The sequence below is a fragment of the Cnephaeus nilssonii genome, assembly GCF_951640355.1.
Source record: "Cnephaeus nilssonii genome assembly, chromosome: 15".
In the NCBI taxonomy this organism is placed as follows: Eukaryota; Metazoa; Chordata; class Mammalia; order Chiroptera; family Vespertilionidae; genus Cnephaeus; species Cnephaeus nilssonii.
The window spans coordinates 42,000,421-42,071,938 of NC_137086.1; the positions used below are offsets into that span (position 1 = coordinate 42,000,421).

The 71,518-nt window shown below is 38.4% G+C and overlaps 4 protein-coding genes and 2 pseudogenes across 20 annotated transcripts in view; 2 read left to right on the top strand and 4 right to left on the bottom strand.

The window, feature by feature from the left end:
- Positions 1–6,304: 6,304 nt before the first annotated feature.
- TIA1 (TIA1 cytotoxic granule associated RNA binding protein) lies at positions 6,305–39,942 on the bottom strand. 15 transcript variants are annotated; one of them, XM_079792202.1, is made up of 13 exons: positions 39,722–39,942; positions 27,370–27,466; positions 23,178–23,276; positions 22,384–22,438; positions 22,179–22,211; positions 20,886–20,973; positions 17,697–17,772; positions 13,627–13,735; positions 13,149–13,244; positions 12,948–13,032; positions 12,247–12,370; positions 11,285–11,427; positions 6,305–10,404 (listed from the first exon to the last, which is right to left on the bottom strand). In XM_079792202.1, exons 1-13 carry the CDS (start codon positions 39,745–39,747, stop codon positions 10,278–10,280), a joined length of 1,158 nt encoding a protein of 385 aa, XP_079648328.1. In that variant the 5' UTR covers positions 39,748–39,942; the 3' UTR covers positions 6,305–10,277. The 15 variants fall into 15 exon arrangements, 11 of the variants coding, with proteins under 11 accessions (XP_079648328.1, XP_079648327.1, XP_079648326.1 ...); XM_079792201.1 differs by having other exon boundaries at positions 11,285–11,430; XM_079792200.1 differs by having other exon boundaries at positions 27,364–27,466.
- Positions 39,943–46,991: 7,049 nt separating this feature from the next.
- LOC307111647 (elongation factor 1-alpha 1-like) lies at positions 46,992–48,370 on the bottom strand (annotated as a pseudogene). The gene has a single exon. The product of its transcript is annotated as an elongation factor 1-alpha 1-like (transcript).
- A 758-nt stretch (positions 48,371–49,128) lies between these two features.
- Positions 49,129–62,204, top strand: PCYOX1 (prenylcysteine oxidase 1). Its single transcript, XM_079791858.1, has 6 exons — positions 49,129–49,307; positions 50,395–50,601; positions 51,617–51,791; positions 57,329–57,540; positions 57,884–58,033; positions 58,515–62,204. The coding sequence occupies exons 1-6, from the start codon at positions 49,196–49,198 to the stop codon at positions 59,171–59,173; spliced, it is 1,515 nt and encodes a 504-aa protein (XP_079647984.1). The 5' UTR covers positions 49,129–49,195; the 3' UTR covers positions 59,174–62,204.
- Positions 62,205–62,492: 288 nt separating this feature from the next.
- On the bottom strand, positions 62,493–69,305 carry SNRPG (small nuclear ribonucleoprotein polypeptide G). Its single transcript, XM_079791860.1, has 4 exons — positions 69,185–69,305; positions 68,313–68,335; positions 67,543–67,667; positions 62,493–62,685 (listed from the first exon to the last, which is right to left on the bottom strand). The coding sequence occupies exons 1-4, from the start codon at positions 69,214–69,216 to the stop codon at positions 62,635–62,637; spliced, it is 231 nt and encodes a 76-aa protein (XP_079647986.1). The 5' UTR covers positions 69,217–69,305; the 3' UTR covers positions 62,493–62,634.
- LOC307111773 (high mobility group protein B1-like) lies at positions 62,692–67,536 on the top strand (annotated as a pseudogene). Its single transcript has one exon. The product of its transcript is annotated as a high mobility group protein B1-like (transcript).
- Positions 69,306–70,607: 1,302 nt separating the features above from the next.
- Positions 70,608–71,518, bottom strand: part of FAM136A (family with sequence similarity 136 member A) — a 5,058-nt gene continuing 4,147 nt past the window's right edge. Inside the window, exon 3 of the mRNA XM_079792448.1 lies at positions 70,608–71,518. This exon is cut by the window's right edge and continues 506 nt beyond it. The gene's annotated coding sequence lies outside the window, so the exon portion shown is untranslated.

A 71,518-nucleotide genomic window follows, 5' to 3' on the forward strand; every position in this document is an offset into this window, starting at 1 on the left:
AACCTTTCGGTGTGCGAGATGACACTCCAACCAACTGAGCCACCCAGCAAGGTTCCTGAAATATATGCTTTAAAAGTTTATTTAGTATTTGATTAATCGTTGGTAAATTTTCTTGGCTTTTATTTTTTTTACTAGAGGCCCGGTGCACGAATTCATGCACAGGTGGGGTCCCTCTGGGTGGCCTGCAGGGATCAGGCCTAAACCTGCAGTCCAATGCCGCCTGCAGCTCCTACCTGCCGCTCCTGCTCATTCCAGCCCCACTGTGCCTGCCACGGGCTCGCATCCAATCAGTCCCCTTTGGGAGAGGCTTCTTCTGCCAAAGCAGCGCTCACCAGCCATGAGTCCTGCACCTGGTGCCCTCCCAAGGGGAGTGGCCTGCGGGATCGACTGAAACCAGATCTCTGACATCCCCAGAGGGGTCCCGGATTGCAAAAGGGTGCAGGCCAGGCTGAGGGACCCCACTGGTGCACGATCAGGCCTGGGGAGGGCTCCAGGTCGTGTTCGACCCATCTTACTCAGTCCTGATCGCCTGGACCTCATCAGCAAGCTAACCTACCGATCAGAGCATCTGCCCCCTGGTGGTCAGTGCAAGTCATAGTGAGCAGTTGAGCAGCCTTAGCATATCATTAGCATATTACACTTTGTGTGTTTTTTTTAAAATATATTTTATTGATTTTTTACAGAGAGGAAGAGAGAGGGATAGAGAGTTAGAAACATCGATGATAGAGAAACATCGAACAGCTGCCTCTTGCACACCCCCCACTGGGGACGTGCCTGCAACCAAGGTACATGCCCTTGACCAGAATCGAACCTGGGACCCTTGAGTCCGCAGGCCGACGCTCTATCCACTGAGCCAAACCGGTTTCGGCAGCATATTACACTTCGATTGGTTGTTCGGTTGTCTGCTGTTTGGTCTATTTGCATATTACCCTTTTATTATATAGGATTTTAACCTCTTGTTGTATGATTGTTTTAGGTTGGTTTTTTTCTTTCAATATATTGAAGATATTATCCCTCTGAATTCTGGCTTATCAAACTTGCTGTTGACATATTTGATGTCAATCTAATTGTCATATCATTATAGTATTTTTTTTTCCCTCTGCTGCTTTTAAGATCTCTGTTTTTTAAAAATATTTTTTTATTGATTTCAGAGAGGAAGGGAGAGGGAGAGAGAGATGGAAACACCAATGTTGAGAGAGAATCATTGATCAGCTGCCTCCTGCACACCCCCCATTAGGGGTCAAGCTCACAACTCTGGCATGTGCCCTTGACCAGAATTGAACCTGGGACCCTTCAGTCTGCAGACCAATGTTCTATCCACTGAGAAAAACCAGCTAGGGCTAAGATCTCTTTGTTTTTGACAATTTGTAATTTGACTATGTATGTGAGTATGGACTTCATTTTATCCTTGGAATTCAGTGTGCATCTTGAATCTGATAATTCCTACCTTTCAACATTTCTGGAAAATTCTCAATCATTATCTTTTTGAATATTGACCATCTCAAATTGTTTTCTGTCTTTATGGAACTCAAGTTGTTGTTTTTTTAAATTTATTTATTTATTCATTTTTAATATATTTTTATTGATTTCAGAGAGGAAGGGAGATTGAGAGAGATAGAAACACCAATGATGAGAGAGAATCTTGATTGGCTGCCTCCTGCATGCCCCCCACTGGGGATCTAGCCCGCAACCTGGGCATGTGCCCTTGGCTGGAATCGAACCTGGGACCCTTTAGTCCGCAGGCCGACATTCTATCCACTGAACCAAACCGGCTAGGGCTGGAACTCAAGTTTTAATGCATTTTAGATCTCATTCTGTTCTCCATGCTCTCTTCATATTTTCTACCCCTTTGTACTGTTCCAATTTACAGACTTCTTCAGCTGTATGTAATTTGGTTCAGTCCGTCCATTTAATTTTTAATTTTAGCTTTTTTTTTGTATCTGTCACATGTTCTTTTATTTTTTAATTTAAATTCTATATTGCTTAAAGTATTACATATATCTCCTTTCCCCCCATTGACCTCTCCTGAGCTGCTCCCAACCCCCACACACACACTCACCACCCCCCCGCATATGTCCTCACTCCCTTATTGTCTTTGTCCATTGGTTATGCTTATATGCATGCATGCATGCATGCAAGTCCTTTGGTTGATCTCTTACAACTCCCCTCCCCTGCGCTTCCCTCTGAGGTTGGATGGTCTGTTTGATGCTTCTGTGTCTCTGGACCTATTTTTTTTTTCATCAGTTTATGTTGTTCATTATATTCCACAAATGAATGAGATCCTGTGATATTTATCTTTTTCAGACTGGCTTATTTCGCTTAGCATAATGCTCTCCAGCTCCATCCATGCTGTTGCAAATGGTAAGAGTTCTTTCTTTTTTACAGCACCTTAGTATTCCATTGTGTAGATGTACCACAGTTTTTTAATCCACTCATCTGCTGATGGGCACTTAGGTTGTTTCCAAATCTTAGCTATTGTAAATTGTGCTGCTATGAACAAAGGGGTGCATATATTCTTTCTGATTTGTGTTTCTGGTTTCTTAGTATATATGTATTCCTAGAAGTGGGATTACTGGGTCAAATGGGAGTTCCATTTTTAACTTTTTGAGGAAACCCCATACTGTTCTCCACAGTGGCTGTACCAGTCTGCATTCCCACCAGCAGTGCACAAGGGGTCCTTTTTCTCCGCATCCTCGCCAACACTTGTTTGTTGATTTGTTGATGATTGCCATTCTGACAGGTGTGAGATGGTACCTCATTGCCATTTTGATTTGCATCTCTTGGATGATTAGTGACTTTGAGCATATTTTCATATGTCTCTGGGACTTCTGTATGTCTTCTTAGAAAAGTGTCTATTTAGGTCCTTTGCCCATTTTTGATTGGATTGTTTATCTTCCTTTTGTTAAGTAGTATGAGTTCCCTGTAAATATTGGAGATTAAACCCTTATCAGATATAATATTGGCAAATATGTTCTCCCATGCAGTGGGCTTTCTTGTTGTTTTGTTGATGGTTTCTTTTGCTGTGCAGAAGCTTTTTCTTTTGATGTAGTCCCATTTGTTTATTTTCTCCTTAGTTTCCATTGTCCTAGGAACTGTACTGGTAAAGATATTGCTATGACATATGCTTGATACTTTGCTGCCTATGGATTTTTCTAAGATTTTTATGGTTTCTTGTCTTATGTTTAAGTCCTTTATCCATTTTGTTTATTTTTGTGTATGGTATAAGTTGGTGGTCTCATTTCATTTTTTTGCATGTTACCTGTCCAATTTTCCCAATACCATTTATTGAAGAGACTGAATTGACTCCATTGTATGCTCTTGCCTCCTTTGTCAAATATTAATTGAGCATAATGGCTTGGGTCAATTTCTAGGTTCTCTGTTCTGTTCCATTGGCCTATATGTCTGTTCTTGTGCCAGTACCAGGCAGTTTTGAGAGCAGTGGCTTTGTAATATAGCCTGATATCTGGCATTGTAATCCCTCCAACTTTGTTCTTTCTCAGAATTGCTGCGGCTATTTGGGGTCTTTTTTTTATTCCATATGAATTTTTGGAGAGTTTGTTCTAGGTCTGTGAAATATTCCGTTGGTAGTTAGCTGTTTTTTGTGGGGTTTTTTTTTAGCTGTTGTATTTTTAATTTCTAGAGGTTCTATTAGTTTCTTTTAAAATTCTGCCTAACCATTCAATAGTCACTTCTGTCTTGCTCATATTTTTATTGCATCTTTTATTTTTAAAGATGTGAAATTTAGTTATTACATATTTTACATATGATTATTATGTCTAAAATCCTTGGAGTTCAAATTCCACTGTTCTTTGTTTCTGCTGAATCCCTTGTAGTGTCTTGTTTCCTTGTGTTTGATAGTTTTTGATTGTGAGCTCCTAGGTGATTTCAATCTGAGGTAATCCTGAGGGGCCTGTGTGGAGGATACATTCTTCCAGAGAGGATTTGTGAGTACCCAAACTACTAGTTCAGAGGGGATTCCTACTAATTGATAAAAATAATCAATTTAACCAAGAAATGGATAGAGGAGCCCTAGCTGGTTTGGTTCAGTGGATAGAAGGTTGGCCTGGGGACCAAAGGATCCTGGGTTCGATTCCGGTCAAGGGCACATGCCCGGGGTTGCAGGCTCGATCCCCAGTGGGGGGTGTGCAGGAGCAGCCAATCAATGATCCTCATCATTGATGTTTCTATCTCTCTCTCCCTTTCCCTTCCTCTCTGAAATCAATAAAAATATATATTTTTAAAAAAGAAATGGATAGAGGCCAGAGAAATGGACAGACTTGTCACAGAAAAGAAATACAAACAGCCAGTTATCATGGGAAAATTATTAACTTTACTTGCAATCAGGGAACCTATTTGTTTGTCATGTACTGAATATATACAGCATTGAAGAAAACAGTCATCAGCTTTTAGTTTAGTGGGAGAACACAGGGTTTAAAGTTAAAACACAAATATATAATACAGGATACCCAATTAAATCTTAGTTTCAGTTAAAAAGGTAATTTTAGTATAAGTATATTCCATGTAACATTTGAGATTGCTTTATTTGCTAAATCTGGGAAACCTAGACCAGCTCTGGCCCACGCCCTCTGGCATGCTCCTTTACCAGGCTCCACATTCCCGTGGTAATCAAGCCCTCTTTGAAAAGGTCAGAATCTGTCAGGGCTCTCCCAACCCATTAGTTCCTTCATTGCCCCACTGTCTATTAGGAGCTGCTTTTTTAGCATCTGCAACTTGTGGGTCCCTTTTAGTAGTTAACTACCTTAGTTATTATTTAAAAGTCATTTACATTAAAATCTCCCTTTTCAAATTTTAGTGTTGGTCTGTCTCCTGACTGGACCCTGGCCTGGCTGGTGTGGCTTGGTTGGGCATCGTCTAGAGCACTGAAGAGTGGCTGCTGGTTCAATTCCTGGTCAGGGCACAGGAAGCATGTTAAGGAACAGAGGTTAGAAATGAGAAAAGCAAACAAAATGAGAATGAAGAACAAATGATAGAAACAGATGATAGACAGGAGATCCACCATAAACAGTAATTGGAGTTTCAAAGAAAACCAAAGCTCTGTGAATTGTACAAATATATTACAAACCAGGAAAATGAAAGTATTATCTTTGTGAATTTACTTGGCTCAGGAAGGGAATGTTTCCTTTCTTATACAGGGTTTTTCCTGACAATTTCCGCTTTTCTTTTGCCTGATTTAAAAAAAAATATATATATATATATATATATATATATATATATATATATATATATATATATATATAAAAATTGATTTTTTACAAAGAGGAAGGGAGAGGGATAGAGAGTTAGAAACATCGATCAGCTGCTTCCTGCACACTCCCTACTGGGTATTTGCCTGCAACCAAGGTACATGCCCTTGACCGGAATCGAACCTGGAACCCTTGGGTCCGCAGGCCGATGCTCTATCCACTGAGCCAAACCGGTTAGGGCTTGCCTGATTTTCTTCGTGTTTTATCAGTAAGTCTTCTCACGTCCTCCATACTATATAACTATCTGCATAGCCCAACCTGTCTGATAATCAAGTCTAGCCCTCTGAACATCAATCTGGACAAGGTGCCAAGTTGCTTCACAGCAGTTACCCTGGGACTTCCATTTACTTCACTCCTGTTGGATCTCATTTCCAGACACTTCATCTTTTTTTTTATTTACTTGCTTGTTTTGACTGAGTATATCCATTAGCTGAGAACCAGTGAATTGAAAGAAAATATTTTGAGAACCAAATATCTAAATATGCTTTTATTCTATTTTCATTGTGACAGAATGATTGGATAATTCATACTTTTAAAGACAGTACCCCATTGATCCCCAGTTTCCAATGTTTCTGTTGAGTGTTATTATTCTCAACCCTTTGCCACCTGGTAAATTTTAGAATATTCTTTTTATGTCATGTCTGGTGTCCGAAAAATTCCATGATGGTATGCCTTTTTAAGGGTCTTTTTGTTAGGATCTTTATTATTTATTGTGCTAATAGTGTTTGTTTGTTTTTAGAATAATTTCATCAATTCTACCCATTCCCTTATTTTCTGTTCTCTTCCTGGAACTCCTGTTGGTAGTATATTAAGCGTTCTGAATTGATCCATATTTATTTTTCCCCCTCTACTTTTGACTTCTATTCTAGAAGATTTATCTTTATTTTGTTCATCCTGAGGATATTCTTCCACTGATTTTTAGAGGAGAAAGGTGTGAGAGTGAAAGAGACACATTGATTGGTTGCCTCCCGCACATGCCCTGACCGAGGATGAACCTGCAACCCTTTGGCACTCGGGCTGACGCTCTAACCAAGCTTGGCCAGGAGTAGAACATTTGTCTTTTAATATTGTCAGTGAATTTATTCCTATTTTAATTTCTTGTTCTGACATTTTACTATTATCACTGTTCTAATTTCTTGAATACATCTTCTTTCCTCTCAGGATATTACAGTTCTTGGAAGTTTCCTGATTGATAGATGCTTTTTGTTTAGATCTACCTTTCACAATCAAAGTTTCCTTCAATTTCTGGTTATCTTTGGCTGTCCAATTTTAAAAGTGAAGAGCTAAAAACCTGTTTGAAGATTTGTGTACATGGGAAGGACTTAATGACTGGCATGCTCCCACTCACTATAGGGGGATTGGTGGCCATTTGGCTTTTTTTCCTATCAAGAGTTTAGCATGGTCAGTGTGGCACAGTGGTTGAGTGTCGACCTATGAACCAGGTCACGGTTCAATTCCTGATCAGAGCATATGTCTGGGTTACGGGCTCTATCCCCAGTTTGGGGGGTGCAGGAGGCCGCCAATCAATGTTTCTCTCTCTCTCTCTCTCTCTCTCCCTTCCTCTCTGAAATCAGTAAAAAAATATATTTTTAAAAGTTTAGTTTTTCCACAGAAGGATCCTCCAAATTCCCCTTTGTGTGTCCAAGTGTGGCGTTCATGTGTCAGAGCTGAACAAGGAGGAGGTAGGGATCTCATTTATCCAGTATGTAAAATTGTACTTAAATCCCTATTTTCTGTAAGATATTTCATCCTAGCCTAGTAACCCTGAGTCAGACGTCTATTTTTTCCTTTTTTAGTTGAATTATTATCAGAATAACTTCAGCCTCCAATTTGAGAGGCTGTAATGTAAAATCCTATTCAATTGAGACACACTCACATAAATTTTATTAAGGCCCTTAAATTAAAATTTCTTGTTTTAGAGGTATATTCTTCAAGTTCTAAACATGACAGTAAAATGCAGTGACTGGAAAAAATGTAATAACCTCCTCCAAAAAATGATTTTTAGAAATCCCTCTTTCAATGAAAGGGTGTGCTTTTTATTTCCTATGAACCCATTTTATTTTTCAAACTGACTATCACCTCAAGAGCACCAATAGCACTTAGTAAATCTAACTCTCTTTGTATATGCAATCTAGTCCTAACAACTGCCTTCTCAAATGTAATAGAACTCTAACACAAAAGGAAGAGAAATACAAAAGGAGAGGAGAAAACACAGGGATAAAACAGGAAAACAGGAGAATAAAACTATAATGTGAATTTCATTTTCAACAAAGAGATAATAACAAGGAAAATGAGATCTTGGTTTATAATGAGTTGAATCTAAATAATTCCAGTTCTTTGTTGTATTAAACAGAAACACAATGCAAACCATGGTTTCTGGAATAAGATTTTAAAAAATCTAACAAATATCTGAATGAATATAACAACATGGCTAGACCAAAAAGAAAAAAAGTCTATCACACAATAATCACTGAAGATCCCACAAGTTATAGAAAACATAAAGGAACTTTAATATCCAAACAGGGCAAAAAATACTGGATTAATGACCCATTAAATGTGAGTCACATCAGGTTCTTTACAGTACCAGATGTATTTAAAAATAAAATTTGAATGCATATTGTAAAGAATAAAACCATTTTTAAAACTCCTAATTTCTTTTTCTGATACTAATGCCAGTAAGTTTAGACTAAAAAAAAAATCTTTAAGTGATTTAACATTCAGAGTAAGATTTAAATCAAAATTAGCAACGTTCCTAAATATGAATTTGTTCAGTAGTAACCTTTTCATCATACCACTTTTTTTTTTCTTCCAGAAAGTAGTCAATGTACATTTTAAGATTTGTGCAATAAAAAAATATACTGGCTAATAAAAAGTGTTACTACTTGACATCGTCAAAATAAAAGAAAAACTATACTTTTGCTTATTTATGCCCAAATAATTTACCCTGCACTCCACAGATGTGTAGTAAATATTTCTGAAACAGTGAAAAATAAAGGTCCTAAAATAGAAACATAAGCCAGAATAATTTAAAAATAGCTTCCTGATATTTTATTTTTTGAGTTATTTCACTTACACTCCTTTTGGTTGCATGCCCTGATCTGTAGAAGTTAACAAGGAAATAAAATTTCCAAGTATTTAAAAAATTTACTCATCTTTCATAAAGCAACTTTTAATGTAGCAACACTTAAAAATACACAGTGACTTAATGAAACATTAGTACAACTGCATAGAATTGAGCTCCAGAGAATTATATACTAATGAGTTGTCTTTCCTGGGCTCTGGTTTACAAGAGTATTGGCTTAGAGACCAGCTTAGAGTCATTTGTTCCCCTTTAGGAGATACAGGCCTTTTCTGTTCCTAAATAACGTACTAGGAGCTATCTGAAGCTCTTAAAAACAACTGACCATCCAAATATGTATACTGGGGACCCTTCCCCTTTGTGAGTCAAGGAAGGGAGTTTGTGACTTTCAATGAAAACGAAACAAAACAAAACTATTCTAAGAGACTCTGAAATGTACTAGAAATTTCAAAACTAGAACAATGCTATCCAAGATTAAATCTCTTAATGCTCGGAGCCACCCCAAAATATAATAAAATTGGGAACTCCAGGAAAACAGGTACCAAAAGAATCAAAATAATGATTGCACTGAGGATTCTCCTCTTTGAAGGCTGTTTAAGGAGGTAGGATTTTAAAGGTTTTTTTTGTTTATCTTTTGGCCTCTGAATATTTAAAAAATGCTTTGCCCGGCTGGTCCTTCAGGCTAATTTTGGAGTTCACAATGAACCCCAAGCCTGACATAAGGATATTCTACAGTTTCACAGCTATTATCTGTACATATTAAAATTAAGTTGATTTACTCTTTTTGAGTAAATACAAACTAGGAAATGGCAAATTAATATATTCCTTTACATACAACTCTGTCTAAAAATTCTCGAAAAACAAGAGCAGATGACTTTGTATTCAAAGACTACCAAAGTGTATATTTGATAATCACATGCAAACAACTTAAAACCTTACAAATCTCCTGTCAACTCTGCATGATACCTTAAAGAAGGAAATGACATACAAAGTTTGCTAACTGTGCAAAATATTAAACTGCTAAAACATTTTACATAATGAAATAATACATGTAAATGTAGAAGTTGACACATGAAATTAGCACAGTTCATAAGAACTTATCACATTTCAGAGATTTTCTTTAGTAACAAGTTTTTTGTTTTTATATTTTCTGGTACACAGCAAAATTTATCACAGAAGATAAAAATTCTTTTAAACAAAGTCAACAGGGAGTTCTTGAGGCACCTTCTCATATAAAACACAAGATGAATGCAATTAACAATCCATCTGAGAAAAATTTTCAATCTCAGTGAACATTTGTTTTTCCATTTAAGTATATTATACAGAACTTTAATAAGGCAAGACAAATTTGTGAAAAAATGTAGATACAAAAATGATGTAAACTAATAATTTATATTAAAAAACCCCAAAGGGAAAACAGTGGAGATGGGATAGTTAAAACAAACCTTTGTAAAAAGACTTAAAACAGAATTGTGCACAAGCTGAAGATTATAAAGAACTTCGAGACTCTGCACAGTTTTGGTTTTTCATGTTTTGTTTTTTATATCTTTATATTACATGTTTTAAATCATATCAGGAATGCAAACTAGAACTGCAACTACTTTAGTGGAAAAAAGTTCAACATTGTGCAATTTTCTGCCTCTTAATTTTTAAAAAGTGGCAGCAATCCCTGCATTTGTGTTTGAAACAAGGATCTGAGAAACTTTATTAAAAAAGGTAATGAAGGCAAAAATTGGCAGACATCCAGCATCTTGTTTCTTTTTAAAACAATATGGATGGTTAAGTAATTTCATGATTAAAAAATGAACATTTTAAATAAATACATTGTATCTGACATTTGCACTGACTGATTTGATTAAATCTTTAAGTAAACAACGGCTTTACTACACTCTCTGTAGCCTCAAGCCACTGGCTTTAGATTCTGGAGTCCTTTTTCACTGGGTTTCATACCCTGCCACGCGATACCCTGCAGGCTGACTAGGCAACATGCTGCCGTTCTGTCCTGGAGGTGGCTGCATTCCATAATTTGGTCCCATCCATGGCGGAGAAGTCTGTGTCTGACTGGGAGAGCATGTGAAAGAAGAAGAGGGGAGGGAAATCCACTCATTAAAATGAAAGGTAACACCAAGAACAAATAACATATAGAGAGGAAATATACTTTTTCTTTAGTTCAAAAAAAGAATTATTATGCCACGGAAAGCAAAGGTACAAGCATCCTCATAGGTTTAATTTGTACAGCTTAATCTTATTAGTTTAATTACAGCTAAGAAAATACCCTTAACCTGTAAACATTTATCCCCTTTGACCTCAGAAAAAAACTCATCTTTCATCTCAGGAAGAAATGCTATACAACTGGGCTGGACATATGGTGAACAAACCACTTCCTGAAATAAACCTGACCATTTGATATGATAAGACTAGCACTTACATTACTCAAAGAAAAAAGTAAAACAATTATTAGCATATATAAGCACATAAATTTTTTTCAATATTATAAATACAAGCTTCTTTTTTAAATAAAAACTGTAAAGTATTTTAATCTTTACTTTCCCAAATTGTTTTTCAGAAATTTAAGTAAAATTGCATAATTCAGGGTGTATAAAGAAGCTTCCATGTAATAATAAACTTTTTTACACAGAAAAAATGAAGAACAAATAAAGCAACTAGCAACAAAGTAATTGTATTCAAGAATGGCCAAGGGGACCATTAGTCACATAACTTAAAATGCTGGTTATACCTCAAAGCAACATATTTCTAGGCAAAACTTTAAAGAGATATACCTAAAACTATAAATTAAAATCTATTCTAAACTAAGTCCTTCAAAGGTTAAAGCTATGCTTTGGAAAGAGGGCCATGCTTCCTACTAATTACTTAAAATCTCTTCCTAAGTTCTTGACATTTTCAAAGACTAATAATAAATAAAAAGAGCTAATATTCTTACTTAAATCCTGGCTGGTTCCATGGCTGGCCATACATTCCATATGCAGGTACTTGCCAACCATTAGGCATATACTGGCCAATTTGTTGAGCATTTCCATACCACTGGCCCCATTGGCCATAAGCTTGCGGATATCCAATTTGATTCTGCTATTACGTAAAATTATAACAGATAATTTAGTATTATTTGAAGTTATATGTCCTAATATACCACAAATAACTAATATACATAGCCATACCAAATAGGGCCATCATTACAATTAAAATGAAAGGATAAACAAGAGTTTAGAAAGTGACTGCTAAAAAAAAAAGTGAGGTTATATTACTATAACTTGACACAATACTCTGAATAGCATATTCTTTGTAAGGCAGTGGATAATGTTCTAGTAATAAATATTAAATTCAGTATAATGTTTAGTGCTTTATAAACTATTCACATGACTGTTTCCTTTAGCTAAGGAAGATACAAAGATTATTTTTACATTCAGTTTTCTTACTCCTATCTTAATGCTCCATTTACAATTCCCTCATAGAAATCTTTGTGGGATCCAGTTAACCACTAAAGCTGCCTGGAAAAACAAAAGCAGCAAAATGCCAAGGCCCTAAACATAAATATAACTACATTTTTATTTCAATCAAGTCAACAATGCTTGTGAATTCTCCATATAATATGTGAATAAATCTACCAAGTATTAAGAAAAAATTTAATACCCTGTTAGGTTTGTCGGAGCATTTTAAAATCCACTGTGTATGAGTCAATTGAGGCGGTCACATTCATCATGTCACCACTGCAATCCATGAGCCACCACTCTGGAACTATAATACACGTAGGATGAGCCCTTATATATACTATCATTTTAGTATGAACTAGAAACTTATTAACATGGATTACAAACAATTTCATTCTAAAACAATATTATTAGTATTAGCCCAGTAATTACTTTGCAAAGTCAAGAACCCTCTCACCTGTTGCACAGGATTTATCATATCAAGAGTTTCTTTGCCCCAATAGCATTTCACAACATGACCTTCAATAGTAGTTCCATTAACAGAAACAATTGCATGTGCTGCACTTTCATGGGAGTTGAATCTATTGAAAACAATATTAAGAATCACCAATATAAATTGTTTAAAAACTTAAAAATAAAACTTATTTTTTAAAATCAAGTTGAGCCCAGATGGTGTTGCTTAGTGGTTGAGTAGCGACCCATGAACCAAGAGGTCACTGGTTCAATTCCTGGTCAGGCACATGCCAGGTTGCAGGCTTGATCCCCAGTAGGGGATATAGAGGAGGCAGCTGATCAATGTTTCTCTCTCACTGATGTTTCTATCTCTCTATCCCTGTCCCTTACTCTCTAAAATTAATAGAAACATATTTTTAAAAAAAATCAAGTTGAGCCAGGCAGTTCACATAAAAGAATCAATAAAATGTCATATTCTCCCCCTTACCCCCCTCAGATCCTGTAATTCTGGAGAAACTTCTTTTAACAGAGGATGTTTTACTGGCTTTGTGTTGAAAGATGGAAACTATTAAAAAACAGTGGCAGATATGCTAAATGCTAGAGAAATTTTTATTTCTTTATAACGGAAGTAAATTTTTAAGAAAAACACTAAGTTAAATATATAAAAATAATTTTGGGGGAATTTTTTTATAAAGCCACACCTACCGAACAAATGAATATCCTTTATCTGGAAAGACTCGAATTTCCATTATTTGTCCAAATGGCGAAAAAGTCTGACGCATTAATTGTTCTGTTAGATAAAAAATACAAACACAAAAACACACCCATTATATTAAAATCCACAAATATTAAACTTTTCGGTTTAAAAATTAACCTCAAGATGCCATACAGGTAAAGCTCCCATACCTGTTAGCCCAGAAGTGACACCTCCACAGTATACAGTACAGTTGCTTGGACTAGACTGATTTACGACCTCATCATATGACAGCTGTTTGGTGTTCGCTGGGGATGGAAAGTTTTATATTTTTAATTCATTAAATAAAATGTTCAGAAAGAGAAATTCAGTATTACTAGTAACTACACTACTGTAATAGTAATATCTACCTTGAACAAAATGCTTACATAATACACATATTTGATTGATGATTAAACCTCCCCCAAGAATGTCTTAAAAATTACTCTATTTAATAGGAGACTTCACATTAGAGATAATATTTACTATTTGTAATTACAAAAATGAAAACTAAGTACATTTTAGAACAGTAGTCTTGATTTGCTTCTCATCTATTTCTGCAATAAGTCTCCAGGAACAGCTCTAACATTTAAAATCTAGTGTATTTTCCTCCAAAATTCCACATTTCCTTTTCTTCTCCAATACACCTACACTCATATGTACTCTTTGGAGCTGGAGGCTTTCGGGTTGCCCAGTTAGTTCTGATTTGTCTTCCTCCGAGCCACTGGCCACCCATCTGTTGAATGGCGTTTTCCGCATCCTGTTCCACACAACATTAGAAATGACAAAGAAGACATTATTAGTTGATGTTAAACTATTAGCAGTAGAGAAAACTCGTGTTTGCTTTTCACCAACGTTTTTTGAGTGAAAATGCTTTACGAGATACACAATATGTGATAGCTCACCTAAAATGCAATGAATGGCGCTTTTAAATTATCTTTCTTTTATTTGGGTATCAGACTTTGGTTATGTTAATCACCCGAAAAAGTCCAAAGCCCTTCTAAGGTAGCTATTATAAAGTTCATGTAACAACTTAAGACTATTATGGATGAAAATCTCACTTTATACAACCCAACAAGTAAATAAATATTGAACAGATATCATGTTCTGGGCAGCAGGTTAAATGTTAGGGATATGTTAGTGAATGAGGCAGATGTGGGCTCTACTGCCATGGAGGTGACAAAGTAATTACAAATTGTATATGCTATGACAGAAACAAAATGCAGATATACAGATTATGGACTTGGGGATCTACTTTAGGCAGCATGATTAGGGAAGGTCTCTTTGAAATGATATTTGAGCTGAAACTGAGAGGAAAAGGAGCTATCCAAGTCAAAACACCTGGGAAGAAAGTCCTGGAAGAGGGGAAAGCATTGTAAACTGTGTAAAGGCAGCAAAGAGACTGGTATGCATCTGAAAGAAGAATGTGAAAGATGCCTAATTTCAGTGGAATCTAGTGAACAAAAGGGTGACAGAAGAAAAAACTGAAAGATTTTAAGAAAGAGTTGAGCATGATCTGATTTATGTTTTTAATATATCTTATTGATTTGACAGAGAGGAGAGGGACAGAGTTAGAAATATTGATGAGAGAGAAACATCAATCAGCTGCTTCCTGTACGCCTCCTACTGGGGATGGAGCCTGCAACCAAGGTACATGCCCCTGACCAGAATCCAACCCGAGACATGCCCAGGTGGTGTGGTTCAGTGGTTGAGTGTTGACCCATGCACCAAGAGGTTGCCGGTTCGATTCCCAGTCAGGGCACAGGCCTGGGTTGCGGGCTTGTTCCCCAGTATGCGGCATGCAGGAGGCAGCTGGTCAATATTTCTCTCTCATTTATGTTATCTTTCCCTCCCTCTCCCTCTAAATCAATAAAAATATATTTTAAGAAAAAATACCATTCTTAGTGCTAGAAGAAGAAAAACATTTTATGAGACTAATATAATATCCAGATTTTATTTTATTATTTTAAAAATATTTCTTTATTGATTTTAGAGAAGGAAGGAGATATAAAATCATCAATCATGAGAGAGAATCACTGATTGGCTGCCTCCTGCACACCCCCTACTGGGAATTGAGCCCGCAACCTGGGCATGCACCCTTGGCTAGAATCGAACCCGGGACCCTTCAGTCTGCAGGCCGACACTCTAGCCACTGAGCCAAACCAGCTAGGGCTAATATCCAGATTTTAAAAATGTTGGTGGTCAGGACTAGTACAGTAGTAGTGAATGTAATCTAAAGGAAGTCAATGGAACTGGGATGGGGGTGCACAATAAGTAAAAGGAGAGGAATCAAAGATAACTACTATATTCCTGCTTGGGCAGTAGGAAGGACAGTGTTAGCATTCACTGAAATAAGAAGCCTAGGAGGGAGGAGCAGAACAAGTCTGAGGAAGAAAAAAAAAGCTCCACTGAAGACACAGTAAGTAAACTTAACTGGAGATATAAAATTAGAGTCAAGAAGACAGACTAGGGAGAGAAAAAAAAAAAAAGCATCCTGGAATAAAGCCCTGAAAAACAGCAAAATCTGAAAATTGAGTAAAGGAAAAGTTGCCAGCTAAGGTGACAGAGGAGGAGTAGCTAGTGATGAAGAAATTTACAAAAGTGTATTGTCACAGAGCCAAGGAAGCAAAAGTCAAAGGTGAACCAGAAAACCAGTGTTGGTAGACAGTGGTAGAGAACGAAAGCCAGCTTAGAATGAACTGAAAAGTAAATGAGGTAACCTGGCCAACGTTGCTCAGTGGTTGAGCACCAACCCATGAACCAAGAGATCACGGGTTTGATTCCCAAGCAGAGCACATGCCCGGGTGCAGGCTCAATCCCCAGTAGGAGGCATGCCTGAGGCAGCCAATCGATGATGTTTCTCATCAATGTTTCTCTCTCTAACCCTCTCCCTTTCTCTCTCTAAAAATCAATTTAAGAAAATAAATGGGGTATAGCTTTGGTCTGCCTGTGTCAAATGTGGGCTTAAACTAGAAAAAGAACAGGCAAATTCAAGGCTAAATGTCATTCTTGAGACACACAAACAGTAAATACACACTGTAGCCTCCCCTTATCTGTGGGGAATATATTTCCAGGACCCCCAGTTTATGCCTAAAAATGCAAATAATACCAAACTCTATATGTGCTATTTTTTCCATATATATATATATATACTTAAAATACATACATACCTATGATAAGGCTTAATTTATAAATTAGGCATAGTAAGAGACTAATAACCATAATTAATAAAATAGAACCATTATAACAATATACCATAATAAGTTATGTGAATGTGGGGTCTCTCTCAAAAGACCTTACTATACTCACCATTTCACTTAAAGAAAAGCATTTATGGCCCAGATGGCTTAGCTCAGTGGTTGAGCGGTGACCTATGAACTAGGACAGTGGTCGGCAAACTGCGGCTCGCGAGCCACATGCGGCTCTTTGGCCCATTGAGTGTGGCTCTTCCACAAAATACCACGTGTGGGCGCGCACGTACAGTGCACGTGCGATTGAAACTTCGTGGCCCATGCGCAGAAGTAGGTTTTCGGCTCTCAAAAGAAATTTCAATCGTCGTACTGTTGATATTTGGCTCTGTTGACTAATGAGTTTGCCGACCACTGAACTAGGAGGTCACGGTTCGATTCCCGATCAGGGCACATGCCTGGATTGCAGGCTCGATCTCCAGTAGGGGGCATGGAGGAAGCAGCCAATCAATGATTCTCTCAAATCATTGATGTTTCTCTCTCTCCTTCTTTCTGAAATCAATAAAAATATTTTAAAAAAGAGAAAAAAAATAAAAGAAAAAGAAAGCACTTTATGGCTTCTCTTTGACATAGCTGAATTGCCAGCATCACTACTCTTGTGGGGCCATAACTGAGTAAAATATGGTTACTTGAGCACAAGCACTGTGATACTGCTATCGTTGATAACTGAGACAGCTAAGTGACTAGTGGGCAGGTTAAGTGTATACAGTGTGGAAACATTGGATAAAGGGATGATTCATGTCCTAGGTGGGACGAAGTGAGATTTCATTATGCTACTCAGAATGGTGTGCAATTTAAAATTAATGAATTGTTTATTTCTGGAATTTTCCCTTTAATATTTTCATGAATTTTCCATTTAATATTTTAGACAGTGGTTGACCTTGGGTAATTGAAATCAAGGAAAGTAAAACTACAGATAAAGGGGGGGGGGGAGGGGGCACTATTACATTCTCTCCCGTCCTCTCTTTCTAAAAATCAATGAAAACTTATTAACAACAAAAAAGTCCCCTCCTTGCCGAAACCGGTTTGGCTCAGTGGATAGAGCGTCGGCCTGCGGACTCAAGGGTCCCAGGTTCGATTCCGGTCGAGGGCATGTACCTTGGTTGCGGGCACATCCCCAGTGGGGGGTGTGCAGGAGGCAGCTGATCGATGTTTCTCTCTCATCGATGTTTCTAACTCTCTGTCCCTCTCCCTTCCTCTCTGTAAAAAATCAATAAAATGTATTTAAAAAAAAAAAAAAAAAGTCCCCTCCTGGAGCATTTTATTAGCTACTCTTAAATTATCACAGGAATATAAAACAGGGAGATAATGAAAATATCTGTTAGTGAGGGTGGTTAATTATCAGTGAAATGAACAAATGGCAAATGAAAGAAAAGACTATTAAAGCAAAATGAGTATTTTAATTCTTTACTCTTGAAGCACTGTATATGCACTTTTTCTTTTTTTTGCACATGCACTTTTTATTGAGCTCACCCATTTGTTGAAAAAGGAGACAAAGCCATAGCCCTTAGACTTTCCTGTTGCCATGTCTTTTACCACTCGGGCATCTCTGAAATTAGAACAATCAGAAGTTTAGGTTTGCAAACTCTTCTGTGTATATCAAGTGAGAATTTCACATACAACTTATTTTCATGTTTCATCTTCATTAAAATGAACCTTTAATGCAAATTCACCTTTTATTCTATAAAATTTATCATGTATTAGAAAATGAGGCTTAATTTTATAAACATGCAAATCAATAACTTCTTAAAATATGTATATATACATTGTACAAAAACTGCTTCCCATTTCAAAAAGTTTTAAACTTAAATATTAAGCATGGTGAAGACAGCTATTCAGATGAATTATTTAACCACTTACAGGGTTCACAGGCACATTAGATGAATGGCTTTCTTTAACCATGCAATTTATAACTTGCTATTTGATACCATATACTACCTAATCATTAAAATAGAAAACTGGAAACTAAGAGAATAAAAAACTTGTATATTCCCTAAATTAAGTACATTATTTTCTCAGATCAATTCATACCCCCGCCCCCTTTTGGACTATTGGTAAACTTTGAAAACTTGACATTTTCAGAAATGCTAAATAATTGAAGAAAAAAACTAGACACACATTTTAGTTTTAAATTATATATGAAAGGATTTTATACTGAATTTTAAAATAGCAATCATGTAAGATTGATTGGAAACTACAAGATATAAGAGCAAAATCTTAAAAAGTCAGAAAGTAAAAAAGCACGCCAACATTTATCCACTGTGAACCGTAGCTTGTAGTTAGCCAGGGCAATTCTGTCCATTCTTCAGAGATACTCTGCAAAATAACCAGAGCCCTATTATTTGAGATTGAGTAAAAAACCCAGCCATGATAGCTAAAACTCCATACCTCAAAAAATTGGACTCAAATTGTGCTTCACAGGCAAATCTGCTTTTAAGTTAGCCAGGTATGTTACAATGCTTGTTCTCTCAGGACACATGAACAAAACAGGCACTTTCACAACAAAAACCCAAGTCAGAAAGCCATGCAATATAATTTATATTAAAGTATACATAAGCATATTTTGATCACCTTAGAAGTGATTTATGAAATGTTTAAGGTCAAAATGACAAAGAAGTAGTGGTAAAAAAGGAAAACTAATGTAAGTCACTTCTTAATATGTAAAAATACTTATTATCTGTAAGGTACACATGCATTAATTTGGTATCTGATTCACTTCTATATCAAAATTTGTTAATTATCCAAAACTTAAGGAATAGAAAGTTTACTATATTAATTAGAGAAAGAAAGTACTATATTTTTTATACTAATATTTTAATAGGTCACCATTTACTGCATGTCTTCTATAACTCACTGTTGTAGGATCTCTACTGAGACTATCATAAGAACCTTTCAATATACTAGTATAGTTATCAACTTATCTCCTTTAACAAAAAAAAAACACAGAAAATGATGCTACCCTACTGAAAATGGTTCTTTTAAATTTAGGAACACACTGCTTGAGTAGCATAAAGTTTAAATATTATTTATATATTACCTCAACTGAAAATTATAAAATTTAAGGGAAGGCCTTACCCAAGAAAAACTAATATATCAATAATCATGGTTGGCCTTAATAAAATCTAGACTATAATTATGATACCAACATATTTAACAAAAAGAAATTATTGATCCATGATTAAAAAGTCATAAAATTACTAAAATTTGAATGTCATTTAACTTGAACTCACTGACTGTTAATCTTTATCTAATCCAAAACTAAAATTCCCGTTTTCAGAATTTACTTCAATCAAAATTAAAGCATTTAATAAAATAGCTATATAACCTGTTAAAATGTTAGAAAATTTTCTTTCTAGAATTAAGTTTTAGGAAATGTTAGCCTTGAAATACATTTAATTCTTACTTATTTCTGAAAGGATTTCTAAGGAAGAAGCAGCAAATATCTAGACCATGGTTCTTTAATCTTTCTTTAATCCTTTTATGCCTATGACTACTCTGAAAATAGAATAAAACTTACAAAAGATACTCCACACCAAAAGGAAAACAAACACAACACTTTGCATACAGAGATTTATAGAGCCTTTGAGAGGCTAAGGGTTAATACCTTCCAGTCTAGATACTTGAAAGCAAGTTAACCATCATCAAAACCCTATGACAGATTAAAGGGAACAATAAATTAGAACTTATTTTTCCAATCAGTTCTCATAAAGGAACAAAAGAGTCTGTTTGTATACCATAATTTCACAATTGCCTCTAAAGATGGTCTCTTACTATGCATGTTCATCATCCTACCAATGAATTACAACTCTTCAAACGAAAACTCCCAAAATTCATCACCTGTTCTATTGGCACTTATCTTTCTTCTCACCTCATCTTTGCTGTTGGTCTGTTCATGAAACCAAACCAAAGCTAGTGTTTCCTTCGTGTTTTAGTTAAGATAATTTACTACTCTTCTAGCTGGAATAATAATAAAGTAACCAGAAACCCTAAAAAAATTCTGTTTTCTAAATTCAGTGATTACATGCAAAAAAGTACTATTATCAAATTATTATTCTTACTCTATTATGGCATGTTTTTAAAAATATCAGAATTTTTTTATGATGTATTCATACCTTGAGTGAGCTATTTACAAAGGGCTTAAACTGTATATTTAATAACAAATGCAAGCAGGAAAGAGCTTCACAAAAAACTAAAAGGCATTATTACTGTTGTTATTAGTAACAACAACAAAAGGGTTGGTTGCCTTGAAATTAACACTTAGTAACTATTTGGGGGTTAAAATGAGGTTTCTTTTTGTTAAAATATATTAACATAAAATGCATGGTATCATAGAAGTGCCCAAAAGGTCTAAATTCCTTAGTCACAGCACAAGTTTACTAAAGACTATGACCAAGCTAGCAAGACACTTATACATGAAGCAAAATGTAGAACAGTAAATTTGTCTCTTAAAAGCTAATGCTAATTGAAAAATAAATTTTAAGATAATTGAAGACCAAAGATTTATTTAATGGGAAAACAATCTTTGGCTCTTAACTGCTTAAATAGCTTCTAAACAATGTAATACCTTATATTCAAGTGTTAAAATTAATAAAATTCACAGTATATTTTCAAAGTACTTCTAAATAAGATTGTTTCTAATTAAAAGTATCTTCTATTACTTACGATATTCTTCCAAATGGCGCAAATGCAGCTTTTATATCTTCAGTTGTTATTTCTGGACTTAGATCACCAACAAAGACATGGAAATGATCTTATAAGGGGAAGGTAAGGGGAAGTGAAAAGAAAAATAAAATTTTAGAATTTAAAAATACTGAAATTTATTCAATAAATTATTCTTAAAATAATTTATGGATTATAGTAACACAAGTAAAACACTACTCTATATCTATACAAAGTCTATCAATTTTAAACATAATGAATCAAGGTGATAATCCCTCCTAAAGACTGATATATCTGACAGTTATATTTCTGCTTACAGCCAATTATTATTCTGGCCTAAGAAAATAAACTAATAATATATAAGTTTTGCATAAAAAAATAATGACTTCATTACTGTTTTAATAATTATTTACATTTAATCAGTTTACCACTATATTAAAGCTTTATAATTTAAAATAAAATAGTGGTATTGTGAGTTATGTAGACTAGATTTGCCTCAGTTAAGACAATTCACTGAAGCTAGACATGATATACTTGGCTTAACCATATTTTGTGAAGAACAAGCAAAGAAATACCTTGCATTGCAACAGTTTGATGTTAAAGTATTTGACAGTTTTCTCAAAAGCCAACAGTTTTGGTTGCCCAGACATTACACCATTCAGTTTATGTGAATCCATGTGCATGTGAACTAAGACTGAAGGCAACAAAATGAAAACAGTAATCCCTTCACTTTATATTAGAGCCATTTAAAAAGCATTGGAGAGAAATAACGATCCCATGTGAAGTTAAAAAAAAAAAAAAAGACAATGCTCAAGAAAAGAAACACTTAAAAAATACAAAATAGTTGTATCAACATTTTAAAATAGACATATATATTAATTTTGACAAAATATATTTGGAAAGAAAAGTTACCCCTACTTGGCAGGCCTTAAGCAACATATTGCGTTGCCATTTGGGAAACAGTTTCAGGAGCAACTCAAGCAATCAGAAGATCTGGATATGGAGCACAGATCGTGACCTCAAGGAAGCAGGGTATCTTGCCCTTTAGTTGGTGAAAGTATTTCTAAGGCATCAGCTGCCTCCAAGAGGGTCAGAGAGCTTGAAATAGCACCAAAGTAGTGGACAAGCCACACTTGGTCAACACTGGGAAGAAGGGGGAAAAATATTGCCAGAGACAAATAGAAATACAACCACCTCCCTCCCCACTCCCCCCAATATCAAACAAAAAAAAACTTCAGGTGGTTAGTGAATACCCTTTCAAGAGATTTCATTTTATGTTTAAGAAGATACAATTACCTTGTGAACGCTGTGTGCTGACAACGGTACTACCTGATGACAAAGATTAGATTTGTTCTTAAATTTATTAACACAAACACATTCAATCATATCTTAGGATAAAGATCAAAATATTACTGCAAACACGTATGATGTTTTTATGCTTTACAATAAAACTACTGTGTACAATAAAAACAAATGTTCAAAAAGTATAATATATACTTACTGCTTGTATCTTTCTTTTGACTGCTGGGGGTTGTTGCCCAATTCACTTTGACTTCCTAAAAAAATTTTGTTCAACATTTTTATTCCATAAAAATAAAGCTCAAAATCAGATATTACAAGATTTGCATCTGTATACACATAGGAATGTGTATCTTTAAGATGAAATAGGTATCAGTTCTGGTCAAAGTTTCTCATCATTTAACCTACACTTATGCAAATAATGTTGTCAAATCCTAATCTTACATACTTATCTGTTAATATTGAATCAACCTTTTTTATCTAAAGTACCACTGAACTTTTGCCTTTTAGTCTTCCACATTAGTATCCAATGTTCCTAGATGTTTCATCCAAGCTTGAGTAATTCAATAAATATTTTAGTATTTATCACGTGCAATAAACATGTCCTCTAAAAGCTTTAGCCCACCTTTTTAATAATGTGGATTTTTTGTGATAAAGTGAATATAATGTTTCTAAAAATGAAACAAAGCTGTGCAACTGAAATTTCTAGTTTAGCCTGGCTGGTGTAGCTAAGTGGTTAGAACGTCGGCCCACGACCAATCTCAGATTTGATCCCCACCCCAGTTAGGGTGCAGGCGTAAGCAACCAATCGATGTGTCTCACATCTGTGTGTGTGTGTGTGTGTGTGTGTGTGTGTGTGTGTGTGTGTGGTGTGTGTGTCCCTCCCTCCATCCCTCCCGCTCTCTCTAAAAAAATCAATGGACAAAAATACCCTCAAGTTGAGGATTAACAACAACAAATTTCTAGTTCAAGTCACCTTCAATTATGACAGCTTACCTTACCCATTATCTTCCGCCCATTCATAGCAGCCAGTGCTGCAGCTGCATGACGATGCTCATAAAACTCCACAAAACAATATGGATCATTTCCAGCTGTCTGTTGAAGAAAAAAACACAATAGCCAATTTTAAGTTGTATACTCCCATTACCTTAAAATTATAACACCTCATTTACCAGGCCAATGGAAAATAGAGGGTTCATTCCACAAGTAAATCTTTTTTTTTTTTAAATATATTTTTATTGATTTCAGAGAGGAAAGGAAAGGAAGAGATAGAAACATCAATGATGAGAGAGAATCATTGATCAGCTGCCTCCTGCATGCCCCCTACTGGGGATCAAGCCTGCAACCTGGGCATGTGCCCTTGGCCGGAATCAAACCGGAGACCCTTCAGTCTGCAGGCCAACACTCTATCCACTGAGCCAAACCGGCTAGGGCTCCACAAGTAAATCTTTAGATAAGGAAGTAAACACTTAAAAATGAGCTATTTATGCCAGGACGGTGTCGCTGAGTGGTTGAGCACTGACCTATGAACCAAGAGGTCAGGATTCGATTTCCAGTGGTTTGATTCCCGATAGGGGCCCGTGTTGCGGGCTCGATTCCCAGTGTGGGGCAAGCAGAAGGCAGCCAGTTAATGATTCTCTCATCTTTGATGTTTCTCTCTCTCTCTCCCTCTCCTTCCTCCCTGAAATCAATAAAAATATATTATTTTTAAAAATGATCTATTTTTATAGAAAGCTATCTTTTAAAAAATATATATTTTATTGATTTTTCACAGAGAGGAAGGGAGAGGGATAGAGAGTTAGAAACATCAATGAGAGAGAAACATCCATCAGCTGCTTCCTGCACACCCCCTACTGGGGATGTGCCCACAACCAAGGTACATGCCCTTGACCGGAATCGAACCCGGGACCCTTTAGACTGCAGGCCGGCGCTCTATCCACTGAGCCAAACTGGCCAGGGCTAGAAAGCTATCTTGATCAACAAGTTATACTAATCTACTATATATAATTTAATTGTTTATTAATAATTAAATGTCCTAATTATGGACAGATGAATATATAGCTACATTCTTCCCATCATCATACAATACAATCTTTTTTTAAGCTACAGCAGTTAAGTATGACTAGTATCCTATATTCTCAAGTGTTGGTATTGGTTTTTCTGCCGCTTCCCCATGATATTACTTTTTATGTACATAAATGTACATATAGACTTGCTACCTCTTAGTGAGTAGCAGAAAATATCAACCAACTATCTTAAGCTTGTTTATAAAATATAAATAAATAGGCTCTGAAAACTAAAGAGGTCCTTTGCTAAGTAAAGTTTTAGAATAGGTTTTAGAATTTGGACTTTCTGACATCATTTTTCAGCTGCTTAGTATTCTTTTAAAAATTCTCTCCTCTTTTCTGCTGGTGTTCCAAGTAGTTGACATTTGATAATATGTGAAGCCTGGATGTTTTATTGTAAATTAAGGCAGAAAAAATACCCAATATCTTATACCTGTCAGTGAAAAATATCAAATGACTTCATAGAGTATTTAAAAATTCTTTCTATACTCTCCTAAAGTAAGAAAGTAAACAGCTAGAATGAGCCCAGCCAGTGTGGCTCAGTGGATTGAGCGTGTCCCATGCACCAAGAGGTGTCTGGTTTGATTCTGTCAGGGCACATGCCTGGGTTGCTGGCTGGATCCTACGCAGGGTGTGCAGGAGGCAGCCGATGACGATGTCTCCCCCTCCCCCTTCCTCTCTCTAAAATCAATAAAAAAATTTTTTTAAAAAGACTAGAATGATGCCAAAATAAAGGTACCATTTTGTTTCAAGCACAATAGTTTAAAAAATTCATTGGTAATGATCTTTAAGAAATTTAGAGGCTCTGGCTAGTGCTGCCCCGTGGTTAGAGTGTTGGCCCATGCACAGAAGGGTTATAGGTTTGATTCCCAGCCCCAGTCAGAGCTTGTGTGGGAGGCAACCAATCAATGTCTCCCTTTTCCTCTCCCTCCTTCCCTTCCAGTCTCTCTAAAAATCAATGGAAAAAATATCCTCGGGTGCAGATTGAAAAAAAAAAATAAAAAAGAATTTTAGAGTAAAGAGGTAATCACAAATTGATATTGACATTACCCATTATTTTATTTTAAAAACATTAAGGAATATAAAAATGTTTTAAAAATTGTATAATTCAAACTAACACTACACTTAATGAGAATTCAACTACAAAGATCAATGTTGATAGGCATAGAAAAATAATATATTTAAGAGTAGAGCAATTAACTGAAAAAGAATGTCACTTTAGTTAGTTGATTTGTACCCCCAAAAAACTATTTTTTAGATAAAAAGAATGTAAGCATACACATCATCAGTCTCAATACTCCAGTAAGTGTAAAATCCATAAATATGAACACCAGTCCTACAATATGAATAGACTGAAATGTAGACTTTAATAATAATAAAAACAAAATGTTAATCCAAATTTATACAAAGTGGCAAAGGCTAATAACACAGCTAGTTATTTCTGAAGGTCAAGCAGTCATTAACATTTTGCCTAGTGATCTTTACCAGACAAATATCAAGAATGACCCAGACAAGGAGAGAATGGCAGACTATAAACCAATGAAGAGGATTTATATTCAGATAGTTCAATCTGGATTTACATGCTTGCTTTGCCTTATTTCTGTTTTTTTTTGTGTGTGCTTTTTTTGGGGGGGAGGTTGTTATAAATCCTCACCGAGGTATTTTTTCCATTGATTTTTTTTTGGAGAGTGGAAGGGTGGTGGGAGGAGAGAGAAACATTGATGTGAGAGAGACACATCGATTGGTTGCCTCCCACACGCTCCTGACTGGGGCAGGGGATCAAACCTGCAACCCAGGTACACGCTCTTGAATGGGAATCAAACCTGAGACCCTTCTGTGAACTCTAACCACTGAGCACACCAGCTAGGGCAGCTTTGCCTTAATTCTGCATATATTATATGGGAATAATGTGCTTTACAAAGTTTCTGTTTAACATTTGTGATAATGCATCAGGGTTAAAATAACAGGTAAGCATTTAAAAAATGCTATTACTGGGACAAGGAAGTAGACCCACATCAAGGAAAAATTGGTTTTAAATTCTCCATCATTTTCCAGTCTCTACTTTATTTTTCTCTATGGGTACAGGAATCTTTTCTTCTTTATCCAAGGGCATACATATATTAAATATAAAGAAAACACTTAAGAAAATAAAGAACAAAAACATTAATTGAAGCCATTTATATTAAATGCAGAAGACCCTGCTACTTAGAAGAAAGGTTTGACATTTTAAAATCGTAGACAACAAAACAAAGCCAATTGGCTACACAATTACTTTAAAAAATATATTTTTATTCATTTTCAGAGAGAGGGAAACATTGATCAGCTGTCTCCCGCTCGCCCCCTACTGGGGATTGAGCCTGCAATCCAGGCATGTGCCCTGACTTGGAATCAAACAGGCAAACTTTATGCACTGGATGATGCCCAACCAACCTGTTTAACCCGTCAGGCTAAACAATTACTTTCTAAATACGAAGTAAAAAGAGAGATAAACTGGAAAACAATAGAAAAAAAAGTAGCAGATACACATACTGGTATATGGTTTTTTTCCCTGGGGAAAAGAAAACCAAAAGGAGAGACTGTGGATAAATGGATTCTCATTAGCACTGTCTTCCCCATCAAAAAAATTTTAAATGTCTTTTTATGCATGTTATAATTCAGGGTTAACACCAATTAGATGAATTAATTTTTTCTATACATTAAGGTCTAAGGGATGGTAATTGCCATAATGCAAGAGAAACTTGAATCATGGCCTTTAAAAATAAAGTTACAAACATTTCACAGTATCACATGTCTATTTTTTTTTTTACCCAATGTCCTAATCTAATTGTAATAACTGAATTTCTTGATTAGGCTACCAACTGATACGACATATAAACAATTCTGATACATCAATGCACCTTAAAAAGGTGTATACTTCTCATCTACTCTAGAAATGATTAGTTCTGCTCTTCCTTTATTTAATAAAACAAATTAAACTCAGGTCCAAAACTGATTCACCTCCAATTCACTAAAATCCCTATGCATTCAGACTATATAAACTAATTTGAGAGTTCCTGGAAGTAATGGATTTAAATAATAAACATAAAAAAAGAAGAAAGTTAACTAAAGTAAAATACCCTTACATCCATAATCATTTTGCAGTTTTTACAAGGTCCAATCTGGCTAAAGAGCTGAAGAATTAGAGCTTCTGTCACATCTCTGGAAAGGTTACCGACATATCTGAAACACAAAGAAAAATATTTACCATTTAAATTTGCTTCTTTTTAAAAATATATATTTTATTGATTTTTTACAGAGAGGAAGGGAGAGGGATAGTCAGAAACATCGATCAGCTTCCTCCTGCACACCCGCTACTGGGGATGTGCCCGCAACCAAGGTACCTGCCCTTGACCGGAATCGAACCTGGGACCTTTCAGTCCGCAGGCCGGCGTTCTATCCACTGAGCCAAACCGGTTTCGGCTAAATTTGCTTCTTTTGATCAGTTTCTATAGTTGCTTATTGAAAAATGAGTTTAGGAGTAGGTAGATCTTTACTCTAAACTACACTATTTGGGAATAGCTTATAAAAGTTTGCCGAAACTTTAAAATCTCTTTCAAAACAGATGTATTATGTGCAACCTGCAAGTATATTACACAGCTAGTAGAGGGAAAGCTAGTGTGTGTTTTTTAGTCAAGATGTTGCAAATTAAACCTGTTGTTTATTTCCAAGTTCCTAGGCTTACTGTAGAAAGATATTACTTTAAAAATCTCTCAAATGAATCATTAGATATACAGAACATTATATACAATCAATTGTGGAAACCTTTGCAATTTTTTCTACTACAGTATTACTAAGAACAATAAAATTTCCTCAATTTTTAATTCACGATTCTCCTAACACTATCCAATTTAGGTTTACTTTGGTTTACACAATAAACAAATTTTTTGAAAAATCACAGGTAAATAATTTATCAGGTGTTGTAAATGCTCACAAAGGGATAAAAAAACCTTTCAGTGGATATCACTGATCAGTGGATATGTAGAGTAGGAAGATGCCAGGAGAGGTCTTTAACAGATAATATGAATTGGTGACTAGCAAACTTAACTAGTATAATGTATTAGAAGACCACATGACTAAGATAATCTTTATTTAAAGAGTTTACAAATAAATTTTCAAAATGGGACTTTGAAACCAGATTACCTCTAGACTTGTTAGAGTTAGAGGTTTATCACTTCTGAAATAAGAGAATGTAGACTCTCAACAACTGTAGTTTCTTATTCTTCTGCCAAGAATCCTTCAGAAACGGAAAACATGTGTTTAAAGATCCAGACTTGCCCTGACTGGTTTGGCTTGGTGGTTAGAGGGTTTCAGGCTTGATCCGGGAGGCAACCAATAGATGTGTCTCTCTCATGTCAATGTTTTTCTCTCTCTTCCCCCTTCACTCCCTTCCATTCTCTAAATCAATGGAGCCCAGTCAGTGTTGCTCAGTAATTGAGTATACACCTATGAATCAGGAAATCAGGGTTTGATTCCAGGCCAGGGCACATGCCCTGGTTGTGGGCTCGACCCCCATTACAGGGTGTGCAGGAGGCAGTCAATTGATGATTCTCTCTCATCATTAATGTTTCTATCTCTCTCCCTCTTCTCTCTGAAATCAATAAAGATAAAAATTTTAAAATATATTTTATTGATTTTTTTACAGAGAGGAAGAGAGAGGGACAGAGAGTCAGAAACATCAATGAGAAACATCGATTAGCTGCCTCCTGCACACCTCCTACTGGGGATGTGCCCACAACCAATGTACATGCCCTTGACCGGAATCAAACCTAGGACCCTTGAGTCCACAGGCCGACGCTGTATTCACTGAGCCAAACCAGTTAGGGCAATAGTTTTGTTTTTGAAGTGAGAGAGAGAAGTATTAATGTGAGAGAGGCTGCCTCTTGCACATGCCCTACTGGGGATCAGCCCGCAGCCTGTGCATGTGCCCTCACTGGGAATAGAACCATGACCTCCTGGTTCATAGGTCAATGCTCAACCACTGAGCAACACTGGCTGGGAAAAAAGCTCTCACTTTTAAAATAGGGTTGGTAAGTGATCTATGTGATAACTTTGGCACCCTGAAAATACTCATGGTATAATACCCATAGGACTTACAGTTAATTTAATGTGGTCTGCCTAAGTTTATTGATTAGCATTTTTCTGTAAAGAAGAGCTTTTCCCTCATCAACTAGGGCTATTAGATTACACTACACTGAAGTTTCTAATCAAAAGGCAAGGTAAATGCTTATAGGAGATAATGCTTCTTTCCCTCCAATTACTGAGTTTCAGAACAAGGACTTGGTATAATACTAACCTCTGATCCTGGAAAAACTGTTATTGGGTAGATGTTAGCTTTGCTTTTTTGAGTATCATTATTCTACCTGATAGATTCAGTACTTCTCCTTTTACCATTTTAACCTATTCCAGTGCCTTCGCCACTCAATATATGTTTACTAAATGGGTAAATGGAAGAAAGGAAATGAATCCGTGTTTTCTGACATGTATAAATGTTTATTTTTCTGGGAAAAGAGTCCGTATCTTTTTTTGTTATTAATCCTCTACCAAGGGTATATTTTCCATCCCTCTCTCTCTCAAGTCAATAAAAACATTAAAACAAACAAACAAGTGAGAGCTTTGGCTGTTTTAACATTTTGACCCAGTGATCAAACTTTTAATCACTTTATAGATGGGCAATGAGACATTGTGTATTCAATATGAATTATACAACATCACCCGTGAAGTAGTCAACTCAAAAAGGTCTAACTTGAATCTAGTCAAGCTTAAATTTAGACTAAAGCTTACCAAATATTGGACATATAAAACAACTACATATATTTAGATATGGGATACTGTATAAGGCAACTTACTTGATCTCTTCAAAATATTATTATTCTAATAAAAAGTAATAAAAGGGAGGCCCAGCCAGTGTGGCTCAAAGGTTGAGCATGGACATATGAACCAGGGGGTCACGGTTAAATTACCAACCAGGGCACATACCTGGGTTGTGGGCTCAATCCCTAGTGTGGGGCATGTAGGAGGCAGCTGATAAATGATTTTCATCCTTGATGTTTTTCTCTCTCTTTCCCCCTTCCTCTCTGAAATCAATAAAAATATATTTAAAAAAAGTGGGGGGCTGGACTGTTCTTGATTTAAAAGGACTTAAAAGACACTGACAACTAAATATAATTAATAATACTTGACTGAATCCTGGATGGGAGAGGAGAGATAGCTTTTTCTTGCAGAACTCTAATAAATGTAGAAGGAATGAGGAAAATGATCATTAAAATACCATAGTAGTAACTGCAAATGGCAAAACCCACCCATGGATATTTTATAGTTAATGTAACTTTAAGAAGAAATAGGGTGTGTAGAGCCTTAAAGTATCTCCCAAAAAATACTTATTAATTACTGGTTTCAACCAATGAAATGATTGTTTTAATGTATATTCACAAATTCTTTGATATGTCTTCTTCTATGAAGTGGAGCTTATTTTCTCTTTCCTTCAGTCTGGGTTAGTCTTAGTGACTCAATTCTAATTAATAGAGTTATGTTGAGAAAAGTAGTCACTGTACAGTGAAGAAACAGTACCCTTCAAAAGTGCCATGATCATTAAAGTTATCTTCTCATATTAAAGGAGAATAAAGAGACAAAACTAAATACAGTGATATCTTGGAATGGATCCTGGAATAGACAAAAGACATTAGTGGAAAAACTGGGGAAACTGGAATAAACCTTGTATTGTACCATGCTAATTTCTTAGTTTTGATAAGTATACCATGGTCATGTAAGTTATTAACAGTAAGGGAGGATGCGTGAAGGTTATATGAGAACTGTACTTTCTCTGAAACTCTTCTGTGTCTCACTTGACTCTTGTACCCATAAGAAATTCTCAGGATTGCAATGTCTAAATGAAAAAAAAAAGGCTCTTCCAGGGTGTGGTAGAAGATAGGTGGAGGGAGGTAAAGTGTGTGTGGGGATGGGGAACATCTGTAATGCTGTCAACAATAAAAATATACGTGTGTTTTTTAAATGGCTCTTCTGGCCCTGACCGGTTTGGCTCAGTGGATAGGGTGTCGGCCTTCGGACTCAAGGGTCCCAGGTTCGATTCCGGTCAAGGGCATGTACAGTGGGGAGTGTGCAGGAGGCAGCTGATTGATGTTTCGCTCCCATCGATGTTTCTAACTCTATCCCTGTCCCTTCCTCTCTGTAAAAGATCAATAAACTATGTTTAAAAAATAAATAAATAAAAGAAAAAATAAATGGCTCTTCTGAAAATTTAATTCTAACATCTATGTATTTTGAAAAAGCTAGATAACCTAGTGACAACTGCATAGTATTTAGGGAACCTGGATTTTACCATCTGAGAAACATTTTCTGAGTGACATTAACTAATTTGAAGACTTGAAGAAAAAAAAAGATTAAGCTACTCTAAAAAGCACTATGGGGCCTTGGGCTGGGTATATCAGTTGGTTAGAGGGTCGTCCCAATATGCCAAGGTTTCTGGTTCGAACCCCAGTCAGGGCACATACAAAAGTCAACCAATAAATAAGTGGAACAACAAACTGATGTTTCTCTCTCTCAAAATAAATAAATAAACAAACAAACAAATAATCAATCAATCAATGTGGTTTGTATTGCCTTTCATTTGTTTATTTGATGTAAGCTCCAGGAGCCTCTATCAATTAATTCTACACACAGCTGTTTGTAGAGAAATGCTCTTCAGAGGAAGTTACAGAAACAACTTGCTCTCAGCCTTAGGCACCATTACAATAAACTACAAGTAACATATATAACATTTTCATATTAAAGAAATCAAAGGACAAAATCTCTTTCTTGTACTAATAAAAATCTCATTACTTTTTTTCTTTTTACAAATAAGTTAATCACTAATACCTATCTCAAAATTTTAAAAACTGAATGCTATAACTTTCCAAGTGTATTTGCTAAGTAGTTTGAGACAGAAAGACCAAATTTGAAATCTGCAGATCCGTTTTATAGACAAAACTAGAGGCCCAGTGCATGAAACTCATGCACCCGGGGCTGGAGGGGTCCCTCAGCCAGGCCTGAGCCCTCTCGCAGTCCAGGAGCCCTCAGGGAACGTCCGACTGACGGCTTAAGCCCACTCCCAGCCGTCAGTCAGACATCCTTAGTGCTGCTGTGGAGGCGGGAAAGTCTCCTGCCACCGCTGCTGCACTCGCCAGCCATGAACCCAGCTTCTCCTGTGGGAGTGCACTGACCACCAGGGGGCAGCTCCTTCGTTGAGCGCCTGCCCCCTGGTGGTCAGTGCATATCATAGCAACAGGTCATTCTGCCGTTCGGTCGATTTGCATATTAGCCTTTTATTAATAGGATACTTTCAACAGAAAATACACAAGTTTCAGCCCTAACCGGTTTGGCTCAGTGGATAGAGCGTCAGCCTGCGGACTCAAGGGTCCCAGGTTCGATTCTGGTCAAGGGCATGTACCTTGGTTGCAGGCACATAGCCAGTATGGAGTGTGTAGGAGGCAGCTGGTCAATGTTTCTCTCCCATTGATGTTTCTAACTTTCTATCCCTCTCCCTTCCTCTCTGTAAAAAAATCAACAAAATACATTAAAAAAAGAAAATACACAAGTTTTTTAGTTTGTAGAATGCTCCATACTTTACAAAGTTAATTCTCAATTTTATTTATTTTTAAATATATTTTTATTGATTTTAAAGAAAAAGGGAGAGATAGAAACATCAATGATGAGAGAGAATCATTGCTCTACTGCCTCCTGCATCCCCCTTTACTGGGGATCAAGCCCACAACTCGGGCATGTGCCCTGTCTGGGAATCAAACCCTGACTTCCTGGTAAATAGGTGGGTCGATGCTCAACAACTGAGGCACTCTGGCCCAGCAATTCTCAATTTTATATATAAATGCTATTTAGTTGTTTCATACTAAACAACTGACCAAAAGATTTCCCATTAACAGTATGAATTTAAGTTAACATGTTTAGAGAATTATTTTTTTGACCACCAAACATCTTCCTATTTTCAGAAAAATCCTCATCCTAAGGCAGAGCCTGACTTCTCTATAGAAGCTGAAAAACCTAGATATGGTTTTATAATCTTTTTTGTATTTGATCTAGGCTAAATCAATTAGAGATACCAGTCCTCAACCTATAGGGCTTAAAGAAGCAGAGCATGACGAGAATCCATTTTGGTGGCAAATAGCAATGGAGTCCCATGTCAGTGAATTTGATCCTTAGTGGATTCAGTACTAGTATCTTTTCTGGGATGGCCTGTGGCTTGATTAGGAATATGGCCTGACAGTTTTCTTTCCTGAACATTTTCCAAGACAGGATCCATAACCTTCCTACAAATTTTGGTAGCGTCCTTTATCTTTGTTTTGTTAATCCTCACCCAAGGATATTTTTTCCATTGAATTTTAGAGAGTGGAAGGGAGGCAGGGTGGGGGAGGTAATGGGGAGAGACAGAGAAAGAGAAACATCAATGTGAGAGAGACACATTCACTGGTTGCCCCTTGCACACTGGGACTGGGGATTGGACATGCAACCCAAGTATGTGCCCTTGACCGGGAACTGGTCTTCAGGCTGACACTCAAACCACTGAGAAACACCGGCCAGGACGTGTCCTTTATCTTTTTTTTTTTTTTTAATATATTTTATTGATTTTTTACAGAGAGGAAGGGAGAGGGATAGAGAGTTAGAAACATCGATGAGAGAGAAACATCGACCAGCTGCCTCCTGCACACCCCCCACCGGGGATGTGCCCGCAACCAAGGTACATGCCCTTGACCGGAATCGAACCTGGGACCCCTCAGTCCGCAGGCCGACGCTCTATCCACTGAGCCAAACCGGTTTCGGCTCCTTTATCTTTTTAATAAATTCCTTTTATGGTTAAAATTTTTTGCTGCTTGCATTTAAGAAAATCCTGACTGATACAAATATTGATACTCAGAGCAGTTGCAAGCCAAGGTTCCCTATTATATCTACTGGACTACAAAACAAAATTATAACTTTCTTACATTTATTAGTTTTTATTTTTCAAAATATTTTTTTGGGAAATAACATTAAAATATCCCTTTTTAGCTGTTCCATGGATTTCTTGTTAGCAGCATGGACTGAAGTATCCCATGTTATATCACCTCTGAGATCATATACTAACCTTGTGCAGAATGGCAAGTAAAGACAAGAAGAGAATTAACTTTAAGGCATATAGACTTCAATGAACTAAGAAATGCCTTCCTCCCTGGCTGAGTAACTAAGTTGGTTAGAGCATCATCCCAGATAGGTAAAGGTTTCAGGTTAGATCCCTGGTCAGAGCACATACAGGAATCAACCAATGAATGCGTGAATGAGTGGAGTGACAAATTGATGTTTCTTTTTCTTCCTCTCTCTAAAATCAATAAAAAAAAATTAAAGATAAAAAATGTCTTCCTTGGACAACTGGATAAATGAATATGAACTATATATCAGTTAAAAATATTGTATCACCGTGGCCCCTGTGGCTCAGTGATTGGAACATGGGCACCAAAGGGCCTCAAGTTCGATTCCAGTTTCAAGGAAACATACTTGGGTTGCAGGTTCAATCCTCAGCCCCAGGGCTAGGTGCTTGCAGGAGGCAACCAGTAGATGTGTCTCTCTCACATCAATGCTTCCCTTTCTCTCCCTCCCTTCTACTCTCTCTAAAAAAACACCAACAAAAAAACCCCCAAAAAAACGCAATGGAAAAAATATCCTCAGGTGAGGATTAACAACAACAAAATTTGTATCAATGTAGTCTCCTTAATTTGAAAATTATATCATGGCTATGTAAGAGAATGCCCTTGTTCTTAGAAAATATATGGTAAAATAGGCCTAAAGTGTAATGATGTTTTCTCAAATGGTTCAGAAAAAAAGGTAACTGCATTCCCACATAATTACTTTTGAGTATTTGGCTATTAGCAACGGATAAATCCACACAAAAGTTATGTAACTCTTCAATGTACTATTTTTTGTTACTTTTCTGTTTTAAAATTTTCGGAATAAAAAGTTATTAATGAAAACTTGCCATTCTGCCAGGGATAGAATTTTATATCAATTTAACATATATTTTTGAAGCTGATAAATAAGTTCAGAGTTATAAAACTGGATTCTAAAACATACATTAATTTATATTACTACAGCTCTAGAAAATTTAACCTGAAGAAAACATTTACAAAACAGAAAGCTGTGATGGGTTGTTCTAAGCCACAATCTATAATAATAAAAGCATAATATGCTAATTAGACCAGACATCCTTTCGAACGCCCTTCTGGACGAAGCCAGGGCTGTGAGGGAAGCCCGGGTCCCAGATGCCAGAGGGAAGCCGGTGCCGGCAGCTGGGGGAAGGAAGGCCTACTCTTGCACAAATTTTGTGCATCAGGCCTCTAGTTACTGTATAAAAATGTAGGTGGACGAGGTCAATGGGGGAAAACAAGGGGACATCTGTAACACTTTAAACAATAAAGATAAAGTTACTAAAAAGTGCAGAATTTGATACTAAGTCTCTGTGAAAATTTTAATAAAAAACATAAATAGGTTTTTAGCTAATGATAAATCTGATAAATTTTTATTTATACTATACTAGAGGCACAGTGCACGAAATTCGGCGGGTCCCTCAGCCCAGGCTGCGCCCTCTTGCAGTCTGGGAGCCCTCAGAGGACATCCTTAGCGCTGCCATGGAGGCGGGAGAGGCCCCAGTAACCGATGCTGCGCTTGCCAGCCGTGAGCCCCTCTTCTGGCTGAGCGGTGCTCCCCCTGTGGGAGCTCACTGACCACCAGGGGGCAGCTCCTGTATTGAGTGTCTGCCCCCTGGTGGTCATTGCACATCACAGACTGGTCATTCTGCTGTTCAGTCGATTTGCATATTAGCCTTTTATTATATAGGATATCTACTGTCCAGAACCCTGCCTGGGACACTATAAATGCTCTATAAATATCTTTATATTTAATATCACATAATTACTTTTGAATATTTGCAGTTTGCTAGGAAATTATCCCATTTTGCCTGAATTACTTTAGTTCAGGGGGAAAAGGTGCATCTTTTACTAATTATGAAATTACATAGAAGAGTAAATGCTTATATTTGTATATAAGCATTTATATAGGCAAAAGTAGGTATACAGTTGTGAGTATGCTAATATTTTTATTATTTCCATATGGATTGTAAACCTACCTTTGCCTACACACACACACACACACACACACACACATTCTACACCAACATCATAACTTTAGTATTAAACAACTGTCCACTCTTCACAAAGGATAGTCTGTATGATAGCTGAAACCCTCTTATGTTATCAGCTACGACCACCTTCACTTGGAGATCAGGCTATATTTATAAACCAGCTTGAACAAATGTATCTAATACTATGCCTGAAATTACACATTGGTAAATAAACCTACTTATTGTTGACTTCATTCTCACATCCCACATCCAAACCACTGGTAACTGCTGTTGTTCTACTTTCAAAATAACTCCAGAATCAACCCACTTCTCACAATATATGTTGAAAGTATTGCTGACAAGAAACTGAATATTGGCAATTTCTAACTTAACAAGGTGATGCTGAACACTAATTTGCTGAAAATGAAGGCATATTCTCTGAGCCAAGCATGTCAAACTCGTGACCCATGGGCCGCATGTGGCCCACAACTAATATTTTTGCGGCCCAGCCAATATAATGGTATGTAAGAAATGTTTTAATAAAAATTTCATAACTTACTTTTACAGTATCCTGTTATACATAATTATTAATAACGAACTACAATGTTCGCTAATGACTGATTACTATAATCGTGTTGCATTCATTTCCTTTACATGCCTTACGTGCAGGTGCACCATTTCTCTCCACTAAGACTAGCAGCGAATATTTCAGCAGCCGATTGCCACTTCATTAGTCTTGTACTGACTTGTTTGGTGTGCACAATAGGAAATATTTCGTTTTCGGAGAAGAAAAATAGGTTTATTTTCATTATGCTTATTTGTGCAGTTACTCAGTGTCTAGTAAGTTAATGTTCAAGAAAAAAATATTAATTTTATTAAAATATTCTTTTATTTTATGTTAACGGTTACTCATTAATTTCAGCCCTTTTGTATTCAGCATGTCTCTATCGAAATAAACCTATGTTTCTATGAAAATTGAAGCTTTTGCTTTTTTGCGGCCCACATAAACTTAAACCTTATTTGGCCCCTGTTAGCCTTTGAGTTTGACATGCTTGCTTTGAGCCATTTAGGTGCCATGGATGATACTGAGATTCAGACGATATCTTACCTCCAAGAATGAGTAATATCTGGGTTCACTGCTTGGAACTGTATCAGTTTTTAAAACAAATTTATTGACCACTTACCACAAATCAGATACTGTGCTAAGAACGTATTAAAAGCCCTTGACTTCCATGGTCATTAAAACAAACATTTTATATTAAAAGTAAAAACACTGCTGGGAAAATTTAGGGGTTAGCAGCTACTCATATTTAATTAGACTGGGCTCCCTGGAAGAATGGGAGCTTTGGTTGAAGGTTGTAGAAGCAGAGGAAATAGTAGGACACGTTAGAGCTTGGACTACTCTGGGAAAAAGGTTCTTAGATGGGGTGTTCTAGTGAAGTATACATGGCAAAATAAGTCATACATGTAAGACCTAAGAGCTGAGGACATAAGAGTTGCAGGAAAATGGAACAAAAAAGTTTATGACCTTGGGTGACTTTAGCTTTTCCCCAGCTGTAAAATAGACCCATTTACTGCAGAGTTCTGATGAGGATTAAACAAACAAGTAAAACACTTTACACAGAACCTAGCAAATCATAAACACTCCAAGTACTTGTTTGAATAAAACTTCCTTCATTATTCCTCTTGCAATGGTTGGTTTCCTGCACTGCTTTTGTAGAATGGCCTGAGAAAGGTGAAGTTGTCTTCATTATTTGATATTCCCAAATCAACATGCTAAAAAGGTTAAGATCCCAGATATTTCTGGCAGTTTCTGAAATTAAAAAATTTGAAGTAATTTAAGAATCTTACGTTTGAAGACATTATAAAAGATGAGCATTGTGTAACTCAATATGCTGTTGGCTATCATACTTCTGGCAAAGAGGCAAGAGGAAAAAAAAGATTTCCATAAACTCTATGGGCCAATAGTTTTCTAGGGAGTCTTCACCTACAGATACAATCTTTCAAAAAAAACCAAGGTCATGCACTAATTGCTGCATCCTATTAAAAAGATACTTCAGGTAACTAACATTATCAGGTAAACTATGAAAAAGTTTAATCTATTAAGGAAACAAGTGTGACTATTATTTCTCATGTAGATTACAAAATAGAAACTTTTGGTGATGAAAAAAACAATTACATTGTACTTCATAACAACTCTAATGTCTAGAGTTGCAGAAAGAAACCTAAAATTATGTTTTTAACGTACAGAGTTCTCAAACTGTCAGTATTTTAAGAATTCAAACAAAAAGGTATGTAACAATACTCATCAGACTTTTTCTTCTTTTCCAGAAAAGTAACAATGACAGAATCAACTCTCCCAACACACTTTGAAAAACAAAGGAGGATGCTGTGGGGGAAAAACCACACAACAAAGAAAAGCTGAAATAATTTAACGCTAACTGTAAAACTTCTGAGGTGACTAAATATATGTTGAAGGTATTTATCCACCGTTGTTTCATAAAAGCTGCCTGCTCCTTCAGCAACATGTCAATCCTAACAGTAGCACACGATGATAAAAATGCATTATATCTACTCCCCCTCGGTTGATATATACCTCCAGGTGAGAGTTCCATTTTTCAAAAGCAGTTTCAAAATCCTGAGGGTGTCCGGTTTTAGGCTCTTTGGTTGGGGGGGGGGGGGGGGGGGGTGTTATAGAAGTGAATCCAAAGAGAGGTTAAAGAAAAAATCATTTGGCTGTTTTTCCAGTAGGCAATTGCGAGAATAAAGTTTAACTCACTGAACATGAGTACAAGCAGCCTCAAGAAAATTAATGAGGGAAAAAAAAAAAAAAGGAAGGAAGAGTTTCAGGAGAAAATCAAAGTAAAATGAAAGGCAGTTGGCTGTAAAGATGAAAAAAGGCTAATGAAGAAGTGGGGGCGGGAAAAAAAGAGAAGGAAAGCATGGGACAAAAGGAAGGCTCGCCGAGTTCTAAAAAGAGGTTTGAATGAAAAACTCTCTTCTCCAGGCCCGAGAGCGCAGCGGGCCGGGGGCGAGGCCAAAGGCCACGCTGTGGTGTAAAGTGAAGGGCTTCATTCCGAGGGCTGAGCCCCCCGCTCCCTCCGCCTCGTCCTCTCTCAGCCCGGCTGTCGGTCCCTAAGCGTTCAGGTGTGCGCTAAGGAGAGGGAGTCGTGGTACCGCGGCGTCCACCGAGGACAATAGGCTAGGGAGCAGCGAAGGGCCGAGGCCTCCCTCCGGGGCGACCACCATCCCGCCTCCCCTCATGGTTGCCTCAGACTCACAGAGTCTTGGGCATCTCGTCCTCCATGGCTGCTGCTGTCGCGGCGGCGCCTCTGGGTCCAGCTCCCTACCCTTTACTACCTCCCAAAACGTTTGAGTGGCTCTGGCTGCAGAATAGCGGGATTTCTCGGCGGACCGGAGGGTATCCCGCCTCCTTCTCCGGCGGCAATTACACTAAACCGCCCGGCCCAGCACGAACAATGAAGCCCCAATACAAGATGGCGGCGAGCCGGGAGCCTAAGAGCAGCCAGCGAAGTGACCCGGACCGCGCATGCGCAGAATAATCTTGCACTTTCAACCTTCCGGCCGCCAAGCGGCTCCTCAATCCATAGGTTCACTTGTTGCGCAGACGCCCCTCCACCCGACGGTAGGAATTTCTCCGACTGCGCAGGCGTAAGGCTTAACTATTTCAGGACTTGCTTTTTGTTTTTTGAAACTTTTTTGTCTGCCCTCTCCAGATTCGAATGTTTCAACAGTAAATTATGACATAAACATCTTCATACAAATTAAAAATTGTAAATGTTTCCGGAAAAGGAAAGGTTTAATAAACTCAAGTTATCTCGTAGCGAGAGTTAAAGAGACTGCGCCGCCCGGGAATCGAACCCGGGTCGCAAGAATGGGAATCTTGCATGATACCACTACACCAGCGGCGCTCGTGGGTGTTGAGCTTGCTGAAATATCTTAGAGGACTAAATGAAAGCAAACATTCCATCCCAGAGGAGGATGATTTGTTTATTTATTTAAAAACAAAAGTCTGAGAGTTTATAACCTGCCGTTTTTCGTTGATATAAGAAATGTATCTTCCCAAATACAATTGAATGGCTGTTCCTATTTTTTTCTGTATAGAAAAGTCTCAATTTTTAAAAATATATTTTTATTGTTAATAGTATTACAGATTCAATTAAAATACTTTTTATTTTAAAAAGTACGAGTTTCCAAACAAAAACTCATAGACAATAGTATGGTGGTTACCAAAAGGAAGGGGGAGGAGGTGAAGAGTAAAGGGTATCAAATACATGGTGAGAGAAGATTTGACTTTGGGTGGTGGATACAATTTTACTAACCAGTGTCACTCCAATAATTTTAATTAAAATAATAAAAAGCTATAATGTATACCTATTTTTTAAAAAGTAAGAATTTCATTAGAAGAATTTGTCTTGTGTTGACCAGATTTTTGAGAGCAAGGAAAATTTTTATAGATCATTGCCCAATTTTTCTTTTTATTTGCATTTTTATGGCATACTCAATGTACATTGGAAAATATTTTTAAAATAATTATTTAATACAAATTGGCCATAAGAACTCTAAAACCAAATGAGTCAGAAGATATATAAATTTTAGTTTTCTTTGAGGGGAGGCAGAAAAATAAGGGCTCTGAAATGTGGTTTAGTGTACTAATTAGGCATTTTGTATTGCATTTAATAAGTTATGTGAAATATTTCTTAATCATAGGCAATTGTGCACATCAAAAATGTGATGTCTTCTTTGAAGTAGTTCCTTTAGACTATGATACTTTTGGATTTGTCTTTGGAATCTGTGGCACATCTTTTGGATTTTATTTAAAGATATAAAATAGTTTTTTGAAGGTGAATAAAACAAATGTTAATGGTGGATAGTATTTCCTAACAGCTTTTTAAAAATATATGTTTTTATTGATTTCAGAGGTAGGAAGGGAAAGGGAGGGATAGAAACATCAATGATGAGAGAGAATCATTGATTGGCTGCCTCCTGCAAGATCCTACTAGGGATCGAGCCTGCTACGACCCCCGCGCCCTCCCCCCTTCTCTCCCCCCCCCCCCCCCCCCCCCCCGCATGTGCCCTGGCTGGGAATCAATCCTGGTTCATGGGTCTCGCTCAACCACTGAGCCACACCAGCCAAGCTAATAGCTTTTTTATATAATTCACATAATTTACAATTTTTCCATTTAAAGTACAGTTTAGTGGTTTTAGTGTATTCACAGAGATTTGCAACCATCATTATAATCAACTAGAGGCCCAGTGCACAAAATTTGTGCACTCGGGGGTGGGGGTCCCTCAGCCCGGCCTGTGCCCTCTGGCAATCTGGGACCGCTGGCTCCTAACCACTCGCCTGCCTGCCTGATTGCCCCTAACTACTCGCCTGCCTGCCTGATCGCCCCTAACCACCTCTGCCTCGGCCCCCGCTGCAGCGGCTTCATCCAGAAGGACATCCAGAATGATGTCTGGAAGGTTGTTCGGCTGTCCAGTCTAATTAGCATATTATGCTTTTATTATTATAGATTTTAGAATATTTTCATGACCCCAAACAGGAAACCCTTATCAATTAGCAGTCACTCCCTATTCCCCATCCCACCCCACTCTGCAGCCCACTAATCTTCTGACTGTATAGATTTGCCTATTTTAGACATTTCATGTAAATGGAATCATACAGTAATGTATGTAGTCATTTGTTACTTGGTTTCTTGATACTGGTTTCTTTAACTTAGCACTATGCTTTTTTGTTCATCCATGTTGGAGCATGCATCAGTACTTCATTCCTTTTTTTAGCCAAATAAAATTCCATTGTATGGATATAGCAGAAGTATTTAATAGGGCTTTAAAAACTCTATTAAATATTGTTTCATTTATTATACTAGAGGCCTGGTCATGAAATTCGTGCAGTGGAGGGGGTCCCTCAGCCCGGCCTGCGCCCTCTAGCAGTCTGGGACCCCTCGCTGGCAGTCAGACATCCCTTTCCCAGTCTGGGACTCTTGCAGTCCAGGACCCCTTGCTTTTTACCGCTTGTCTGCAGTGGAGGCAGGAGAGGAGGCGGGAGAAGCTCCCACCACTGCCAGACATGAGCCCACTGGTGAGCCCGGCTCTGACCACCAGGGGGCAACTCCTGCGTTGAGTGTCTGCCCCCTGGTGGTCAGTGCACATTATAGCAACCGGTTGTTCCACCGTTTGGTCAATTTCATATTAGCCTTTTATTATATAGGACATTATATTTAGTAATAAAGTTTTGTTGAAAACTTGATTAAAGTTTTCAAGTTGTCAAAGTAGTACATGCTCACTGAGACAAGTGAAACAAAATAGGCAAATAAGAAAAGGTTAATAATTCCCTCATTCTCCCTCTCTTGAGGTAATTAATGTTAATAGATTAGTCTATAAGCTTCCACATCTTACTTTATATGCATACAGATGCACATGTGTATAAGTACTTGTTTATTTTTTGTTATTTAAAAGAATGTGGTTATGCTATGGATATTACTTTGCAAGTTTCTTTTTTAACTTAAACGTACATTATAGATGTTTTCAATTCAACTAATACAGATCTATTTAATTTTAAAAATAATTGCAAAATATTCCATAGAATGAATGTGTCACAGTTTATTCAATGCTAAATTGTGTAAATAATCATAAATAGTATTGGTGAACATTCAAGTTATTCCTTTTTTTCAAACAATGTTGCAATAAGCATTCTGGTACGTATATATATATATTTATTTTTATTGATTTCAGAAAGGAGGGGAGAGGGAGAGAGAGATAGAAACATCAATGATGAGAGAGAATCACTGATCTGCTGCCTTCTGCATACCCCCAGGGGATCGAGCCCACAACCTGGGCATGTGCCCCTGACCGGAATTGAACCCAGGACCCTTCAAGCCGCAGGCTGATGCTTTATCCACAGAGCCAAACCAATTAGGGCTGGTATGTATATTTTTATAACTGATTACTCTATTTCTGTAGAATTAAAATTCTCTCTTTAGCCATCTTAAAATGTTTTTATGTAGTCAAATATGTTTACATTTTCTTATATCACTTTTGAATTTCCTGTCTTGTCTAAGACAGAATTAATATGTAGACTATTTAGAATAAGAAAGAAATAGATGTGAAGAAGTAAGATGGTATAAAAATGAATTTCTTCAAGGTAGTTTCAAAGAAGAAAAAAGACACGGAGCAGAGACAGAATTATAGATTTGAGTGCTGTCAAAGATAAACAAAGCCAGACACTAAAGTTTAAATTGTAATCATAATATACTATTACAATGGGGAAAAGAGTGCAGTGTGAACTGAACTTTTTATTTATTTTTTATTTTTTTGTTTTGAACTGAACTTCGATTTGCACAGAAGTGACTGGGTCCTTTAAAGGGAGAATGAAGAAATAGGGAGGGAGATGAGCAGGGGCCAGTAAAGTCAGGGAAGTAAAAGGTCACAAAAATCAAGAAGGGATGGGGGTGGGGGTGTTGGGGATTGTGACACAGGGCTCTATCTTCATGTGTTGGGTGGGACAAGCATTCAATAATTTGGGAACCTTGAGTTTTCTCAGACAGGCACTTTTAAGGGTGCTAAGGTTATCCCAAGGAGGCTGCTTTGAGCTGTTAGAAACTGTCAGTTGTTTTTTCATCTTTATAGGCCAAAGTTGAGGCCTAGTCAAGAGGAAGACTCGACTCGGAGAGAAGCTGGGCTAGAGTTTGCTGAAGGAGAGAATCTTAGTGTTTTGCTTCCTAGGGAGACTGCTTTTTTAAGCAACACTCTTGAATAAATGTTTGTTTTATTACCTTATTATTACCCGTCATATATGAGGTAACATTTCCCCCCATGATTAAAAAGAAACTTTTTAAAAAGGAGACATACCGTATGTAATATTTTAAACAATAAAAATAAATAAATATTTAAAAAATCTTTTTGAATTTCATTCAGTAGCAGTATTATTTTAAAAGGCCAAGAGTGCAGAATAAGACAGCCTTTGATCCACCTCCCACTTCTCCCACTTTGCAAGCTTTTTACACTATCTCTTCACTGTGTCCTTTCAGTAAATTCTTTTCCAAGGTTTCAGTAGCAGAAATGAAATTTTCCAAATATGATACTTGTTAAGGTGATTTACATGGCCAATTCTAATCAACCAACAGAAATTGAGGGCCTAGTAAGTAGGCTTAATGCACTGAGATGTTGTGGGCATAATGTAATTTGAAAATAGGAAAGTAAAAAAAAAAAAAGAAAAGAAAATAGGAAAGTAAAAGACACACATAGTTTAGTTCTTTCTTTGTAATTTCTAGATGTAGTGCAAAAGAGGACTTAATGGGTGGGGGGGGGTTGGGGGAGGAATGGGGGGATAAGGACACTTGTAATACCTTAATCAATAAAGAAATTTAAAAAAGAGGACTTAATCTTTGTATTTTCATGTTCTTACTAGTAAGTAGAAGTGTTTCTTTCTTGTATGACTTGCATCTTGTTCCATTAACACTTCCACTTTCTCTTCCTTACTCTGCTCCACTGGCCTCCTTGCTGTTCCTTAAACACACCAGCCAGACATTCTTCTTGCCTGGAAAGTTCTTTCCCCAGATATTTGCCTGGTCCACTCCCCTCACTTGCTCCAAGCTTTGTTCAAATGGCATCCAACTTAATAAGGCCTACTACCCTGACCATCATATTTAAAATTGCAATCCAGCCCTGACTGGTTTGGCTCAGTGGATAGAGCCTTAGCCTGTGGACTGAAGGGTCCCAGGTTCAATTCCGGTCAAGGGCATGTACCTTGGTTGCGGGCACATCCCCAGTGGGGGTGTGTGCAGGAGGCAGCTGATCCATGTTTCTCTCTCATCGATGTTTCTAATTCTCTCTCTCCCTTCCTCTCTGTAAAAATCAATAAAATATGTTTAAAAAAATAATAATAATAAAAAAAATAAAATTGCAATCCATTCCTATTCCTCATACCCCATTCTATATATTATATAATTTACTTATATACTCTAATTATCATCCGTCTCCCTTCACTAGAATGTCAGCTTCATTAGAATAAATATTTTAAAAAATTGGTTTTATTCACTGATTTTTCTCATTCACCTAGAATATTTCCTGCCACTTAGAAGGAGCTCAATAAATATTTGTCCAGTAAATTAATTTTTTTTGCACTGAATTTTCTACTTCCTTTCTCCAAGTTCAACTTTTCTTTCCAGTATGATTGATTTTCCTTAGAATCTGGACACAATTAACTGTAGCAAGACAGTGCTCAATACTCTTTAAAACTCATTTTAGGTTCTTTAAACTACCTCAGTATTTGTAAATATGAATTCACATTCAACTAAAATTTGACATACCAACAAATTTATTCAATATTGATGTAACTACAACATTTTATATGCAACCTATGGACTTTAATATAACAGAATTTTACCTTTATAAACTAGTTATTCTTTGCTTATTTGTCCTAACCTTATTTAGTGTTGCACCAATAGAACCCCTTCTATAGCTTTTGCTATGTAACCAGATTCCACCCCTTAAGACAAAGTGGAAAAAAGCAAAGTTCCCACCCAGAAAAAACATTAACAGAATTATCCAGTTCTAAAGTATCAGCAGATATAACATCAGACATAGATTATGGGCAACCCTTAAGTCTTTTACTTAAGTAGTACATAGAAAGTTACAGTGTTGACCAAAAACCACCCAGTTTCAACATTGTGGGTTTGATCAACCAATGAATGCATAAATAAGTGGAACAACAAATCAATGTTTTTCTCCCTCCCTTCCTCCCTTCCTCTCTCACTCTCAAATCAATAAATTAAACACACACACACACACACACACACACACACACACACACACACACACACGTTTCTCATTGTTTTAATGGGTCTCAGAATTCTGTGACAGCCCTGGCCCATGTGCTGGCTCAGTTGTTTGTGCACAGAAAGTTTGCCTGTTGGATTCCTGGGTAAGGCACATACCCCAGTTGTGGGCTCCATCCCCAGTAGGGGGCATGCAGCAGGAGGCAGCCAATCAGATGTTTTGCTCTCACATTGATGCTTCTCTCTCTCTCTCTCTCTCAAAAAAAAAAAAATCTGCAACAGATTTTGTCAAGTTGTTTCCATTAGAAAGTACTAATTTTAGCTGAAACCGGTTTGGCTCAGTGGATAGAGCGTCTGCCTGCCTACTCAAGGGTCCCAGGTTCGATTCCGGTCAAGGGCATGTACCTTGGTTGCAGGCACATTCCCAGTGGGGGGTGTGCAGGAGGCAGCTGATCGATGTTTCTAACTCTCTATCCCTCTCTCTTCCTCTCTGTGGAAAATCAATAAAATATATTTTTAAAAAAAGTACTAAAAGTACTAATTTTAAAAACGAATAACTTAAAAGCTGCCCCCCCCCCCCCACACACACTCCAAATGGTCCACAAAACATTCTCCTTTCCTTCTGAAGGTTTTATGATGCATTATAATCATTAATAGTCTTTTACACTTAAATGGCCAATTGAGATAAACCATTCTGAGACCGCTCTTCCACCACTAAGACTGGGGTGGCAGATATTAGGGATAATACTCATTTAGCCTTCTGAGCTTTCTGGGGAGACTTGCTGTCTTTGCCACTTCCAGCTGCCTTCTCATCCACTGCTTTGATGACACCCATAGCAAAACGGCCCCGAGGAGGATAGTCAGAGAAGCTCTCTGGGCTTGCTAGGAACCATATCGATGATGGCGGCATCACCAGATTTAAAAAACGTTGGGCCATATTCCAGCTTTTTTCCAGAATGACAGTCAATCTCCTTCAGCTCAGCAAATTTGCAAGCAATGTGAGCCGTGACAATCCAGCACAGGTGCATGTCCAGCACTAATCTGGCCTGGATGGTTCAGGATAATCACATGAACTGAGCAGCCAGAAGCTTCCAATGGTGAGTGCCACAAGGGAGTTCTTTGATAGACACGTTCTTGGCATTGAAGCCCACATTGTCCCCAGGAAGAGCTTCATTAAAAGTTTCATGGTGCATTTCAACAGACTTTATTTCAGTGTAACATTGATTGGAGCAACGATGACCACTATGCTGGATTTAAGAACATCATTCTCCAATAGACCCACAGGAACAGTACCAATACCACCAATTTTATAGACATCCTAGAGGTGGCATACACAGGGGCTTGTCAGTTGGATGAGCTGGTGGTAGGATGCAATCCACAGCTTCAAGCATTGTGGTTCCACTGGCATTGCTATCTTTACGGGCGACTTTTCATCCCTTCAACCAAGGCAAGTTAGCACTTGGCTCCAGCATGTTGTCAACATTCCAACTAGAAATTGGCACAAATGCTACTGTGTCAGCGTTGTAGCCAATTTTCTTAATGTAGATTCTGACTTCTTTAACAATTTCCTCATATCTTTCAGGCTGTAGGGCAGCTCAGTGGAATCCATTTTGCTAACAGCAACAATCAGTGGTTTCCTACCCAGTGTGTAAGCCAGAAGGGCATGCTCACCGATCTGCCCATTCTTGGAGATATCTGCTTCAAATTCACCAACACCAATAGCAACAATCTTGGAGATATCTGCTTCAAATTCACCAACACCAATAGCAACCAAATTCACCAACACCAATAGCAACAGTCAACCTGAGATGTGCTTATAATCATGTTTTTGATAAAGTCTCTGTGTCCTGGGGCATCAATGGTGGTCACATAATAGTTGCTGGTCTCAAATTTCCACAGGGAGATATCAATGGTGATACCACACCCATGTTTAGTTTTCAGTTTATCCAAGACCCAGGCATACTTGAAGGAACCCTTTTCTATTTCAGCAGCCTCCTTCTCAAAATTTTCGATAGTTCTTTTGTCGTTCCCACCACATTTATAGATCAGATGGCCAGTAGTGGTAGACTTACCAGAATCTACCTGTTCACTCATGACGAAGTTGAAATGAGTCTTTTCCTTTCCCATTTTGGCTTTGATTTAGTAATGGTTTTCATCACATCTGTGTTCTGGTGGCAAACCTATTGTGAAAAAGCTTCAACCTTTCTTTTATACAACTTATTTTCCTTCCACCTATACTGTTCTTCATATTCATATACTGATTTTTATTTTCTTTTTGGGTGTCTGGATGGGTGGGGTATTTTAATTACGGAAATGGGATCGTATAGTACCCTTCACCCAGCCACCAATTTTCTCACCTAACAATACCAGGACAATAGCTACAGGTCCTAGATTCTTTTTAATGCTTTGCCTAATGTTCCACCATATATATGGGTACACTATTTTTCACTTCCTTCACCTTGGAGCCCATCCCAGGTCGCCCTCATTTTCCCTTTCACATAACATCATTTACCCATTCATCTGTTACCCAACAAATCCCCGGAACATAGTGATCAGTAAGTATTTGAAGCTCCACTGGTCTGTTTCAGACAGGGATTAGCTGTGTGCATTGTTTGGGAGGGAGTGATTAAAGGGACAGAAGAGGACCTTGGTGAAGAAATAAGGTGTTTCATCCAAACAGATGGGAAGGAAGGAGAGCTGGGTGAGCTGGGTGCCTTTGGTGTCTCCTTGAAGTAGGGTAGACTTTTTGGAGTTCCTGGAAGGGATGGGTGGAACTGAGGTGTCAGGGAGCTGGCGAGGGGCGAACCTGGGCGGAAGCGGGGTGAGGGGTGAGGGGGCGGGGCGGGGGCGGGGTCGCCGGGGGGCGGGGCGGGCGGAGCACGCAGCCGCGCAGCCGCGAGCTGAAGCTCAGTGTGGCGCTCCGGGTCTCCCGAGTGCCGCGGTCCGGGAGACATGAGCCGTGCAGCGGGGGAGCTCGTCTCTTCGCTTCTGGGGCTGTGGCTGCTGCTGTGCAGCTGGGTGTGTCCCGGGAGCACCGAGCCGCGGGCCCCGCCGGACAGGATCGGTAGGCGACCCTGGGGCGGCGCGGAAGGCGGGGCGGGAGTGCGCCCTGCGCCGGGCGGCAGCTGCCTGGTGCACCAGGCCCCGCACTGGGTCGCGCGGGCCGAGCCCTGTGCGCTTGGGATCTTGCCGGGTTCGCGTCTCAGTGTCGCTTTCGGTGCCCCCCGAGAGCGGGCGTGGAAATGTGCCCACTTGAGGAATGGGCCGTGGGAGGGGGACCCAAGCGGGCGGGCAGGCACCTTCCAAGCGTCCCTGCAGCCCCTGTCTCGGAAGCCTGGTGGTAGAGGGAGACCGTGCGCCCTCTCGCCGCCTTCCCCTGCTGCTCCGTTGGGAGGCCAGTCTTCTGGTTTGTCTTAGAGCGACAGGCCGCTTACGCCCTGCAGGTGACAGGCGCACGCCGACTCAGCACATCGAGCGGTGAAAACCAGCTGACCCCGTCTGCTCCCCTTAATAGGGTGAAACCCCCTTCCCCTCCCCGCTTTGTGGCAGCAGGCTTGCTCTCAGAGGCCCCTGGCTTGCACAATTTCCCTGCCCAGGATTACTACACAGCTGAAATAATCCACTCTCTCTACTTTCAGTCGTTTTGTGTCTTTGCTTCCTGTTCGTTTTTGCTCTGCTTTGTTTCTTATTCCCTTTAAAACTGCTCTTTGGGGTCCTTATCCTGTCTCCACGAATGAAACAACAAATCTAGGCAAAAATGGCGGCCACTTTGTTTAAAATGTATGCTGGACAGACCCATCTCCTCTGTTCCCATGAGTTGGGCACAAAAAAGGTTGTGCAGGCCCATTGGTGTCTCCACAAAGAACTGTGAGAATCTTTGGGCATCTGGCGAATTAATGTCAGTTTGCAAGTTAATTTACTGCCACTTTTGTCGGAGGTCAGTGTTTGTGTCCAGATTCAGAATACTATCTTCACTGCAACTCTTTTTTTTTTCTCCACTGCAACTCTTACTGGCCTTCCCCTATCCAGGCTTCCCTAAATTGTTCATAATAGCCTTCAGTAACATCTGTTATTGCTTAATGGCCTTTCAAAAACAACAAAACCCACAAAGCTGGTAAGAGTGAAATAAACTTCCTTTTTTCCCTCCATAGCCATAATTGGAGCTGGAATTGGTGGCACTTCAGCAGCCTATTACCTGCGGCAGAAATTTGGGAAAGATGTGAAGATTGACCTGTTTGAAAGAGGAGAGGTGGGGGGCCGCCTGGCCACCATTACTTTACAGGGGCAAGAATATGAAGCAGGAGGTTCTATCATCCACCCTTTAAATCTGCACATGAAGCGTTTTGTCAAGGACCTGGGTATGTAATCTGGTCTTCGAGCTGCGCAGCTTTCTGTGTGACCATCCGTGGATATTTTTATCAGATAGGGAACTGAAACTTTTCCACTTTGTTAATTGTCTTTCACAGACAAGTTGGTGAAACTCGTTCCTCACTTTCCTTCTAGCAGTTGGTACTGCCTTAGTTAGGAGGCACTCTCCTGTAATGGGACACTAGTTATCAGTATCTTAAGTTATCTGGAATTACAGCCATGGTGTTGGGGGGGGATGGGGATGGTTGCTGTTGTCAGTTCTTCAACCTGTGGGTTTCTGTTGAATCCAAGAATGGTTTGAGTTAGCAGAAACCTAGTGAGCTCATGTTATAGCAGGGGGAAATGAGACTCAGAGGCTTGTGTCTGGCTTAAAGTCACTCACACAGCTATGGGTACAGACATGTGCTTAGAAACCAGAAATTTGACTACTCCCCTACCAGCATAGAAGCTGGACAGGTTGTGAGGGAAATCTGGCAAGCCTCTGCAGGCTCTTTTCTCAAGGAATATTGGGTAATATTGGCCTCCTTCCAGTTATCTGAAATACCCAGTTATGCAAAGTGGTATTTGCACAGGACTAGGATTCCTCCTTTCCCTTAGCTACCTTCCATATCTCCCGTGGATGCTTCCTGAGTTTTCTCTATGAGGGCAAATATATGCCAGGAGCAATTTATGCTGCAAAGATTCGAGTCTGCCGTGTCTGTTTTTAAGTTGAATTCAGTTGATACTCTGGCTTTTTCCTTTGACTTTTTAGTCTCTCCAGACTAAAAATAACCAGCCTAATTTTGATATATCTGCATGACCCCCCTCTTTAAGAGAATTTGCTTTTGGACAGTGTAGTGAGTGTATCATATCACTTATTCTAAAGATAGTGCTCCTTTGGTATATCTCCTGAGAACAAGGGGAAGCTCGGCATTCACTTCAGAGTGTCCCCAAAAAGTTCAGATTACCTTTCATTTGATCAGCATAGAAACTACTGACTTGGCTACCCTTTCTCTGTTTTTGCAGGTCTCTCTACTATTCAGAGTTCTGGTGGCCTAATAGGGGTCTCTAACGGAGATACTCTGGTGTTTGAGGAGAGCAGCTGGTTTATAATTAACATAATTAAACTAATTTGGCAGTATGGATTTCAGCCCCTGCGAATGCACATGTGGGTAGAGGATATATTAGACAAGTTTATGAGGTAATATTTTCCCCTTCCATTTAACCTTTTGTTTAGATGATCATTAGGAATTATGGTTTCTTGGAACAGTTCTCTACCTAACTGGAAGGCTTATTTGTTATGCAAAAAATTTTTTTAAAAACATATTTCTTTATTGATTTCAGAGAGGAAAGGAGAAAGAGAGAGAGTTAGAAATATCAATGATGAGAGAGGATCATTGATTGGCTGCCTCCTGCAAGCCCCCCACTGGGGATCAAACCTGCAACCCAGGCATGTGCCCTTGGCCGGAGTCGAACCTAGGACCCTTCAGTCCGCAGGCTAGTGCTCTATCCACTGAGCCAAGCCGGCCAGGGCAGGCAAAAAGTTTTGTATAAAATGCGCAGACCATTTACCCACTTGGAAATTAAAAGGGTAGCTTATTTTTGCTTCTGAAAATGTATTTTGCAAATGCTTGTTTAGTATTGCTAGAGATACTCTTAAAAGCTCTACAAATGTTAACTTGAATTCTCATAACAGCTCTCTAGGTAGGTACGATTTATTAGCTTCTTTTTACAGATATGGAAGGTGGAGCATGGAGAAGTTTCAAGTGTGCAAGTATACCCACCTATTAGTGGTAGAGCCAGAGATTCTACCCAGGCAGGCTGACTCTAGTCCTCACTCTTATTCACTTCACTGTGCTGGTGTTATGTATCAGATGAGTGAGGCCATGTGTGCAAGAGCTTGTAGAAAGGATCAGAAAAGTGGACTTTAATTGTGACATGATGTTTTAGTGAGCCAGACATCTGAGGTAGGGTATCAGTTCTGTGCCCTAAGAATTTAAATTAAGATAATATATTCCAGCCGAAACCGGTTTGGCTCAGTGGATAGAGCGTCGGTCTGCGGACTGAAGGGTCCCAGGTTCGATTCCGGTCAGAGGCATGTACATTGGTTGCGGGCACATCCCCGGTGGGGGGTGTGCAGGAGGCAGCAGGTCGATGTTTCTCTCTCATCGATGTTTCTAGCTCTCTATCCCTCTCCCTTCTCTGTAAAAAATCAATAAAATATATTTAAAAAAAAAAAAGATAATAAATTCCAGCACTGTCCTGGGAGTGCCTCTTTTTCTTTTTTCTTTCTTTCTTTTTTTTTTTCTTTATGTTCTGTATTTTCAAAATTGTCTGTGTGTATGAACGCACATTGCTTTGGTAATTGGGAAAAATAACATAAGATAACCAGTGTAATTTTGAAAAATGCAACCTGTTTCTTTTAAGGCTGTTGGCATGTGCTAATTTTTATGCTGGTTTACTTTTATTTTATTTTATTTTTTAAAAAATTTCTTTATTGATTAAGGTATCACATATTTGTCCTCATCCCCCTATCCCCATCCCACACCCCTCCCCACACATGCCCCCACACCCCTGTTGCCCTTAACCGCTGGTTAGGCTCATATGCTTGCACACAAGTCCTTTGGTTGATCTCTCCCCGTTATGCTGGTTTACTTTTAAAATTTATTTATTTATTTATTGATGTGAGAGAGAGAGAGAGAGAGATCAGTTTGTTGTTGCACTTATTAATACATTCATTGGTTGACTCTTGTATATGCCCTAACCAGGGATGGAAACACAACCTTGGCTATGGGAATGATGCTCTAACCAACTGAGCTACCCGCCAGGGCTAGTTTACTATTTTTAATTAATAAATAAATAAATAAATTAAATCTTTATTGTTGAAAGTATTACATATATCCTCTTTTTCCCCCCACTGACCCCTTCTAGCCCACTCCCACCTCCCACCCCAGGTTGGTTTACTAGATGCTAGAGATATTGAACTTATAAATGTTATTAATATTTCATTACTATGACTATTCCAATATAATGAAATGATCATTAAAAAGGTAAAAATTACATGTCATATGTGCCTGCTAAGTGCCTGGCACTATTCTAGGTCCCGAGGATGTACAACCTAGAACATGTCCCTGCCCTCAAAGAATACACATTTTAGTAGAGCAACAAGCAATAAATCCATAACTAAGAAAACATATAGAGGCACGGAGACCTGCGGCTGGGGGTGGCCAAGGGGAGGGAGGAAGGGTAGAGTAGGGGATGGAGCATTTCGCTGCAGTTGGTCACAGGGCCACCAGTGGAGAGCTGTGCCGGGAGGGCCTGGATCCCATGGCAGAGGCACCATGAGCCGGCAGGCCTGCTGCTCAACCGGGGAATCCTCTGGGTGACCTTGAGCTCCCATCAGCTGTGTTCGGACCTGCTAACTTATGAGCTTAAAATTAAATTTAGTTCTGAACAAATACAGCTTTTTTATTTGAGACAAACCATTTTGAAGACTGAGACTGGAGTTTTCTCTTTGAGGATATAGTAAATCTTTGGGAAAGTCTGTAATTTATATAGCTAAAAGGTGAATCCTGAGATAGAATCTCTAAAAGGCCAGTACAGGGGAATAGATATTGGTGGAAGCATTTATACCCAGGCAGCTTGAAGAGTTCCAAATGGATCCTACCACTGAGAAATCAACTTGGCAGTCCACAGTGGGAAATACAACAGTGCTGTGATAATATATAACAAGACAGGGTTCTTTTAAAATGGATTTCATGAAATGAATGAAGACAACAGGTTTCTTACTCAATACAAATGGACAGTGGATTTGACTTTCTAAAGACTTTTTGTATCATTAAAACAAGTTCATTTTTGACATTTGAAGATGAAAGATGGCACGTTAACAGAGATGATAGTTTGTATGCCTGGAATTTTTTCAGTGATTTGTATGACCTTGTGGAGTGTTAACTTTAATAAAATTTCTAACACTTAAAAAAAAAAAAGAAAATAAGTAGAATTTGTGTAGAGATAGGCAGTCACTTTTTAGAGAAGGTAGGTGTCATGGTGCTACACACTCAGCAGGAAAATCCAGTTCCAGTGGCATCAGATGCAGTGCCACCTGTATGTATAATTTGTTCCTTTTTAAAATTTATTGATTTTAGAGACAAGAGAAAAAGGGTGTTGCTCCACCCATTCATGCATTCACTAGTTGATTTAAATATATATATATATATATATATATATATATATATATATATATATATATGTTATTGATTTCAGAGAGGAAGGGAGAGGGAGGGAGAGATAGAAACATCAATGATGAGAGAGAATCATTGATTGGCTGCCTCCTGCATGCCCCCCACTGGGGATTGAGCCTGCAACCTGGGCATGTGTCCTTGAATGGAATCAAACCTGGGACCTTTCAGTCTGCAGGCCTACGCTCTATCCACTGAGCCAAACCAGCTAGGGCTCACTAGTTGATTTAAAAAAAAATTTTATTTATTAATGAGAGAGAGAGAGAGAGAGAGCGAGCGAGAGAGAGAGAGAGAGAAAGAAACATTGCATTGTTGTTCGGTTCATTTATGTATTATTCATTGGTTGATTCCCTGACTGGGAATTGAACTGGCAACCTTTTGGTGCACGGGACAGTGCCCAGTGAACTGAGCCACATTGGCCAAGGGCCTAATCTTCCTTTTTGATTTACTTTCCTCCTTAATATTTATCATCCTCTAAAGTATGTAATTTCCTCACATTTATTTATGTTTTTATTACCTGTTTCCCTAACTAGAACACAAGGTCCAATTAGGGCAGGGTTTTTTTTTTCCTCTGTTGTGTTGACTGACCTCTGCATCCGTGACACCTAGAACATTGCCTGAATCAAAGTTGATGCTCCATAAATAGTTGAGTGAATAAATGAATGAATAAATATTAAGAGTTATACAAATGTAGTTTGAAAAGAAAAAGAGCTGTATGAGCAATCTGATTAGCAGAAACTGCCAGTTACTCACATGTCTAACTTTTTAAAAAATATGTTTTTACTGATTTTTAGAGAGAGAGAGAGGAAGGGAGAGGGACAGAGAGATAGAAACATCAGTGATGAGAGAGAATCACTGATCGGCTGTCTCCTTGCATGCCCCACACTGGGGATTGAGCCTGCAACTTGGGCATGTGCCCTGACCCAGAATCAAACTGTGACCTTCTGGTTCATAGGTCAGTGCTCAACCACTTAGCCATGCCGCCGGGTCGGGAATAATTTTTTATAACATCACATGTTATTTTTGTCATGCTGACCATTAGCCACTGGTCACTTTACATTAACCATTCTTCATTTTATGAGATAATCAGTCTGTTATTTTTCTAAAAGAACTCAGTTCATCCTACTTTTTCCAAGTTCCTAGGACCTAGAGGTCAAATGATACGTCGGGAAGGAGTTATTTAGGTTCTCAGTTTTGGCACTTATATTATTTTTCCCCACAAAAATTTATTCAACATTTTGTACAGTACACTGGTAGACAGCAGGTAATATTAAAATGGATATGACATTGTCCCCTGCTCTCTAAAAATTTACAGTTTATTTTGGAGAAGAAAGTTAATGTAAAACTCTCTTCCCTTGATCACTGATCAAGATATTTCTTTGGCACTTATTTCTTCCTTTTTTTATATATTTGTGCATGTGCCTTATTACCTGTTCCTAACTGTAAGCTCCTTGAAGGAAAGGAACCATGTCTTTCTCATTTTTGTATCACTTGGAATCTGAAAAATTATGTATTGAATTACTGTATGAACTAATTTATGTGGACATTCTTTTAAGTCCATAAAGTACAGAGATATGTCAGGTGGTATTTTCTGAAAATTAAATCATACAATTTGTATCTAAGTGCTGAATGAGAGGCATGAGTGGCAGGGATGCTGTTAGGACTGATCAAATAATTGAATCGATACCCCCTCCCTTGGGAACTGACCTTTAGATCACTTCACAACCGACCTTCCCTTTCACTTAGATCACATTCCACTTGCTAAGACCGTTATCTTTCCCAGGATCCAGACCCACCCAGAGAGTTCCCTGCCGAAAAAGCCCGCCTAGAGTCCTTTAAAACCTCTGACTCCCCATCCTTGGGTGCTGGTGCCATTTTGGAGCTCAGCCCATCTGGTTTTCCAGATGACCTAATAAATGTATAATTCCTTACCACTTTTGGCCTTGTGTGTACCTCCTTTGGCTACCCTAATAGGTGCTAAGTTTTATGGGATTTTGGGAGATGATATCACTGTGGACTGAGAGATTGGGCCAGACTTTGCAGAGGAAATGTGATTCAAGCTCTGAAGGAAGTGTAGCTGTTCTCTGTTTAGGAATGGGAACTGTATTCCAGTTGGAGGGAAGAGGGAGTACCATATTAGGGAGTAATATGTAGAGCACTAGGGGCTCAGTGCACAAATTCATGCACCTTGAAAGGAACTGTAGGCTGCGAGGCTGCAGTGGGCACAGGGGCGGGTCTTGGCCCATCCTCTGCACCCCCGCCTGGCCCCTCCCACCGTGGCCCCTGGTCCCCTCTCTGCTGGGAGCTCCCCGCTCCCACTGCTGCCTCTCCCATGTGCTGACTGTGCCCGCCCCGCTCACGGTGTGGAGTGATAAGTAGGAACCCATCAAAGAGAAACATGAAAATCAGTGATTCTTATGATGCTATTTCCCTTACTTATGCACCCTTTGCCCCTATCTTGTTTGATGTTTAATGGTCATTTCTCTCTCTTTTTTAAAAGGATCTACCGCTACCAGTCTCATGACTATGCCTTCAGTAGTGTAGAAAACTTACTACATTCTCTAGGAGGGGACGACTTCCTTGGAATGCTTAACCGGACATTGCTTGAAACCTTACAGAAAGCAGGTTTCTCTGAGAAGTTCCTTGATGAAATGATTGCTCCCATCAATAGGCTCAATTACGGCCAAAGCATGGACATCAATGGCTTTGTAGGTAAGCCAATGCTTGGAAAGGTTATAGAACTGGTTCGCAAGGGGCATACCTGATGTTATGGTTACTTCTGACCTAAGCCATGAGTTGGAGAAGATACCTTTCTCTGTGAAACCTCAGGCATTGTTGGCAAAATTGTGTAAATGTAGATGTGCATTTTTATGGGGAGAGTGTCCTTAGTTTTCATTAGTTGAATGGTTCTCACCTGGAGGAAATTTTGCCCCCAGCGGCCATTTGGCAATGTGTGGAGACCTTGGGAGCAGAACTCACCTAATTGGGAAGGGAGAGTGGGTGGAGGCTCCTTACAGAGTTAGAATTAAAACACATTTTTTCCTGCTGCTGACAGGGGCAGTGTCACTAGCTGGTGCTGATTCTGGCCTTTGGGCAGTAGAAGGTGGCAATAAACTTGTTTGTTCAAGGCTCCTTCAGGCTTCCAAAAGCAACCTTATATCTGGCTCAGTAATGTACATAGAGAAAACAAGAACCAAGCAGACAGGTGAGCTTGAATTTCTATTTTATTGTTCCTGATTTCCCCTGTAGAAAGTAATTGCTCAGGGAGAAAAACCTCCTTCCTCCATTTCTCACTCAGTTCCAAATGATGGGATTTTAAATTGTATGTGTTGTACCATGTGGAAATATTCCTAAATGTACTCGAGTACAGTGGCATGATTCCTTGGATTTAAAAAATTTCATTCTCAAAAGTAAAATCTCCTTATTTTGTACTTGTATTATTTTTATTATGAGTAGGAAATTGGCCTCAGTTTGGGACAGTTATCCTAATAGGTAAAAGTCTTTTTTTTTTTAGAGAGAGATAGAAACATCAAATTGTTTTTCCACTTATTTATGCATTCATTGAATAAACTTTTTAATTCCTTAGGATTATAAACAATTAAGAAGATATAGAATTATTTTTAGGAGGCATAAAACATAGTATGTTAGAAACACTAAAGAAATGTATGCTTCCTTATTTCTTCTAGGAAACCCCACAAAAATGTATGAAGTGGTCTACCAAACTGGATCTGAGACCCGTTCAGACTTTTATGACATCGTCTTGGTGGCCACTCCATTGAATCGAAAAATGTCCAATATAACTTTTCTCAACTTTGATCCTCCAATTGAGGAATTCCATCAACACTACCAACAAATAGTGGCAACTTTTATTAAGGGGAAGTTGAATTCATCTTCTTTTAGCTCCAGAGCTTTAGATGAACTTGGTCTCAGTACAATCTTAACCACTGATAATTCACATTTGTTTATCAATAGCATTGGAATTGTGTCCTCTGTAAGAGAAAATAATAATCCTCAACCATCAACAGATGGAGCTTTTGTTTGGAAGACCTTTTCCCCGGAAACTCTTACTAACGAGCAACTTTTAAAGCTCTTTTTGTCCTATGAATATGCTGTGAAGCAGCAGTGGCATGCATATCCTTATTATAAGCCTCCAGAGAAATGCCCCTCCATCATACTCCATGATCGACTTTATTACCTCAACGGCATGGAGTGTGCAGCAAGTGCCATGGAAATGAGTGCCATTGCAGCCCACAATGCCGCTCTCCTTGCCTATCATCGCTGGAACGGGCACACAGATATGATTGACCAAGAGGATTTGTATGAGAAACTGAAAACTGAACTATGAGATAACACTTTCATTTCCCCCCTCCTGGTTCCACATGGAATATCACTGGCAAAAAAGAACACAATCTGAGCAGAGATGATTTTGAATCAGATATTTTGCCATTATCATTGTTTTAACAAGCGTAATCCCAGTGAGTCATGGGAAAATACAAAGGTCTAAGTGTGAAGGTGTAACTATTGTATTTATGCCATCTCCAAAATGTGTGTGTAATTTTCAGAGTACATTTATTAAAGCTGGGGACTGTGAAACAAAGGACTTAGGGTAGAAGAAGCAAAAGGAGAGAGTCTCGGTGGTACTCTGCTTTGGTTCCGTAGAAACGTTATAGAAGTGAGCCAAGGCAGAACTGCTGTTAGCTCACTGAAAAGTCAGAATAAAGGGGCCTTGGAGACGGGTTCAGGGTGTTAGTCCTGGATGAACTGCTGTTGCCCATTGCTTCCCCGGTTGCAAGTCTTGTGGGGACCCTTAGAGTTTAGGAGAGAAAAGTAAAGATGCATGCCTGAGAGAGAGTTTAGGAGAGAAAAGTAAAGATGCACGCATGGGTGTGCTCCAGAGAGAGCCTGCTCCAAAATTTTGTAACTCTTCTTTTAAGGCCCATCAACAGTGTTTTCCAAACTTGTCTGATCATAAGAATCATCTGGAATTTGTCAAACATGTGGAATTCCCTAGTTCCTCTGGAGAGTCTGATTCCATAGGTCTAGAGGTGAGGCCTTGGATTTTGAACAAAACTTTAGAGCATTTTAAGCTGAACACTTGAGGAAGAACTTAAAGACATACCTTTTGGTTGGGGACTAGTTCATTTGTGCTTACAGCTGGTTGTGATCTTTAGTCACATAGTGAAATCTGCTATGGGAGCTGGTATCTTATGCCTGGCTTTAGTAATTTATACCATTTTCAAAGTAAATGTGCCCATTACTTAAGCCTTGATTTTTAGAATGATACTCTTTTGATTGCTTCTGCCTTTTTTTAGGAATGAAATTCAGAAGTCTGAGTAGTATAACTTTAAGATGTCATACAAAAACTCCAGTAAAATGAAAAGCAAATATAGGCTATTGATGTGAAGAAATTGGCATTCTATTATCAAAACCTCACCTATGGAGCTTTTATATATTTTTACTTCTTTTTTTCTTTTAATATTTTTTATTGATATCAGAGAGGAAGAGAGAGGGAGAGAAAAATAGAAACATCAATGATGAGAAAGAATCATTCATTGGCTGCCTCCAGCATGCCCCCTACTGGGGATTGGACTCAACTGGGGCTTGTGCTCTGACCAGGAATCAAAGCAGTGACCTTTTGGTGCATGGACAACACTCAATGAACTGAGCCATACAGGCCAGGGCTCACCTATGGAACTTTAAAATATACAGATAGACCCCCCCACTCTCAATTAGAGATTCTAATTTAATACAGGATAGGACCTCACCATTGTAGCTTTTGAAAGTTCCTAATGTGCAACCTGTGTTGAGAATCACTGATTTGGGCAACTGAAATGTCTCTAAAGGGTTTGTAGTGCCTTAAAAGTCACAAGAAATTCAATCTATAATCAAAGCAGATTCATTTTGTGAAGAATGAATTCTCAGTGAGAAAGCATTGACAGTTTAACAGCAGAGGCAACCGAGATTATTCTAGAGCAATTGACATGAGTAGGACATTCAGAATGACACTACACTTGATCAAATCCAGCATATGTTCCAACTTCTTAAGCTACGGCACCATTTTGAGAAACTGGTTGCTGAAATCTTAAAGATGGTAGTCTCAACCTTGACTACACTTTGAAATCACCTGTAGGACTTTAAAGCTTCCCAAGGGATTCTAATATGCAGCCAAACTTGAGAACCAGTTCTACAACTACTGAACAAATCATGAATGACTGTTCATAGGGATAGTTCTACAACTACTGAACAGATCATGAATGACTGTCCATAGGGATAGAACAAGTAAAAGCTTGTGAATTCAGTCACTGCAAAAAGTTAACATGTACTGTTAAAAAATATTAGTTTATCAAAGGGTCAGCTTTTTTCTAATTTTATTTTTAAAATAAGAATGTTATTTTCCCCCATATTGTTTTAATGAAGACAATATGTAGAATGTATATGCTGCACTGGTACATACTAATTTATCATCTGTAGACTTATTTTGCAATGTGATCTATTTTTACTTATAAGAATTTTTCCCAACAGGAAATCTGTTGGAAATTGCTTCCTCCAAGAGCAAAACAGGTCATCTGTATATCAAGCATATTAGTTTTAATACAGTTACAGCATTAAAGAATAATTTTTTAATTGGTTGAAAAATATCAGCTCATTTACTCATCTTTTTACAGAAGAGTCTGGTAAAAATGATGCAGAGGCAGGATGAGAAATAGTTCTGCAACTTGAATATGCAGTGGACTCACCTGAATTTTTCAATAGGTTTGGAGTGGCATATAAAAATTTGCATTTCTAAGTTACAAGGTGATGTTGCTGGTCTAGGAACCACACAGAGAGAAATCCATTCTACAATTCAGCTCTATGTGGTTGTAAAACATCAAACCTATCAACTTCCGTGAAGATTTAAAATGTATTGGGATAAAAATGGAAAAAATTGTAAAATGTTGGACATCACACCAACTCTCAAGTTGGTTTGATCCCTCTAGCTGTTCTTTGGCAATCCACATTTCCTATAAGTAGGAATACCATTTTAGAGATACATATAAGCCATCCACTGCGTTGTTTTCCAAATACCTTATGTACCCCATTCTCTACAGTTTCAAAGGGACTCAAGATTTGTAGGCTTTCTACCAAATCACAAAAAGAGCAGGCCTAAGTATTTGTTAGGTTTCATAAAGTTAGATTTATGATATACAATCATGTGTAATATATCCTTCATCAGTTTGTGCACTCTAATACTTGAACTAGATGAATGTATTATGGGCAGTATTATCACTACTCCACAAAGAACAATACACTGGATTATTTTTTCTCTGGGTTCTATTTCAGCTCTTGTATTCAAAATATTTTCCCACTTATGTTCAAAATAAACAGCAACATCATTACTTCCTGTTTTCTATTGTCCTCTACTCGGAATGTAGATGTGCTTGGAAAAGTCAGAGTATATCAAAGTCACTACAAGAATTTTGAAAATTACAATTAATGTTTCAGAAGAAACCTACTCAGTTTGCAGGTTCTTTTATCTCTATTCAATGTTAAAAGATGGGAAAAAGGCATCCTTCTATATTAATGCATAAAAACCTTTGGGAAAAAAAATCAGTATTAACCAGGTATAGTTCTATAAGAAAGAGCTAATATTCTAATTTTTAAGTTCAGAACACCTGAGAAAGCAATTTTTGATCAATACAAAAGTTTATTTAACAAAAGTTCAATGTGAAAATGGACAGGACTCTATTTTTATATTGTAGTAAAACAGGTGCTGTGGAGAGGGGACATGTGGAAGCAGTTGATTTCTCTGGTAACTACAGCCATTCTTTATACTCGTTCCAAGGCTTCTAACATGATGATACTATTTCCTCGTATTACCTAAGAGAAAAGTAAATTTAAAAAGACCACAATCATTTAACAGACATACCATGATTAAAGAATTTTCACCAAATCATTAATGGTTTTGCAGTATTAAATGTCAATTTGAGGCTTTTTTTCAAGCCACAGGAATACCAAATAACTTGTCTTTTAATCACTCGTGAAGTCATATAAGCACTTTTTAATGAGATGCACGTTATCAAGATCAAAGGCTAACAACTACCCCTTTGAGATATCAAGTCTCCAATGACTCATTTCACCTCCTGATGGACTTGCTTTTCAAAATGCAGTAATGAAAATATATTTGAAATAAACAGTAACAAATAAGCAGGACACAAATAACATACCCATCACTGCCCCTAAGGCAGTGGTCGGCAAACTCATTAGTCAACAGAGCCAAATACCAACAGTACAACGATTGAAATTTCTTTTGTGAGCAGAAAACCGACTTCTGCGCATGGGCCAAAGAGCCGCATGTGGCTCGTGAGCTGCAGTTTGCTGACCACTGCCCTAAGGGATCCATAAATTAATGGGAAAACAAGTGCAATACAATATGCATGTTAGTTTTGGGTGAAGATAAATTAGGAAACAAACCAGAATGAAAGTTGTGGAAAGAAGGCTCTATGAAATGGCATTTTAACTGAGTTTTGAAAATTGGGTACATTTTTTATAAGAAAACTAGAGGCCAGGTGCACAAAATTTGTGCACGGGGGTGGTGGTGGTATGTCCCTCAGCCTGGCCTGCACCCTCTCCAATCAGGGACCCCTCGGACATCCCTCTCACAATCCAGGACCACTGGCTCCTAATTTCTCACCTGCCTGCCTGATGGCCCCTAACTGCTTGCTGGGGGGCAGGGCCAGCCCTGAGAGGAGCCGTCTGATTACCTGACCACCCCTAACTGCTGGTCTGCCTACCTGATCAACCCTAATCGCTGGTCTGCCTACCTGGTCACCCATAATCACTCTGCCTGCCTGCCTGATCTACACTAACTACTTGCTGGGGGCGGGGCCAGCCTAGAGAGGGGCCATTTGCCTACCTGATTGCCCCTAACTGCTGGCCTGCCTACCTAACCACCTCTAACCACTCTGCCTGCCTGCCTGCCTGATCTCCACTAACCGCTTGCTGGGGGGCGGGGCCAGCCCAGCGAGGGACTGTGGTGGCTCTGATCTAAGGGTTGTTATAGTTGTGACGCCGTTAAGGTCTCTGGCCTTTTATTATATAGGATAAGAATTTCTATATCTTATCTGGGGGATAAGGAAAGAATCTAATTGGCAGTAAAAGATTATGAAGGGAAGTGGAAACAAAGATAGTTTGCACCCTATCTTAGAAGGCCTCAAACACCAATCTTAAAAGTGTTTGGAGACAGCCATTGCAGTACATTGAGCTCCATAGAGACAGCGCAGAGGCAAGTGCGAGCCGGCCGGGCACTGGGTGACCGTGTGGTTGCTGAGGAAAAGTAATTAAACATGGGCAAAGGAGATCCTAAGCAGCCGAGAGGCAAAATGTCATCGTATGCTTTCTCTGTGCAAACTTGCCAGGCGGAACACAAGCAGCACCCAGATGCTTCAGTCAACTTCTCAGAGTTTTCTAAGAAGTGCTCAGAGAGGTGGAAGACCATGTCTGCTAAGGAGAAAGGAAAATTTGAAGACATGGCAAAGGCAGACAAGGCTCGTTATGAGAGAAATGAAAACTTATATTCCCCCTAAAGGGGAAACAAAAAAGAAATTCAAGGATCCCAATGGACCCAAAAGGCCTCCTTCGGCCTTTTTCTTGTTTTGTTCTGAGTATTGCCCAAAAATCAAAGGAGAGCATCCCGGCCTATCCAGTGGTGACGTTGCAAAGAAGCTGGGAGAGATGTGGAATAACACTGCTGCAGATGACAAGCAGCCTTATGAAAAGAAGGCTGCTAAGCTGAAGGAGAAATATGAAAAGGATATTGCTGCATACCGAGCTAAAGGAAAGCCTGATGCTGCCAAAAAGGGAGTTGTCAAGGCTGAAAAAAGCAAGAAAAAGAAGAGGAAGATGAGGAGGAAGAGGAAGATGATGATGAATAAGTTGGTTCTAGCGTAGTTTTTTTCCCTTGTCTATAAGGCATTTAACCCCCCTGTACACAACTCACTCCTTTTAAAGAAAGAAATTGAAATGTAAGGCTGTGTAAGATTTGTTTTTAAACTGTACAGTGTCTTTTTTTGTATAGTTAACACACTACCGAATGTGTCTTTAGATAGCCCTGTCCTGGTGGTATTTTCAATAGCCACTAACATTGCCTGGTACAGTCTGGGGGTTGTAAATTGGCATGGAAATTTAAAGCAGGTTCTTGGTGCACAGCACAAATTAGTTATATATGGGGATGGTAGTTTTTTCATCTTCAGTTGTCTCTGATACAGCTTATCTGAAATAATTGTTCTGTTAACTGAATACCACTCTGTAATTGTAAAAAAAGTTGCAGCTGTTTTGTTGACATTCTGAATGCTTCTAAGTAAATACAATTTTTTTTATTTAAAAAAAAAAGTGTTTGGAGGGGACCAAGAAACCAACAATATGCTAGTGAAAATTTCAGTTGGAATGACCAGTTCTAGCAACAGCATTGACAGACAACCTTTGAAAAATACTGGACTTAGGGGGCCGAATGCCCTCACAGTTGAAAATCTGTGTATAGCTTTTGACTCCCCCGTTGTATATTGAAGGGGATTGTTTCCAGAACCCCCTGCAGATACCCAAATCGACAAATGCTCAAGTCCTTTATATAATAAAGCATACAGTTGGCGCTCCACATCCATGGATTCCCGACCACGAAAACACTATTTTCAATCCACAGTTGGTTGACTCTGTGGATGTGAAACCCAGGGACACTGTGTACCTACTGAAAAGAACTGGTGTATATGTGGACCTGCATAGGGTCCACATGGGGAGAGAGTTTAGAGGCAAGAAGAGAAGTTATAGAGAAAAGGCCCTAGGACTAGCATAGTGCCTGACATAGCCATTCCATAAATGAAGATAAGCCAGATACTTATGAGAACACAGATGAAATGACTGGTAACTGAGTTTAAGAATGATAGAAAAATAAGTCAAATTCCAAGGCAAGGGTTCTGTGAATACAGGGTTTGGCCAAAGTAGGCTTATAGTTGTGAGCATGCAAAACACAGTTTATTCTTGTACTAGAGGCCCAATGCACGAAAATTTGTGCAAGAGTAGACCTTCCTTCCCCTGGCTGCCGGCACCGGCTTTTGCTCTGGCCCCACTGGCAGGCACCCAGGACCCAGCGGCTTCCCTCCGGCCCCGGCTTGTCTGGAAGGATGTCTGGTCTAATTAGCATATTACCCTTTTATTATTATAGATAACCTAGATCAGGTCAAATAGAAGCTCAAGGAGAATGTACCTGAAAAGGTTGATTTACAGGAAACTTGAGGGAGTCTTATACCTAGCGGCTATAAGCTGTTTTTCCAGCCCTGATGATGGACTTTTCAAAATGCAGTAATGAAAATATATTTGAAATAAATGGTAACAAATATTGGAATAAGTCATTAAAAAAAATTATACCCCTCTACTGCTCAAACTAAAAAAAAAAAGGGGGCGAGGGGGTGGAAGGGGAAAAAAAAATCAAGTCTAACAATTAGGAACTTTTATCACCTCATAGAGGTCTCTATGCTTTACGATTTGCTAAAGCTAAGTTGTCCTTTTGATTCAACTCTCCCAAGAAACTTAGACTTATCACTAAATGGGTATATTGTCCTGTGCTGGGCAAAGAGAGGGATTCAAAATCTGGGTCTTGCTGAGAAACATCAAAAATTGAACCCTCAACCTTGACAAATTGGGACGACGCTCTTAACTGAGCTACCCGGCCAGGGCTTACCTTGACTACTTTTAAATTTGGGTGTGACAAACTAGAAATCCAGGTTAATTATATACACAATTAAAAAATAAGTGTGATCTGCGGACTGGCAGATATGCATCAAATGGCCACTTGTTAAAAATGCAAAATCTCAGGTTCCACACCCCATCTTATGAGTTAGGATCTGTATTTTTACAAGATTATCTGAGAATTCATAAAGATTTTTTTTTTAGATACTTTATTTCTATATTTATTTTTTAGAGAAAGGAAGGGAGAGATAGAACACCAATGAGAGAGAAAAATCATCAATCGGCTGCCTCCTGCATGCCCCCTACTGAGGATAGAGCCTCAACCCAGGCATGTAACCTAACCAGGAATCCAACCGGTGATCTTTGGTTCCTTGGTCGATGCTCAACCACTGAAACATGCAGGCCAGGCCACAAGCATGTTCTTAACCTTTACTACACATTAATATTTTAACAAAACAAAACAAAAGCACCACTAGGGATAGCTTCAGTTGTTTTGGGGTAGAATCTAGTTTTTTTTTTGGAAAAACTCAGGTGACTGTAAATGCTCTGTACCAGTGGTTAATCTTCACTTTACATTCAAATCATCTGCAGAACTTAAAAAACAAACAAATAAAAAACAAACCCCTCTAAGCTACATCCCAAACTAATTTGATTCTAAGGTGCAATTAAGATGCAGACCTATTGCTCTCTAATAAAGATTGACTATGGGCTTCTATTATAGAATAGGGCTAAAAAAAAAAAAGACTTCCAACAGCTATTTCAAGCCCAAGGACCTCAGAAGGTTCTACGTAAGATGCAAATCTAACTTAAAGGTAACTGGGATATTAATCACAGTTGAATGATTGCCAAGTGTTAAACTCAAAGCAAGATGGAAAGTCTAATGCTGCCTGTAACTTGCCAAACTTCAGTTTAGTTCAAGACTTTGATAGAGGAAAATTAATGCTTATTCCAAATGAAAAATAAGTCTCTTAAGAGAAATGTCACATCTTTACTTACCACCATTCCAATATTGTTCTGTTGCCCACCAGTTGCCATCTCCACACATTCATCTATCACAAGATTCATAAAGGGATCAAATCCCCGTAATATTCCTTGGACATGTCTGCCACCATTTAATTTCACTATAAAAAAAAGAAAATGAAGTTTTAAAAATTAGGTGGAGTAAAACCCAGGTATATGAGATGTGCAATCCAATATCCTTACTATATGCTAAGCACTGAGCTAAACATTTTACATTTACTCCCACATTTAAACTTACAAGAATCCTGTAGAATTATCCCAACTTTTTACGAGGGAACTGAAGTATAAGGCTTTTAAAAGTAACTGGTTCAAGGTTATACAGCTATTGTGTGGTAGGGCTTGGATTCAAACTGAAAGTTGCTTACCTATCTCTAAAGCCATGATCTTAACCCCTACAAACTTCAAATACTATGCAGGTCAGATCTTTAGTTCTTGTCTATGTCCTTTGTGTTTTTTTTTTTTTAAAAAGATAAAATTTCAAATATCACAAAATAGAAAAATCCTGTTAATTTTGTGAGTGAGGGAGGGCTTATATGAACTTTTGAAAAGTTTGAAGTACGGTGTAATTTATTAAATTGCAAAAATTAGGCAAATAAAACTGTCTAGTTAGGATTTTGCTAGACTTGCTTCTTCACTCATCAGAGGCTGTGTGCTTTGAATCTTTATAAAGTTGCTCCAAACACTGTATACTGCCAAGACATTTGTAAAGAGCAACTGAATAATTAAAAACAAAAAAGAAAACTTACATGATAACTTCTTGTCCATAAATCTGAAAAAGCAAAGAGATAAAGATTATGTAACTGCTAAAATTATATTTACACAATAGGAATAAGTAAATTTAAAATAGTAAAAACCCTGTACTTCTGTAAAGGATGAGTGGGTAATGGGCTACCCTAGTTAGTACTTATACAAAGTAATGTATTTTGGGAAGGGGCAAGATAATAAATAAGATGGACTAGGTTTATAATAAATTAATACACATTAACTTGAGTCTTTATACTGATGTGAATTACAAAAACATTTTCGTCGTTCAATACTGACCTAATTTTCAATGGCTGGATTTTATAGCCGTAATAGAACAACAAAGATTTTATTTTGGTTATTTTAAAAACCAAACAAAATTTTGAAGAAATTAGAAGTTGTAATCAAACCACATCCAATCCAATAGCTATATTTGAGACAATAAGTGGAGTTTCATTTAATATTAAGTTTTATTCTTCAACACATAATTATAGTTTAACAAAATAATTGGATATTTTGAAGATTTAAACAATTTAAACAAGAAAATCCCATCTCAGCAGAGTACTATACCGATCTAGTACAGGATGGTTAACAAAGGGTTGGAGATCTTCAAGTAACGAGGGCGAGCGTGGGGGAGAGATGGGGCCGGGACTTCGAATAAGTCGAATCGGGGAAATTCAGGGGCCTAAGCTGCCTTGGGTAACCAAGCCGACCAAGCAAAAAAGGGGTTTCTGCGCGGTTTCAGGCCCGGCAGCGTGGGACCCTGGCTGGGACCTGGGCGGCCTAGGACCCGAATGCGCGCGCCAGGTGCACTGACGGGAAATGGAGGGGCACACGGAAACGCTTCCAATCACCCGCAGCCCCCGCAGACACTTACTTTTTTAACTCGGGAGGGTGAGCCTTGCTCATGGTGTCCAAGCGAGCTCAAAGACACTTCCGAACGGAATTCGCGGCCTCTCTGGCGCTCCCGCGGTAGGCCCGGCGTTTTGCGTCTGACGTCGCCGATCCGTTAGCCAATCGATTGCCGGCAACTTTCACATTTCACCTCGCGATACTAAGGGGAAGCCTGGGCGAGCAGACCAGTCCCGAGCTTCCGGTTGCGTCGCCAGCGATTGGCCAGAGCAGAGGGGTGTGGCCTCGGGAAGTCCTGGATTTCGTCTTCTCTTCTGTGAGATTGCGATGCGTGTCCGGACTCTTTTAAACCACACGGGTTAATCCCTAATTTTAGTGGATCGCATCGTTTATCTTATTAATATATAGCAAATGAAAATAAGCTCTAGATACATGGGCCCCTGATAATTCTTTGGAATGTATTCCCACAGCATATTGTCTTGCGAAGCCTAGGGTTTAACATCGCATTTAGTGAACTCTGCACCCAAGAGTAGGTCGACATGCCTCAGTTTCCAATAATTTGAGTCCAGGGCCCGGAAGCAGATTCCCGACTGGATGGTCTTGCTATTCTTGTAACACTGCCTACAGATCCCCACTTAAATGTAAAATGTACCTTGATCCCATACATAAAACATTAAGCACGACACACAAACTCGCTGAGGTATTGATTTTCAAGTCAAAAACATAAGTGTAAAAAGTAGTCTTTGACTTGTTCTCAGTTAAGTTACCCAAAATAGGGGAATCCACATTAATGAATAAAAATACAATAGGGATTAAGGAAGACTTGGAGCAAAATAGAAAAGCCTTGGTGATTCTAAGTACCAGCTGGTTCTCTAAAATTGAATTCATTCCTAATATTTAGGAAAGGCTCTACAGGGGTGGGCAAAAATAGATTTATAGTTGTGAGTACACAAAACACAGTCTTTATTATTTATTTATTGTATTTTCCATATGAACTGTCAACCTACTTTTGCCCACCCCTGTATTGAAATGCCAACGATAGTAAAGACTTAGTTAAACTAATATATTTTATATTCTCTTGGTACTCAAAATCCTAGACATTGCATATTCTCTAGAGGGGTCATAACAGTATCTTTTCTACCTCTGGCTGTTAGTGTTTAGTTGAAACTAGAAACCTGACATACTAGCAGATAATGAATCCTTTTTTTTTTTTTTTTTTAGTTTTATAGTTTCTATCTTTTTACTAGTACATTAATGGACTTCAAGTAAAAGTGCCTTCGTCTGCCCTTGAAATTTTTCCCATTTACAATGACCAGGTCCTGCATCCAAACCATAACACATAACTTTCACTCTTCTGGACCTCATAAGAAACTTATTTCACACATTACAAGGAAAAGCATTCTTAGAAAGTTATATATTCACTGCCCAGATATAAAAAAACACAATAGTAGAGGAAAATTAAACCTTATTTATTTTTTAAAACCAGACCACTAGGAAAATATATCACAGTCTTGAAACAGCAAACAGACAAGCTATTTTATCATTTCAAGTAATAAGTTGGTAAAAAGACAAGCTCCTTATCAAAACAGTAAGGTTCCAGAGCTGGGGTAGGAACACTGTATGCTGCAAAGGGCCTGGCAAAAGTGGTATTTGGTAATGGGGGGCTGCCCCTCTATTTTCTCCCTTGACCTTCCTGTTGCCAAAAGATTGTCTCGTTAGGGCTCTGTTATCTGAGGGGGCGAAGTAAGCAATACTGGATTCAGGTTTCATTCCTGAAAACCAGGTGTTTCCCAAACCCAGTGCTTCATAGCTCTTAATGAAGCAGCAACAGTTCCTCTCTCACTGTTTATTCCGGGATACTGGTATACAGCACAACCAAAACCCTCTTTCCCTTCAAGGTAGCGTACCATGGCAAGATTGTCCTGTCATCCTGCTGTAGACAGGCTTAGGACCCATCACAGCAGCCAGTGAGAAGGAAGGTCTGCTTCCATACCCAGTGGGACACTGCCTCTTGTGTTTTTGGAGGGTTTCTGAGCTGAAAGGTGTCATGTGTGAGCATTAAAATGCATATCCATACCTTGGACAGAAACGGATATCCAAAGGAACCTTTTCAAGTTCTTATCCAAACTACCTCTCCCAACTCCCCATCTTAAATGAACTTTATGCCCTTGTATATAAAACCAAACCAAACCAAATACTCAGAAACGGTTTTTCCACTTCTAAATTAGTAACCTCATGGATTTTGTTTCACAGCTTATGGAAAATGGTGTGGTAATGCTTCTGGTAAACAGGAGGTTGGCAACAAACAGAAACACCTCTCCTCATCTCCCACCAGACCACTGGCAGGTTAGAGGACCCT

What these genes read in the sequence shown, in the direction of transcription:
- TIA1 (XM_079792195.1), bottom strand. Translation starts at nt 39,747, where the DNA reads ATGGAGGACGAGATGCCCAAGACTCT. An exon ending in AAATGATTATGGATGTAAGG is followed by an intron (nt 23,277 to 27,363) that starts GTATTTTACTTT and finishes TTTCTTCAACAG; the next exon opens with ACAGCTGGAAATGATCCATA. An exon ending in GGCGGAAGATAATGGGTAAG is followed by an intron (nt 22,439 to 23,177) that starts GTAAGCTGTCAT and finishes AAATTTTTTTAG; the next exon opens with GAAGTCAAAGTGAATTGGGC.
- PCYOX1 (XM_079791858.1), top strand. Translation starts at nt 49,196, where the DNA reads ATGAGCCGTGCAGCGGGGGAGCTCGTCTCTTCGCTTCTGGGGCTGTGG. An exon ending in GGCCCCGCCGGACAGGATCG is followed by an intron (nt 49,308 to 50,394) that starts GTAGGCGACCCT and finishes TTCCCTCCATAG; the next exon opens with CCATAATTGGAGCTGGAATT. An exon ending in ATATTAGACAAGTTTATGAG is followed by an intron (nt 51,792 to 57,328) that starts GTAATATTTTCC and finishes CTTTTTTAAAAG; the next exon opens with GATCTACCGCTACCAGTCTC.
- SNRPG (XM_079791860.1), bottom strand. Translation starts at nt 69,216, where the DNA reads ATGAGCAAGGCTCACCCTCCCGAGTTAAAAAA. An exon ending in CACCCTCCCGAGTTAAAAAA is followed by an intron (nt 68,336 to 69,184) that starts GTAAGTGTCTGC and finishes TTGCTTTTTCAG; the next exon opens with ATTTATGGACAAGAAGTTAT. An exon ending in TATGGACAAGAAGTTATCAT is followed by an intron (nt 67,668 to 68,312) that starts GTAAGTTTTCTT and finishes TTTTTTTTATAG; the next exon opens with TGAAATTAAATGGTGGCAGA.